At 45.5% G+C, this 72,089-nt stretch overlaps 1 protein-coding gene across 1 annotated transcript; it reads right to left on the minus strand.

Moving 5' to 3' along the window:
- Positions 1–12,926: 12,926 nt before the first annotated feature.
- Positions 12,927–58,803, minus strand: LOC118943921 (N-acetyllactosaminide beta-1,3-N-acetylglucosaminyltransferase 2-like). Its single transcript, XM_036960845.1, has 5 exons — positions 58,433–58,803; positions 31,510–31,644; positions 26,748–26,894; positions 21,634–22,191; positions 12,927–18,374 (listed from the first exon to the last, which is right to left on the minus strand). Exons 3-5 carry the CDS (start codon positions 26,859–26,861, stop codon positions 17,808–17,810), a joined length of 1,239 nt encoding a protein of 412 aa, XP_036816740.1. The 5' UTR covers positions 26,862–26,894; positions 31,510–31,644; positions 58,433–58,803; the 3' UTR covers positions 12,927–17,807.
- Positions 58,804–72,089: the final 13,286 nt, after the last annotated feature.

The raw sequence follows: 72,089 nt of genomic DNA on the forward strand, positions 1-72,089 counted from the left end.
TCCTGGGGCTGAGTTCACAAACCTGTTCTACTGACACACTGAAACCTCAGGACTCTCATCCAGCTGGTCCTGGGGCTGAGTTCACTAACCTGTTCTACTAACACACTGAAGCCTCAGTCCCCTCATCCAGCTGGTCCTGAGGCTGAATTCACAAACCTGTTCTACTAACACACTGAAACCTCAGGACTCTCATCCAGCTGGTCCTGGGGCTGAGTTTAACCTCAGCACCAGAACATCCAATCAATCAGAATCAATCATTACTTACTGGGAAACACAAGCACAATGCAGTACTATCTGGCCCTAAATCAACAGAACACTGTGGCTAGCTATTTAACCATGGTTACTGATCAAAACCTTAGAAAAACCTTGTCAAAGTACAGGCTCAGTGAGCACAGCCTTGCCATTGAGAAGGGTAGACACAGGAAAACTTGGCTCCCTGTAGAGGAAAGGCTGTGAAACCACTGAACCCTCATCCAGCTGGTCCTCGGGCTGAGTTTCCTGACACAGGAAAACCTGGCTCCCTGTAGAGGAAAGGCTGTGAAACCACTGAACCCTCATCCAGCTGGTCCTCGGGCTGAGTTTCCTGACACAGGAAAACCTGGCTCCCTGTAAAGGAAAAGCTGTGAAACCACTGAACCCTCATCCAGCTGGTCCTCGGGCTGAGTTTCCTGACACAGGAAAACCTGGCTCCCTGTAGAGGAAAGGCTGTGAAACCACTGAACCCGAGACAGAACTGCATTTCCTGATAAAATGTATAAAGAAATAAAACAATTAGTGTAATTTCCCCAAATGTAAAACCCGTATTCAAGGTTTCAAAGACCTCTCTGATGAGGATAGACTGCCAGTCCTGTTGGGGGAGGACACAGAGAGCTCTGGGTTGGCAGCGCAGTACATTGCTGCCTGCCATAAGTTGAGGGACAGTGTCTGACAGACCAATCAACCTGCACATGTCCTCTATGCTTATTGTTGAATGTCTGGTTATTTTGACACTTGGTTATTGATGTTAATGTTGTCCCGTTGACAATTTAGAATATTTTTATTTTAATATTGTAAATATCCAAAGTAAGCTTTGGCAATATGTACATTGTTATGTCATGCCAATAAAGCAAATTGAATTGAAAGTTGAGAACAGAGAGAGGAGAGAGAGAACAAAGGAGAGAGAAGAGAGAAAGAGAGAGAAGAGAGGAAGAGAGAGGAGAGAAAGAGAGAGAGCAAAGGAGAGAGAAAGAGAGAAGAGGGGAAGAGAGAGGCGAGAGAAAGAGAGAGGAGAGAGAAAGAGAGAAGAGAGGAAGAGAACAAAGGAGAGAGAAAGAGAGAGAAGAGAGGAGAGAGGAGAGAAAGAGAGGAGAGAGAAAGAGAGGAGAGAAAGAGAGAGGAGAGAGAAAGAGGAGAGAGAAAGAGGAGAGAGAGAAAGAGAAAAGAAAAAAGAGAGAAAAAAGAGAGAGAGGAGAGAGAAAGAGAAAGAGAGGAGAAAAGAGAGAGAGGAGAGAGAAAGAGAGAGGAGAGAGAAAGAGAGAAGAGAGGAAGAGAGAGAAAGAGAGAGGAGAGAGAAAGAGAGAAGAGAGGAAGAGAACAAAGGAGAGAGAAAGAGAGAGAGGAGAGAGAAAGAGAGAAGAGAGGAAGAGAGAGGAGAGAACAAAGGAGAGAGAAAGAGAGAAGAGAGGAAGAGAGAGGAGAGAGGAAGAGAGGAGAGAGAAAGAGAAAGAGGAGAGAGAAAGAGAGAGAGGAGAGAGTAAGAGGAGAGAGAAAGAGAAAGAGGAGAGAGAAAGAGAGAGAAAGAGGAGAAAAGAGAGAGAGGAGAGAGAAAGAGGAGAGAGAAAGAGAAAGAGAGGAGAGAGAAAGAGAGAAAGAGGAGAAAAGAGAGGAGAGAGAAAGAGAGAGAGGAGAGAGAAAGAGAGAGAGGAGAGAGAAAGAGAGAGAGGAGAGAGAAAGAGAGAGAGGAGAGAGAAAGAGAAAGAGAGGAGAGAGAAAGAGAGAGAAAGAGGAGAAAAGAGAGAGGAGAGAGAAAGAGAGAGAGGAGAGAGAAAGAGAGAGAGGAGAGAGAAAGAGAGAGAGGAGAGAGAAAGAGAAAGGAGAGAGAAAGAGAGAGAGGAGAGAGAAAGAGAAAGGAGAGAGAAAGAGAGAGGAGAGAGGAAGAGAGAGAGAAAGAGAGAAAGAGAGAAAGAGGAGAAAAAGAGAGAGAAAGAGGAGAGAGAAAGAGAAAAGAGAGAGAGGAGAGAGAAAGAGAGAGAAATAGGAGAAAAGAGAGAGGAGAGAGAAAGAGAGAGAGGAGAGAGAAAGAGAGAGAGGAGAGAGAGGAGAGAGAAAGAGAGAGGAGAGAGAAAGAGAGAGAGGAGAGAGAAAGAGAGAGGAGAGAGAAAGAGAGAGAGGAGAGAGAAAGAGAGGGAGAGAGAAGAGAGGAAGAGAGAGGAGAGAACAAAGGAGAGAGAAAGAGAGAAAGAGAGGAAGAGAGAGGAGAGAGGAAGAGAGAGGAGAGAGGATAGAGGAAGAGAGGAGAGAGAAAGAGAGAACGAGGAGAGAGAAAGAGAGAGGAGAGAGAAAGAGGAGAGAGAAAGAGGAGAGAGAAATAGAGAGAAATAGAGAGAAAGAGGAGAGAGAAAGAGAGAGAGAAAAGAGAGAGAGGAGAGAGAAGAGAGAAAAGAGAGAGGAGAGAGAAAGAGAGAGGAGAGAGAAAGAGGAGATAAAGAGAGAGAGAGAGAGAGGAGAGAGAAAGAGAGAAAGAGGAGAAAAGAGAGAGGAGAGAGAAAGAAAGAGGAGAAGAGAGAGAGGAGAGAGAAAGAGAGAGAGGATAGAGAGAGAGAGAGGATAGAGAGAGAGAGAGGAGAGAGAAAAGAGAGAGGAGAAAGAGAGAAAGGAGAGAGAAAGAGAGAGGAGAGAGAAAGAGAGAGAGGAGAGAGAAAGAGGAGAGAGAAAAGAGAGAAAGCCCCACTGAAGCATCAGGATCAGCATCTCATTTCCTGTGTATATAACTTGACCTCCTTTCATAAATAAAGAAAGAGGGAGAAAGAGAGGGACTGAGAGGCCCTCTAATTCCACATGGAAGTGCACAGACAGTCACACAGACAGTTACAGACAGTTGCAGACAGTCACACAGACAGTTAGACAGTTACAGACAGAGTTACAGACAGAGTTACAGAGACAGACAGTTACAGACAGAGTTACAGAGACAGACAGTTACAGACAGAGTTACAGAGACAGACAGTTACAGACAGACAGTTACAGCCACAGAGTTACAGACAGAGTTACAGACAGACAGTTACAGCCACAGAGTTACAGACAGACAGTTACAGACAGAGTTACAGACAGAGTTAGACAGTCAGTTACAGACAGACAGTCAGTTACAGCCACAGCGACAAAAGTACATTCCAAGCCTTCGCAGTGGACCAAGTTTACTGTGAACATAAAAAAGAGAAAGACAAGACTGTTGGAAAGGACAGTGGAATACGAGACAGTGATGGAATAACTCTGTGGTCCCTCCCATTCTCTACCAGTACAGGGGCCAGCAGGCAGGTTGGAATCCTAGACAGTTGTGTGTGTGTGTGTGTGTGTGTCTGCACACAGGCTGTAGTCCTAGTAGTGAAAACTAAGACATTGTTATGGTGCGTTGGATTGAGTTCCAGCCACATCAACTTCCAAGAAAGGAAGGAAAATATGGGGCTCTGAGAAGAGAGATCAGTGGGTCTCTTGGGTAATGGAGCCCAGATCAACAAGGACTAAGCCGTTTCTAAATGGGTCTCTGAGAAGAGAGATCGGTGGTTCTCTTGGATAATGAAGCCCAGATCAACAAGGACTAAGCAGTTTCTAAATGGGGCTCTGAGAAGAGAGATCGGTGGTTCTCTTGGATAATGGAGCCCAGATCAACAAGGACTAAGCAGTTTCTAAATGGGGCTCTGAGAAGAGAGATCGGTGGTTCTCTTGGATAATGAAGCCCAGATCAACAAGGACTAAGCAGTTTCTAAATGGGGCTCTGAGAAGAGAGATCGGTGGTTCTCTTGGATAATGAAGCCCAGATCAACAAGGACTAAGCAGTTTCTAAATGGGGCTCTGAGAAGAGAGATCGGTGGTTCTCTTGGATAATGGAGCCCAGATCAACAAGGACTAAGCAGTTTCTAAATGGGGCTCTGAGAAGAGAGATCGGTGGTTCTCTTGGATAATGAAGCCCAGATCAACAAGGACTAAGCCGTTTCTAAATGGGGCTCTGAGAAGAGAGATCGGTGGTTCTCTTGGATAATGAAGCCCAGATCAACAAGGACTAAGCAGTTTCTAAATGGGGCTCTGAGAAGAGAGATCGGTGGTTCTCTTGGATAATGAAGCCCAGATCAACAAGGACTAAGCAGTTTCTAAATGGGGCTCTGAGAAGAGAGATCGGTGGTTCTCTTGGATAATGAAGCCCAGATCAACCAGGACTAAGCAGTTTCTAAATGGGGCTCTGAGAAGAGAGATCGGTGGTTCTCTTGGATAATGAAGCCCAGATCAACAAGGACTAAGCAGTTTCTAAATGGGTCTCTGAGAAGAGAGATCGGTGGTTCTCTTGGATAATGAAGCCCAGATCAACAAGGACTAAGCAGTTTCTAAATGGGGCTCTGAGAAGAGAGATCGGTGGTTCTCTTGGATAATGAAGCCCAGATCAACAAGGACTAAGCAGTTTCTAAATGGGGCTCTGAGAAGAGAGATCGGTGGTTCTCTTGGATAATGAAGCCCAGATCAACAAGGACTAAGCAGTTTCTAAATGGGGCTCTGAGAAGAGAGATTGGTGGTTCTCTTGGATAATGAAGCCCAGATCAACAAGGACTAAGCAGTTTCTAAATGGGGCTCTGAGAAGAGAGATCGGTGGTTCTCTTGGATAATGGAGCCCAGATCAACAAGGACTAAGCAGTTTCTAAATGGGGCTCTGAGAAGAGAGATCGGTGGTTCTCTTGGATAATGAAGCCCAGATCAACAAGGACTAAGCAGTTTCTAAATGGGGCTCTGAGAAGAGAGATCGGTGGTTCTCTTGGATAATGAAGCCCAGATCAACAAGGACTAAGCAGTTTCTAAATGGGGCTCTGAGAAGAGAGATTGGTGGTTCTCTTGGATAATGGAGCCCAGATCAACAAGGACTAAGCAGTTTCTAAATGGGGCTCTGAGAAGAGAGATCGGTGGTTCTCTTGGATAATGGAGCCCAGATCAACAAGGACTAAGCAGTTTCTAAATGGGGCTCTGAGAAGAGAGATCGGTGGTTCTCTTGGATAATGGAGCCCAGATCAACAAGGACTAAGCAGTTTCTAAATGGGTCTCTGAGAAGAGAGATCGGTGGTTCTCTTGGATAATGAAGCCCAGATCAACAAGGACTAAGCAGTTTCTAAATGGGGCTCTGAGAAGAGAGATCGGCGGTTCTCTTGGATAATGAAGCCCAGATCAACAAGGACTAAGCAGTTTCTAAATGGGGCTCTGAGAAGAGAGATCGGCGGTTCTCTTGGATAATGAAGCCCAGATCAACAAGGACTAAGCAGTTTCTAAATGGGGCTCTGAGAAGAGAGATCGGTGGTTCTCTTGGATAATGAAGCCCAGATCAACAAGGACTAAGCAGCTTCTAAATGGGTCTCTGAGAAGAGAGATCGGTGGTTCTCTTGGATAATGAAGCCCAGATCAACCAGGACTAAGCAGTTTCTAAATGGGGCTCTGAGAAGAGAGATCGGTGGTTCTCTTGGATAATGAAGCCCAGATCAACAAGGACTAAGCAGTTTCTAAATGGGTCTCTGAGAAGAGAGATCGGTGGTTCTCTTGGATAATGAAGCCCAGATCAACAAGGACTAAGCAGTTTCTAAATGGGGCTCTGAGAAGAGAGATCGGTGGTTCTCTTGGATAATGAAGCCCAGATCAACAAGGACTAAGCAGTTTCTAAATGGGGCTCTGAGAAGAGAGATTGGTGGTTCTCTTGGATAATGAAGCCCAGATCAACAAGGACTAAGCAGTTTCTAAATGGGGCTCTGAGAAGAGAGATTGGTGGTTCTCTTGGATAATGAAGCCCAGATCAACAAGGACTAAGCAGTTTCTAAATGGGGCTCTGAGAAGAGAGATCGGTGGTTCTCTTGGATAATGAAGCCCAGATCAACAAGGACTAAGCAGTTTCTAAATGGGGCTCTGAGAAGAGAGATCGGTGGTTCTCTTGGATAATGAAGCCCAGATCAACAAGGACTAAGCAGTTTCTAAATGGGGCTCTGAGAAGAGAGATCGGTGGTTCTCTTGGATAATGAAGCCCAGATAAACAAGGACTAAGCAGTTTCTAAATGGGTCTCTGAGAAGAGAGATTGGTGGTTCTCTTGGATAATGAAGCCCAGATCAACAAGGACTAAGCAGCTTCTAAATGGGTCTCTGAGAAGAGAGATTGGTGGTTCTCTTGGATAATGAAGCCCAGATCAACAAGGACTAAGCAGTTTCTAAATGGGGCTCTGAGAAGAGAGATCGGTGGTTCTCTTGGATAATGAAGCCCAGATCAACAAGGACTAAGCAGTTTCTAAATGGGTCTCTGAGAAGAGAGATCGGTGGTTCTCTTGGATAATGAAGCCCAGATCAACCAGGACTAAGCAGTTTCTAAATGGGGCTCTGAGAAGAGAGATCGGTGGTTCTCTTGGATAATGAAGCCCAGATCAACCAGGACTAAGCAGTTTCTAAATGGGTCTCTGAGAAGAGAGATCGGTGGTTCTCTTGGATAATGGAGCCCAGATCAACCAGGACTAAGCAGTTTCTAAATGGGTCTCTGAGAAGAGAGATCGGCGGTTCTCTTGGATAATGAAGCCCAGATCAACAAGGACTAAGCAGTTTCTAAATGGGGCTCTGAGAAGAGAGATCGGCGGTTCTCTTGGATAATGAAGCCCAGATCAACAAGGACTAAGCAGTTTCTAAATGGGGCTCTGAGAAGAGAGATCGGTGGTTCTCTTGGATAATGAAGCCCAGATCAACAAGGACTAAGCAGTTTCTAAATGGGGCTCTGAGAAGAGAGATCGGTGGTTCTCTTGAATAATGAAGCCCAGATCAACAAGGACTAAGCAGTTTCTAAATGGGGCTCTGAGAAGAGAGATCGGTGATTCTCTTGGATAATGAAGCCCAGATCAACCAGGACTAAGCAGTTTCTAAATGGGGCTCTGAGAAGAGAGATCGGTGGTTCTCTTGGATAATGAAGCCCAGATCAACAAGGACTAAGCAGTTTCTAAATGGGGCTCTGAGAAGAGAGATCGGTGGTTCTCTTGGATAATGAAGCCCAGATCAACAAGGACTAAGCAGTTTCTAAATGGGGCTCTGAGAAGAGAGATCGGTGGTTCTCTTGGATAATGAAGCCCAGATCAACAAGGACTAAGCAGTTTCTAAATGGGGCTCTGAGAAGAGAGATCGGTGGTTCTCTTGGATAATGAAGCCCAGATCAACAAGGACTAAGCAGTTTCTAAATGGGTCTCTGAGAAGAGAGATCGGCGGTTCTCTTGGATAATGAAGCCCAGATCAACAAGGACTAAGCAGCTTCTAAATGGGGCTCTGAGAAGAGAGATCGGCGGTTCTCTTGGATAATGAAGCCCAGATCAACAAGGACTAAGCAGTTTCTAAATGGGGCTCTGAGAAGAGAGATCGGCGGTTCTCTTGGATAATGAAGCCCAGATCAACCAGGACTAAGCAGCTTCTAAATGGGGCTCTGAGAAGAGAGATCGGCGGTTCTCTTGGATAATGAAGCCCAGATCAACAAGGACTAAGCAGTTTCTAAATGGGTCTCTGAGAAGAGAGATCGGCGGTTCTCTTGGATAATGAAGCCCAGATCAACAAGGACTAAGCAGCTTCTAAATGGGGCTCTGAGAAGAGAGATCGGCGGTTCTCTTGGATAATGAAGCCCAGATCAACAAGGACTAAGCAGTTTCTAAATGGGGCTCTGAGAAGAGAGATCGGCGGTTCTCTTGGATAATGAAGCCCAGATCAACAAGGACTAAGCAGTTTCTAAATGGGGCTCTGAGAAGAGAGATCGGCGGTTCTCTTGGATAATGAAGCCCAGATCAACAAGGACTAAGCAGTTTCTAAATGGGGCTCTGAGAAGAGAGATCGGTGGTTCTCTTGGATAATGAAGCCCAGATCAACAAGGACTAAGCAGTTTCTAAATGGGGCTCTGAGAAGAGAGATCGGTGGTTCTCTTGGATAATGAAGCCCAGATCAACAAGGACTAAGCAGTTTCTAAATGGGGCTCTGAGAAGAGAGATCGGTGGTTCTCTTGGATAATGAAGCCCAGATCAACAAGGACTAAGCAGTTTCTAAATGGGGCTCTGAGAAGAGAGATCGGTGGTTCTCTTGGATAATGGAGCCCAGATCAACAAGGACTAAGCAGTTTCTAAATGGGGCTCTGAGAAGAGAGATCGGTGGTTCTCTTGGATAATGAAGCCCAGATCAACAAGGACTAAGCAGTTTCTAAATGGGGCTCTGAGAAGAGAGATCGGTGGTTCTCTTGGATAATGGAGCCCAGATCAACAAGGACTAAGCAGTTTCTAAATGGGGCTCTGAGAAGAGAGACCGGTGGTTCTCTTGGATAATGAAGCCCAGATCAACAAGGACTAAGCAGTTTCTAAATGGGGCTCTGAGAAGAGAGATCGGTGGTTCTCTTGGATAATGAAGCCCAGATCAACAAGGACTAAGCAGTTTCTAAATGGGGCTCTGAGAAGAGAGATCGGTGGTTCTCTTGGATAATGAAGCCCAGATCAACCAGGACTAAGCAGTTTCTAAATGGGGCTCTGAGAAGAGAGATCGGTGGTTCTCTTGGATAATGAAGCCCAGATCAACAAGGACTAAGCAGTTTCTAAATGGGGCTCTGAGAAGAGAGACCGGTGGTTCTCTTGGATAATGAAGCCCAGATCAACCAGGACTAAGCAGTTTCTGTTTATTTTCTTTGTTTTTGCCTCTCCGACATACTTTATCCATGTTGCTTATTCACTTCTTATCTCATCCTCCAGCTGTTTAGACATTCCAGGGAGAGAGCAAGAAGAGAGCGCTCTGGGGCTCGATCATCTGAACCAGGGTGAATTAGCAGTGTCCTCAGAGACGGTCGTCGTGGCAACCACCTCCCTCCTCCTCCCAAAATGATGTGATGAGCGTGAGGCTGATGACGAGGTGTGTGTGTATTTTCTTAAACTACGGTGTTAGGAAGGTGTATGAAGGACTTATATGTGAGTGAGAGTCATTAACAGGGAAGGTAACTGCAGCTCTACTGTCAAAGAACTCTCATCACCCTGTTGTTATGTGGTAATGTTACATGCTGACATCATGTTGCCATCAAAGTGACATCATCTAGATGGAACAGGGTGAGATGGTATTGATGTTAGGGACATATCATCTAGATGGAACAGGGTGAGATGGTATTGATGTTAGGGACATATCATCTAGATGGAACAGGGTGAGATGGTATTGATGTTAGGGACATATCAACTAGATGGAACAGGGTGAGATGGTATTGATGTTAGGGACATATCATCTAGATGGAACAGGGTGAGATGGTATTGATGTGGATGTTAGGGACATATCATCTAGATGGAACAGGGTGAGATGGTATTGATGTGGATGTTATGGAAACAGGGTGAGATGGTATTGATGTGGATGTTAGGGACATATCAACTTGCCACCTGTTTTGGGAACAACCAAAGGATTTCTCAGATGTTCCTCTGTAGTCTTGACGTGAATTAACATCCACATCACTTCTGCCCCCTGGTGGTGAGAACTGTCCAGTGGAAACAGTTTCCAATTTCTTTTGTTTATTTCGTTTTATTATAAGTTGTTTAATATAAAACACAACATGTAAAGTGTTGGTCCCATGTTTTTTGAGCTGGAAAAAAAAGATTCCAAAGCTTATTCCTCACATTTTGTGCACATCCCTGTTAGATTATCTGGCCAAAAGAGAAATGCTCACTATCCACCTAACAGGTGCTGCATATCACGAAGCTGATTAAAACAGCATGATCATTACACAGGTGCGCCTTGTGCTGAGGACAGTAAGGCTACACAACCACATCTTTCCAAGTCACACTAAATACACTACCACATCTTTCCTACAGAGGTCACTAAATACACTACCACATCTTTCCTACAGAGGTCTCTAAATACACTACCACATCTTTCCTACAGAGGTCACTAAAGACCAGATCTACCAACAACCACTGGACCTCAAAATATTTTTACATAACCAATAAATGAGAGATGTGAGAAACGTAGTTGATTTTTGTTCTACCTCGGGTCATCTCAATGTGTGGGCCTTGCTACCAGTCTGAAAGTAGTTTACAAACATCGCTCAGCTGCTGCTTATCTTCTTCAGTGGTTGAATATAGAATTAAAATAACTAGAAGCTTTCCCATCGGCTACGGTAGTTTAAAAACATACAAACAGAACATCTGGGCTATTATAAGTTATAAGTTTGTACAAATCTTCCAAAAACAGAGCATTTCCTCCATAACACCATTATCCAACACCATCTACAAAAACAGCAAAATATTCTTTATTGGAAATAATAATAATCTAGTCATAGCAAAAGAACCACACATGGCACGGCTCAGAAACCACAGGTGAAAAACAAATCAACTGAAACAGACTTAAATGGGTAACGAGAAACCAAACGCATGTGTTGGTATATAAATATATAGATATATCCACTGTGCAGAATGCGTCCAAATCAACTCTTGTCGTGTTGCAAAACATGTTTTATTATAAAAATAAACATTTCGGGTAACTTTCCCCATATTCCCGGGTAACTTTCCCCATATTCCCGGGTTTTCCAGGAATCCTGGTTGGAAGATGCTAGATTTCTACCTTGTTCCTTGATTGATCCAACCTGGATTTCTAGAGAATTTGGGGAAAGTTACTGGAATTTTGCAACACTAAAGTCATACACAATTCCAACAGATTACAGGAATGTTATGGTCAGGAGAGAGGACATCAACAATAATGGGATCGATGATTTTGTAACGTTTCATAACCAAGGGAATCCAGGGTTTGGACCATGGAAATAGACTCTAGATATGTAGAGTGTACCAATATGTATACTGAACAAAAATATAAATGCAACATGGCACCAATACTTTACATGTTTCATGAGCTGAAATAAAAGATCCCTGAAATTTGCCATATGCACAAAAAGCTTATTTCTCTAATTTTGTGCACAAATTCGTTTACATCCCTGTTAGTGAGAATTTGTCCTTTGCCAAGGTAATCCATCCAGCTGGCAGGTGTGGCATATCAAGAAGCTGATTAATCAGCATGATCATTACACAGGTGCACCTAGTGCTGGGGGACAATAAAAGGCTACTATAAAATGTGCGGTTTTGTCACACAACACAACGCCACAGATGTCTCAAGTTATGAGGGAGCGTGCAATTGGCATGGTGACTGCAGGAACGTCCACCACAGCTGTTGCCCGAGAATTGAATGTTAATATCTCTACCATAAGCCGCCTAACGTATTTTTGTGTTTACATGTTGCGTTTATATTTTTTGTTCAGTTGTGTCGCAATAGAGGAATATTTTACATTCAAACAGAAATGAGGAGAATTAATTAATGTTCATCTTTCATCACCCTGATTAAGACAGCTTGGCTGGTATTACATTTTTGCATCTGAGCTCCTAGAGTGTGCGGCTCTCTTTTATTTTCATCAAGGCCTTGGAAAAACCGGACAAGTGACCAAATAGAGACGCGAGACGAGAAACAGAGGCGGTATTAGACATAACAGAAGAGATATTAACAGGAAGTCACCAAGTGCCTGAATTTCAGCCTCAGTCAGATAAATAACAATGTGATATACTGAAAGCCTAATGCAGTAGCTCGAATCATACCGGGCATAGCAGACTTAAATCAGGATTATAAATAATATACATGATTTACACATGTAAACATTCTCCACCCTACTCTAACCACCTGACAGGACATGCGTGGACGACATCCTGTCACTGTTTTTGGTTTGACTGGTGCTGAGAGCTACAGTAAGTCCCAATGAACGCCGGGGAAACAGGAATTCAGATGACCCTCACAGGACGTGAGAGCTGCTTGCCTATTTGTCTTTCCTAGGAGATTTTTAACGGAGACACAAAGTCATTTGTCTAGATCGTAAAAATACATCAAAACAACATTTTTATTTTTGGTGTTCATTTAAGGTTAGGCATAAGGTTAGCAGTGTGGTTACGGTTAGGCATAAGAGTAGCAGTGTGGTGAAGGTTTAAAATAACATTTTAAGAAGATGAATTGAAGAAATGGACAGGGTTAACGACTTTATGGCTGGGATAACTAGTATCACGCCCCAAAATCTCCTAGAAAAAACTCATTTGTGAGCTTCTTAGCTTACACTTCTGAGGCGTGTTCATTAGGGTACAATATTGAAAATAGCTTTGAACAATTTAGGTTTACGTTCCAAAAGTTGTTATTGGACCAGTACAGTTCAGAGAACACTCAGCACCATTAGGCTGTACCAGGTCTTCAGCCCGGTTATATTTTCTACAAATGCCTCAAAACCCTCCCTTCCTTCCTTCCTTCCTTCCTTCCTTCCTTCCTTCCTTCCTTCCTTCCTTCCTTCCTTCCTTCCTTCCTTCCTTCCTTCCTTCCTTCCTTCCTTCCTTCCTTCCTTCCTTCCTTCCTTCCTAATAGTTCTGATTTGACAGGGTCTGTTGACAGAGATGTGATGGAGAGAAAAAAACCACACGATAGACCAGATATAAATCACCAAGAAAGGACTGAAGGAAGAATTCAACAGGATGTCTGTCTTCAGGGGGACTAGAGGAATACGGCCCTGTACACTGACCCAGGCAAACAGGGGAGTCATTTCATTGGTTCCAGCAGAATTATGGAGGCGTGTCTCTACGGGGTTGCAATGAAATCGGGGTTAAGATTTGTTTTGCTGCAAACTGTGAACATAAAACAGTTGATCAGATTCACTGTTTTCAATAAAAACACCACCAACTCTTTTATTGTACACATTAGACAGTCTAACAGAGAGGTCTTTGGAGACAGACTTCTGCCCTCTTTGAAGCAGCGGCCCTGCCCTCACTGTTTCCTGCCCACTTCCTGGTTACTACAATAGAACCCCAGGGCCACGTTCAGCAGCCAAAACGTTGCAGATAGAAACACCAGAAATAGAGCCAACATGATTCCTTATTCTACAGGACAGAGAGGCATGTTTGTTCTACAGAGCATATTTCTATCTGAACGTTCCCAAACATTGTGTCTTGCTGAACGCGCCCCCCACCCCCCAGGGGGAATGGATCATTATCAATGTGGCAGATGATTTGTAAACAACAGAGCTGCGTTCAGCAGAGCACACTGTTGTGGAATGTTCAGATATATATTTTTTGTAGAACTAACATGCCTCTCTGACCTGCAGGATGAGGAAGCACAAAGCTCTATTCATGATATGTATGTCTGCAACCCTCCATAACGTTTTTTACTGCAGACTGAATGAGGCTCATATGTGTATTTGCATGTTACAAATATTATTATTAAGACAGAGCCAATGACCCGTTTTCCTGCCCCTCTACGTACAGCCTGTCTTCCTGTCACAACGCCCCTCTACGTACAGCCTGTCTTCCTGTCACAACGTCCCTCTACGTACAGCCTGTCTTCCTGTCACAACGCCCCTCTACGTACAGCCTGTCTTCCTGTCACAACGCCCCTCTACGTACAGCCCGTCTTCCTGTCACAACGCCCCTCTACGTACAGCCTGTCTTCCTGTCACAACGCCCCTCTACGTACAACCCGTCTTCCTGTCACAACGCCCCTCTACGTACAGCCTGTCTTCCTGTCACAACGCCCCTCTACGTACAGCCTGTCTTCCTGTCACAACACCCCTCTACGTACAGCCTGTCTTCCTGTCACAACGCCCCTTAACGTACAGCATATAGATATATTAATTGACGCGAGTCATTCCTGACCTGGGCACAGTGTATATATATATGTAACTTATTCAACATCCATTTCTTTCAACAGTAAAATACACAAAAAACAAAAATGTACTATAATTGTCACCCAATAAGAAGTTGTGCAGACAGTTGATGAACACATTAGTTGATAAATAAACACCTTATAAAACATACAGCTCTATCGACTAGATCGTCCTAGATGCAGATCACTGCGAGGAGATCAAAATGTTAGTTACATCAACATTTCAATAATGGAAATTCTCTGACACAAACTGAAGTAAATCTTACAGCGTCTTCCACCCGTCTTCCTATAAACCGTTAAGGCAGCGGTGGAATAGAATATTCTGGATTTGACCTTTGACATGGTTTTTTTTTACCATCTGACAAGAACAGTAATGATTGTGGATAAATAAAACAGTATTTCTCTGATCTGCTCGCAAACGGGCAGTAAACACCGTTGCAGAACATGAATGACCCACTAGCCAATCGCCTTGGTTACGGTTCAAGCTTTATCTTTGTTATAGTTTGTGGGGGGGGGGGGGGGGGGTGTTCGATATGAAAATGATAGTTGTCTTTGTGAAAATATGCTATAAACAGCCATTTCAGCTTGACGGTATCTTTGTTAATGAAGATGTCAGGCTCACAAGGAGGCCCTGAAGCAACGCTGAACAGAGCTGTTCCACAAACGTTTCTTCTGCTTCCCTTCGATATTTAAGTTACAACTGTGCACCAATACTGTATTTTAACAGGCCCTTTAATATAGACCACAGAATCTGACTTTTAATATGAAAATACTTGCTACAGTGACATAAAGTCAGTATTTTGGCTAGATTTGAACCCACTTAAAGCTGCAATCAGCAGTAAAAAAAAAAAAAACGATAAATGAACTCCCCGCCCCTGTTTTGGTAAAAAGGGACTGGGCTGAAGAACCAGACAGGGCTATGGATGGAAGGACTGATGTGGTGACAGTTGAGCTCATGAGGTATTTATCAGTTACATTCTTCAAGAATCCAAACTGGATGTAGCAACTGTTGCAGGACACTTCAACCCCAGAGGTTTTCACCAACATTGTAAAGACCTGGTTATTTTCTAGAGATTAATTCATTTAATGTGGTTAGTGAATTATTTTAAAGGTAAAAAAAACAACAACAACCTGTCCCTGATTTTAAGGTGAACCCTGTTACATGAACTGAACCCTCGTTTAAATAAGGTGAAACTATTCCTTCTTAAATGTTATTTTTTTTCCAAAAGCAACATTAAGACAAAGCTTTTTGTGCAGTCAGACACACAGTGATAAAGCGTTATCATTAAGGTCCATCAGTCAGATCTCTTCAGACTGGGAAACGTGTCTGAAAGCTCTTTGTGCAGTCAGACACACAGTGTTAAAGTGTTATCATTAAGGTCCATCAGTCAGATCTCTTCAGACTGGGAAACGTGTCTGAAAGCTCTTTGTGCAGTCAGACACACAGTGTTAAAGCGTTATCATTAAGGTCCCTCAGTCAGATCTCTTCAGACTGGGAAACGTGTCTGAAAGCTCTTTGTGCAGTCAGACACAGTGTTAAAGAGTTATCATTAAGGTCCATCAGTCAGATCTCTTCAGACTGGGAAACGTGTCTGAAAGCTCTTTCTGCAGCCAGACACACAGTGATAAAGCGTTATCATTAAGGTCCATCAGTCAGATCTCTTCAGACTGGGAAACGTGTCTGAAAGCTCTTTGTGCAGTCAGACACACAGTGATAAAGCGTTATCATTAAGGTCCATCAGTCAGATCTCTTCAGACTGGGAAACGTGTCTGAAAGCTCTTTGTGCAGTCAGACACACAGTGATAAAGCGTTATCATTAAGGTCCATCAGTCAGATCTCTTCAGACTGGGAAACGTGTCTGAAAGCTTTTTGTGCAGTCAGACACACAGTGATAAAGAGTTATCATTAAGGTCCATCAGTCAGATCTCTTCAGACTGGGAAACGTGTCTGAAAGCTCTTTGTGCAGTCAGACACACAGTGATAAAGCGTTATCATTAAGGTCCATCAGTCAGATCTCTTCAGACTGGGAAACGTGTCTGAAAGCTCTTTGTGCAGTCAGACACACAGTGATAAAGCGTTATCATTAAGGTCCATCAGTCAGATCTCTTCAGACTGGGAAACGTGTCTGAAAGCTCTTTGTGCAGTCAGACACACAGTGATAAAGCGTTATCATTAAGGTCCATCAGTCAGATCTCTTCAGACTGGGAAACGTGTCTGAAAGCTCTTTGTGCAGTCAGACACACAGTGATAAAGCGTTATCATTAAGGTCCATCAGTCAGATCTCTTCAGACTGGGAAACGTGTCTGAAAGCTCTTTGTGCAGTCAGACACACAGTGATAAAGCGTTATCATTAAGGTCCATCAGTCAGATCTCTTCAGACTGGGAAACGTGTCTGAAAGCTCTTTGTGCAGTCAGACACACAGTGATAAAGCGTTATCATTAAGGTCCATCAGTCAGATCTCTTCAGACTGGGAAACGTGTCTGTTTTTAACATTTTTTTATTAGATTTATTTTCCCAAGTTACATTCTCCATCAGGGACTCTTTATCTAGCACGGCCCAGACCAGCTGAGCACTCATCCATTAGCCTGGTTCCAGATCAGTCTTGTGCCAACTCTTACGGTCATTTTCAGACCAAAACAGATCTGGGATCAGACTCCTCTGTCTCCAACTCCTCATAATACAACATGGTACAGACTCTTTGTGACGTCAGACACACAGCGGGGAAACATGAAAGATCCATCAGACTTGACCATCATAACGTCATGACGACCATTTAGAAAGCTCAGAGACACGGTGACCATCATAACGCCATGACAACCATTTAGAAAGCTCAGAGACACGTTGACCATCATAACGCCATGACGACCATTTAGAAAGCTCAGAGACACGTTGACCATCATAACGCCATGACGACCATTTAGAAAGCTCAGACATGTTGACCATCATAACGCCATGACGACCATTTAGACAGCTCAGAGACACGTTGGTCTGCCATCGTACCGCCATCACAGTCACGCCCTCTTTATCTTGGGATTCAAAACCTGAAATGTTCATCCAAGATTCAACTTTGAAGACGGTTAACTAGCATCAACAAACATGATAATAACAACATTAAAGCTGCCAATGTTCGACTGATCCTCCAAGAGTAATAATCCTTCCCTAAAAAAATACATTAAAAAAAAGTCTCAAAATTGTGTCTGACCTTTAGAATGTAACAACCCTACCAAGTGTCACAAAACAGTGGCCACTGACCTCTCACAGAGTTACTATAACAACCAGCATAACAAAATGGCCGCCTGTCGTGGTGTCTGGTCCAGGCAGTTACCGACAGTTTAAGTCACCTGTCTTCCCTGGTTACTGACAGCTCAAATAAAAAATGGCCACCGACACCTTTTGTCCCCGGTTTCTGAAGTCAAAATGGCCACCGACACCTGTTGTCCCCGGTTTCTGAAGTCAAAATAGCCACCAACACCTGTTGTCCCCGGTTTCTGAAGTCAAAATGGCCACCGACACCTGTTGCCCCCGGTTTCTGAAGTCAAAATGGCCACCGACACCTGTTGTCCCCGGTTTCTGAAGTCAAAATAGCCACCGACACCGGTTGTCCCCGGTTTCTGAAGTCAAAATGGCCACCGACACCTGTTGTCCCCAGTTTCTGAAGTCAAAAAGGCCACCGACACCTGTTGTCCCCGGTTTCTGAAGTCAAAATGGCCACCGACACCTGTTGTCCTCGGTTTCTGAAGTCAAAATGGCCACCGACACCTGTTGTCCCCGGTTTCTGAAGTCAAAAATGGCCACCGACACCTGTTGTCCCCGGTTTCTGAAGTCAAAATAGCCACCGACACCCGTTGTCCCCGGTTTCTGAAGTCAAAATGGAGACGGGCTGGGAAGTTACTGACAGGTCAAGTTGGGGTCATTGAGCCAGGCCCAGATCTGGATCATCTCCTGCGGTGTCCGGCTGTGTACCAGCATCAGACCCTTATAGGCACACGGGTTCCTCCTGTACTTCTCCTCAATGTCAAACGTCTTGAAGCCTTTGTGTTTCTCCGGCCCCAGCCCCAGCTTCCTCAGACACATCCCTGTATAAACATCGTCGATGGGGTAGAGAGGTACGTGCTGCGAGGCTCCGTGCAGCCGTCTGGCCAGGTCCCCGGAGTACAGATACCCCCCTCCGCCCGCGTATGGCGGGTAATTGCCAACGAACAAACTCTCTGGGATGAAGTACTTGACCTTTTTATCCCTGTTTGGCCCCGCGTTGGTGATCACATCCCCTACAAACAGGTCCCTTGCCCGGGGCCCCGAGAGGCCCTTGAGGAAGGCCAGGATCCTCAACGTATTGACAAAGACGTCATCGTCCCCTTTAAAGACAAACTGAGCTCCAGGGCAGCGTGTGGTCATCCAGTCCAGGAAGAGCACCTCCTTGACGGTCAGGTTGAAGAACGAGTCCCGGTAGTCCCACTGGGGGTAGAGTTAAAACTATTATTATACAACAAAAAAATACTACATATAGATTTGAGTATTTGGTTCATCATTCCACTGTTTATCCCATTGTATATGTCAGCATACTAAGAGTCTGAGTATCCCTGTGTCACACCAATACTGCAACATTGGACAAGACATACAGTTGAAGTCAGAAGTTCACATACACTTAGGTTGGAGTTTTTCAAATTTCTTGTTAACAAAATATAGTTTTGGCGGTTAGGACATTACATTGTGCATGACAAGTAATTTTTACAACAATTGTTTACAGACAGATTATTTCACTGTATCACAATTCCAGTAGGTCAAGCATACACTAAGTTGACTGTGCCTTTAAACAGCTCGGAAAATTCCAGAAAATTATGTCATGGCTTTAGAAGCTTCTGATAAGCGAATTGACACAATTTGAGTCAATTGGAAGGTGTACCCGAAATCCGCCAAGACCTCAGAAAAAAAATTGTAGACCTCCACAAGTCTGGTTCATTCTTGAGAGCAATTTCCAAACACCTGAAGGTACCACGTTCATCTGTACAAACAATAGTACGCAAGTATAAACACCATGGGACCACGCAGCCGTCATACCTCTCAGGAAGGAGACGCGTTCTGTATCCTAGAGATGAACGTACTTTGGTGCGAAAAGTGCAAATCAATCACAGAACAACAGCAAAGAACCTTGTGAATATGCTGTAGGAAACAGGTACAAAAGTATCTATATCCACAGTAAAACGAGTCCTATATCGACATAACCTGAAAGGACACTCAGCAAGGAAGAAGCCACTGCTCCAAAACCTCCATAAAAAAGCCAGACTACGGTTTGCAACTGCACATGGGGACAAAGATCGTACTTTTTTGGAGAAATGTCCTCTGGTCTGATGAAACAAAAAAATTGTGGGCAGAACTGAAAAAGCATGTGCTAGCAAAGAGGCCAAACCTGACTCAGTTACACCAGCTCTGTCAAGAGGAATGGGCCAACATTCACCCAACTTATTGTGGGAAGCTTGTGGAAGGCTCCCCGAAGCGTTTGACCCAAGTTAAACAAATTAAAAAGGCAATGCTACCAAATACTAATTGAGTGTATGTAAACTTCTGACCCACTGGGAATGTGATGAAATAAATAAAAAGCTGAAATAAATAATTTCTCTCTACTATTATTCTGACATTTCACTTTAAGGTAAAGTGGTGATCCTAACTGACCTTAGACAGAGCATTTTTACCATGATTAAATGTCAGGAATTGTGAAAAACTGAGTTTAAATGTATTTGGCGAAGTTGTATGTAAACGTCTGACTTCCAACTGTATTACAGATCAAAACCAACATTGTGGACCAGTCAGTGAGTTCAAAAGACACCATACAACATCACCACACAAATACAATATTATATTTAAAAACACCCCCCTTGTCGATTGATGAACCGGTGTGTCAATCTAAGTAACATAATAACATAAACCCCCATCAAAATCTGCCAGTTTCAGGTAGAGATCTGTTTGGTGGGGGGGGGGGGGGGGGTTCAACATGTAAAAGATAACACATCTAGCATTTCCTGAGCTGTCTTATAGCTCCTTGATATGGGACTGACACTTCAAAACCTTGTTCGTTATGATTTGTTCTTTGACCGTCTTCTCTGGCATTTATGAATGTGTTATGGGATTTCGTAGTAAAAGGACAAATTCAATATGTTATCAAATCATTTTTAAAATATATATATTTTTAGAACCTAAAGGGGTCCTAAAATAAAAAAAACTAATAGCTAAATGATCCACGGTTTGACCAACTTAAAACAATTCTATGTCAGCTTATAACCCCCACCCCCTCCCAACATTTTAGGGTGTTTTCCCATAAAGTCCCCTTTAAAATAACCAATCTCAGTCCTCTTAAAAATAACCGATCTCAGTCCTCTTAAAAATAACCGATCTCAGTCCTCTTAAAAATAACCGATCTCAGTCCTCTTAAAAATAACCGATCTCAGTCCTCTTAAAAATAACCAATCCCAGTCCTCTTTAAAATAACCAATCCCAGTCCTCTTAAAAATAACCGATCTCAGTCCTCTTAAAAATAACCAATCTCAGTCCTCTTAAAAATAACCAATCTCAGTCCTCTTAAAAATAACCAATCTCAGTCCTCTTAAAAATAACCAATCTCAGTCCTCTTAAAAATAACCAATCTCAGTCCTCTTAAAAATAACCAATCTCAGTCCTCTTAAAAATAACCAATCTCAGTCCTCTTAAAAATAACCAATCTCAGTCCTCTTAAAAATAACCAATCTCAGTCCTCTTAAAAATAACCAATCTCAGTCCTCTTAAAAATAACCAATCTCAGTCCTCTTAAAAATAACCAATCTCAGTCCTCTTAAAAATAACCAATCTCAGTCCTCTTAAAAATAACCAATCTCAGTCCTCTTTAAAATAACCAATCTCAGTCCTCTTTAAAATAACCGATCTCAGTCCTCTTTAAAGTATATATATGTAATAAAAAAGGCTGAAGAAAAACTAAAGCCTCCGTTGTCTTTTTAGTCACACTGCCCTGGGAAATAAATGGCACAATTTAAATTTGATCAAGCACACCTGTTAATTGAAATGCATTCCAGGTGGCTACCTCATGAAACTGGTTGAGAGAATCCCAAGAGTGTGCAAAGCTGTCATCAAGGCAAAGGGTGGCTTCTTTGAAGAATCTCAAATATATTTTGAGATGTTAAACACTTTTTTGGTTACTACATGATTCCATTTGTGTTATTTCATAGTTTTGATGTCGTCACTATTATTATGCAATGTAGAAAATAGGAAAAGTAAATATAAACCCTGGAATGAGTAGGTGTGTCCAAACTTTTGGACATTAACGTGTCTATTATTGACACCCCGAGGACATTAACGTGTCTATTATTGACACCCCGAGGACATTAACGTGTCTATTATTGACACCCCGAGGACAATTAACGTGTCTATTATTGACACCCCGAGGACATTAACGTGTCTATTATTGACACCTAGAGGACATTAACGTGTCTATTATTGACACCCAGAGGACAATTAACGTGTCTATTATTGACACCCCGAGGACATTAACGTGTCTATTATTGACACCCCGAGGACATTAACGTGTCTATTATTGACACCTAGAGGACATTAACGTGCCTATTATTGACACCCCGAGGACATTAACGTGTCTATTATTGACACCTAGAGGACATTAACGTGTCTATTATTGACACCCTGAGGACATTAACGTGTATTCTCTTGATACCTGCAGGATGTCGCGGTGGTGAGTGTTCTCATAGCGCAGCATCTCCGACAGATCTGGGTGGTGGTCCACGGCCGTGGTGTTGCCGAGCAGGAACACCGTGACAACCGTCCGGTTGGCGAGGACGCCGGCTCGACCCCACGACTGGCGGATGGCCTGGCGGCGGTCAAAGTGAGGAGCGAGGGATTTGACGGCCAGTAGGAGGAAGGGCGGCTCCCCTCTCCGGGTCTTTTGGCAGACGTGAGGCTGGTCCACCACTAGAGGGTACGACCGACAGCGCATGTAGAGCAGGAAGTCTTTAAAACGAGGAGGTAGGGAATTGTAGTCTTTCACGTGAGTGGTGACTCTGTAGTCCGGTTGGCAGGGGTCAGGGTTCAGCCCTGTGTCGTTGAGCCAATCAGGGACAGGTCTGACATCATCATCATCATCATCGCTAGTGTTGTTACTATTGGAGGAGGCGAGGATGGGGTTGTGTTGGAGGTCCAGTCTCTGTTGCTGGCGGTTCCAGTAGGCCTGACTAGGAGCCAGTTTGGACCAGAATCGCTTGGAGGGGACAAGGACCTTGAATGGAGGAAGGAAGGACGAAATTAATAAATAAATTGAGTATCCTAAACCGAGAACAACAAAACATACCTTTAAAAAAAAAAAAGAGGATTAAAAAAGACAATTCAACACTGATTTAACACAAAGATTATTCAACACGTTTCAACAATTAAAGCCCTGTGCAGTCTTTTTAATTTCATATTTAAAATCACAGTAGGTTTAATAAATCACAGTTAATTTCTGGAAAATAACTCCAAATATATTTTATTATTTATTTCCCCCCGAGCCTCCTCTTGCTAGGGGAATGCTGAGTCTGATCGTGTGGGCGTGTCCTTCAAAGGAGGAGGATACATATGCAAATAAGAGATGACTGGTCATAGGTCAGAATAATCAGATCAGATTGTGATGTCATGCTGATGGCCAAAAACTCCATCCCACCTGAACATGCAAAAACAATCCAAGCGTTTAAATTGACAAGCTTTTACACTAAAAGGGCTTCATCATCATTTTCACAATTTCAGTGTTACTTCATCCTCCAAGTGAAACATGGTTTGTGTGGAAATATTATTAAAAACACAGAAAAGTCAACAGGCCCCGACATATTCGCAAAGCGTAGAATCAGTTCGGTCTTTTAGACGAGTGGTTTTCAGACCTCACCTCAGGGACTCCCAGCCATTCCATCACAGGAGGTTGGTGGCACCTTAATTGGGGAGGACAGGCTCGTGGTAACAGCCGGAGCGGAATGATTTCAAATACATGGTTTCCATGGTTTCCAAGTGTTTGATGCCATTCCATTTGCTCCATCCCAGCCATTATTATGAGCCGTCCTCCCCTCAGCAGCCTCCACTGTAGTCCACGTATGATTGTGTCTAGACTTGACACTTAGATGTGACTTCTGCTATCAGAACACAAGTATCACATTGAAAAGACGGGTCTAAACGAGTGGCTTTGTGGTCTGACTGTTCCGATCTGGCTGACCACTTCAGGAGGTTTTGGACGTTGTTACGTACGTTGGAGGAGGGAACACAACACCCTGCTACATCTCAGCTCCCAGTGGAGTGAAACAACACCCTGCTACATCTCAGCTCCCAGTGGAGTGAAACACAACACCCTGCTACATCTCAGCTCCCAGTGGAGGGTAACACCCTGCTACATCTCAGCTCCCAGTGGAGTGAAACAACACCCTGCTACATCTCAGCTCCCAGTGGAGTGAAACACAACACCCTGCTACATCTCAGCTCCCAGTGGAGGGTAACACCCTGCTACATCTCAGCTCCCAGTGGAGTGAAACACAACACTCAGCTACATCTCAGCTCCCAGTGGAGTGAAACAACACCCTGCTACATCTCAGCCCCCAGTGGAGTGAAACACAACACTCAGCTACATCTCAGCCCCCAGTGGAGTGAAACACAACACCCTGCTACATCTCAGCTCCCAGTGGAGTGAAACACAACACCCTGCTACATCTCAGCTCCCAGTGGAGTGAAACACAACACCCTGCTACATCTCAGCCCCTAGTGGAGTGAAACACAACACCCTGCTACATCTCAGCTCCCAGTGGAGTGAAACACAACACCCTGCTACATCTCAGCTCCCAGCAACACCCTGCTACATCTCAGCTCCCAGCAACACCCTGCTACATCTCAGCTCCCAGTGGAGTGAAACACAACACCCTGCTACATCTCAGCTCCCAGCAACACCCTGCTACATCTCAGCTCCCAGTGGAGTGAAACGCAACACCCTGCTACATCTCAGCTCCCAGTGGAGTGAAACACAACACCCTGCTACATCTCAGCTCCCAGTGGAGTGAAACACAACACCCTGCTACATCTCAGCTCCCAGTGGAGTGAAACACAACACCCTGCTACATCTCAGCTCCACGTGGAGTGAAACACAACACCCTGCTACATCTCAGCTCCCAGTGGAGTGAAACACAACACCCTGCTACATCTCAGCCCCCAGTGGAGTGAAACAACACTCAGCTACATCTCAGCTCCCAGTGGAGTGAAACAACACCCTGCTACATCTCAGCTCCCAGTGGAGTGAAACAACACCCTGCTACATCTCAGCTCCCAGTGGAGTGAAACACAACACCCTGCTACATCTCAGCCCCTAGTGGAGTGAAACACAACACCCTGCTACATCTCAGCTCCCAGTGGAGTGAAACACAACACCATGCTACATCTCAGCTCCCAGTGGAGTGAAACACAACACCCTGCTACATCTCAGCTCCCAGTGGAGTGAAACACAACACCCTGCTACATCTCAGCTCCCAGCAACACCCTGCTACATCTCAGCTCCCAGCAACACCCTGCTACATCTCAGCTCCCAGTGGAGTGAAACACAACACCCTGCTACATCTCAGCTCCCAGCAACACCCTGCTACATCTCAGCTCCCAGTGGAGTGAAACACAACACCCTGCTACATCTCAGCTCCCAGTGGAGTGAAACACAACACCCTGCTACATCTCAGCTCCCAGTGGAGTGAAACACAACACCCTGCTACATCTCAGCTCCCAGTGGAGTGAAACACAACACCCTGCTACATCTCAGCTCCCAGCAACACCCTGCTACATCTCAGCTCCCAGCAACACCCTGCTACATCTCAGCTCCCAGTGGTGTGAAACAACACCCTGCTACATCTCAGCTCCCAGTGGAGTGAAACACAACACCCTCCTACATCTCAGCCCCTAGTGGAGTGAAACACAACACCCTGCTACATCTCAGCTCCCATTGGAGTGAAACACAACACCCTGCTACATCTCAGCTCCCAGTGGAGTGAAACACAACACCCTGCTACATCTCAGCTCCCAGTGGAGTGAAACAACACCCTGCTACATCTCAGCTCCCAGTGGAGTGAAACACAACACCCTGCTACATCTCAGCTCCCAGTGGAGTGAAACAACACCCTGCTACATCTCAGCTCCCAGCAACACCCTGCTACATCTCAGCTACCAGCAACACCCTGCTACATCTCAGCTCCCAGCAACACCCTGCTACATCTCAGCTCCCAGCAACACCCTGCTACATCTCAGCTCCCAGCAACATCCTGCTACATCTCAGCTCCCAGTGGAGGGTAACACCCTGCTACATCTCAGCTCCCAGTGGAGTGAAACACAACACCCTGCTACATCTCAGCTCCCAGTGGAGTGAAACACAACACCCTGCTACATCTCAGCTCCAAGTGGAGTGAAACAGTATGGTGATTAACACAACACCCTGCTACATCTCAGCTCCTCGTGGAGTGAAACACAACACCCTGCTACATCTCAGCTCCTCGTGGAGTGAAACAACACCCTGCTACATCTCAGCTCCCAGTGGAGTGAAACACAACACCCTGCTACATCTCAGCCCTTCGTGGAGTGAAACACAACACCCTGCTACATCTCAGCTCCCAGCAACACCCTGCTACATCTCAGCTACCAGTGGAGTGAAACACAACACCCTGCTACATCTCAGCTCCCAGTGGAGTGAAACACAACACCCTGCTACATCTCAGCTCCCAGTGGAGTGAAACACAACACCCTGCTACATCTCAGCTCCCAGTGGAGTGAAACACAACACCCTGCTACATCTCAGCTCCACGTGGAGTGAAACACAACACCCTGCTACATCTCAGCCCCTCGTGGAGTGAAACACAACACCCTGCTACATCTCAGCTCCCAGTGGAGTGAAACACAACACCCTGCTACATCTCAGCTCCACGTGGAGAGAAACACAACACCCTGCTACATCTCAGCTCCCAGTGGAGTGAAACACAACACCCTGCTACATCTCAGCCCCTCGTGGAGTGAAACACAACACCCTGCTACATCTCAGCTCCCAGTGGAGTGAAACACAACACCCTGCTACATCTCAGCTCCCAGTGGAGTGAAACACAACACCCTGCTACGTCCCAGCCCCCAGTGGAGGGTAACAGCATGGTGATTAACACAACACCCTGCTACATCTCAGCTCCCAGTGAGTCCCCACTTCTGTCCCCGCCTCCCCACCTCTGTCCCCGCCTCCCCACCTCTTACCTAACCTTCAGCACCGCCTGGTGCGCTAACCAGAATACAGGTGGTGGTCCACCCAGGTCTTACCTCGTGTCCATAGACAGATTCAATACTACGGGTCACGTATGCCTACGGGCCTCTTGCCTAAACGTTCCCACGTGTCTCTTGTCCTGTCCCCTCCTCACCTTGTGGTAACCCTTGTCCTGTCCCCTCTCACCTTGTGGTAACCCTTGTCCTGTCCCCTCTCACCTTGTGGTAACCCTTGTCCTGTCCCCCTCTCACCTTGTGGTAACCCTTATCCTGTCCCCCTCTCACCTTGTTGTGTCTCTTGTCCTGTCCCCTCCTCACCTTGTTGTGTCTCTTGTCCTGTCCCCTCCTCACCTTGTTGTGTCTCTTGTCCTGTCCCCTCCTCACCTTGTTGTGTCCCTTGTCCTGTCCCCTCCTCACCTTGTTGTGTCCCTTGTCCTGTCCCCTCCTCACCTTGTTATGTCCCTTGTCCTGTCCCCTCCTCACCTTGTTGTGTCTCTTGTCCTGTCCCCTCCTCACCTTGTTGTGTCCCTTGTCCTGTCCCCTCCTCACCTTGTTGTGTCCCTTGTCCTGTCCTCCTCCTCCGTGGAACACTAGGATGAAGATGAAGAGATTGACCGTCATCAACGTCACCAGAAACTTCAGCTTCCTCCTCAGGCCCGCCATGACCTCTAGCTACGACCTCTGATCTCTAGCCACCTAGAGGGAGGGAGAGGAGAGAGAGAGAGAGAGAGATAGACGAGGGAGAGGAGAGAGAGACGAGGGAGAGGAGAGAGAGACGAGGGAGAGGAGAGAGAGACGAGGGAGAGGAGAGAGAGAGATAGACGAGGGAGAGGAGAGAGAGAGATAGACGAGGGAGAGCAGAGAGAGAGATAGACGAGGGAGAGGAGAGAGAGAGATAGACGAGGGAGAGGAGAGAGAGAGATAGACGAGGGAGAGGAGAGAGAAATATAGACGAGGGAGAGGAGAGAGAGACGAGGGAGAGGAGAGAGAGACGAGGGAGAGGAGAGAGAGACGAGGGAGAGGAGAGAGAGAGATAGACGAGGGAGAGGAGAGAGAGAGATAGACGAGGGAGAGGAGAGAGAGAGATAGACGAGGGAGAGGAGAGAGAGAGATAGACGAGGGAGAGGAGAGAGAGAGATAGACGAGGGAGAGGAGAGAGAGAGATAGACGAGGGAGAGGAGAGAGAGAGATAGACGAGGGAGAGGAGAGAGAGAGATAGACGAGGGAGAGGAGAGAGAGAGATAGACGAGGGAGAGGAGAGAGAGAGATAGACGAGGGAGAGGAGAGAGAGAGATAGACGAGGGAGAGGAGAGAGAGAGATAGACGAGGGAGAGGAGAGAGAGAGATAGACGAGGGAGAGGAGAGAGAGAGATAGACGAGGGAGAGAGAGACGAGGGAGAGGAGAGAGAGAGATAGACGAGGGAGAGGAGAGAGAAAGATAGACGAGGGTGAGGAGAGAGAGAGATAGACGAGGGAGAGGAGAGAGAGAGATAGACAAGGGAGAGGGGAGAGATAGATGAGGGAGAGGGGAGAGATGAGGGGACACATTCAAGTTAGTTAATTTGTCATATGCACAATGCAACAAAATGCTTTACACACAAATGAGTGGTCAACTAGCCTAGTGGTTAGAGTGTGGGGACGGCAGGTAGCCTAGTGGTTAGAGTGTGGGGACGGCAGGGTGGCCTAGTGGTTAGAGTGTGGGGACGGCAGGTAGCCTAGTGGTTAGAGTGTGGGGACGGCAGGTAGCCTAGTGGTTAGAGTGTGGGGACGGCAGGGTAGCCTAGTGGTTAGAGTGTAGGGACGGCAGGGTAGCCTAGTGGTTAGAGTGTAGGGACAGCAGGGTGGCCTAGTGGTTAGAGTGTAGGGACGGCAGGGTGGCCTAGTGGTTAGAGTGTAGGGACGGCAGGGTGGCCTAGTGGTTAGAGTGTAGGGACGGCAGGGTAGCCTAGTGGTTAGAGTGTAGGGACGGCAGGGCAGCCTAGTGGTTAGAGTGTAGGGACGGCAGGGTGGCCTAGTGGTTAGAGTGTAGGGACGGCAGGGTAGCCTAGTGGTTAGAGTGTAGGGACGGCAGGGTGGTCTAGCGGTTAGAGTGTAGGGACGGCAGGGTGGCCTAGTGGTTAGAGTGTAGGGACGGCAGGGTAGCCTAGTGGTTAGAGTGTAGAGACGGCAGGGTAGCCTAGTGGTTAGAGTGTAGCTAGTGGTTAGAGTGTAGGACTGCAGGGTAGCCTAGTGGTTAGAGTGTAGGGACGGCAGGGTGGTCTAGTGGTTAGAGTGTAGGGACGGCAGGGTAGCCTAGTGGTTAGAGTGTAGGGACGGCAGGGTGGCCTAGTGGTTAGAGTGTAGGGACGGCAGGGTGGCCTAGTGGTTAGAGTGTAGGGACGGCAGGGTGGCCTAGTGGTTAGAGTGTTGGACTAGTAACCAAAAGGTTGCAAGTTCAAATCCCCGGTACAAATCTGTCGTTCTGCCCCTGAACAGGCAGTTAACCCACTGTTCCTAGGCCGTCATTGTAAATAAGAATTTGTTCTTAACTGACTTGCCTAGTTAAATAAAGGTTCAAATAGATAAAAAATAAAACACATTTAATAGGATGGAAATCTCCCCCTGAGTTAATATGGCCAGTTAGTGCAAAAACACATGACTACAAATAGCCCACATGTTGATTCTACTTTAAGGACTCGGGGGGGGGGAGGGGCTTCACTTCAAGAGAACACAGAATCAATGCTCCAGAATAATGCCTCCACAGAATGCATGAGCAATTTCAGATGAATGGTAATCAGACTGCAAATCTACAATTTATTCAAATCTACAATTTATTCAAATCTACAATTTATTCAAACTCTGCTCGACTCTACGATGGAGACCTTCGGGTCAGTTGGAACATTGGAAATATTCATTTTGAAAGGGCCAGAAAGTCTTTCAGGAAAGTTGAAAAGGTTATTCAGGGAAATGTAATGTTTCTAGGCCTGGTCTGACTGATGACAACTGCACAACCTAGGGGAGATATTGGCTGTGCAGGTCTGGCTTCCAACCCTACAAGAGCACAGCTGATAAAGCCAACCAAGGTGGAATCATAACCACAAGGATGTGGGCGTGGGGGCACAAACATACACCCCTCCCTCCCTAAACCTCCCCCTCTCCCCTAAACCCCCCCCTCACTAATCTGGACCTCATCTCAGAGTGACTCAACAGATTTAATAAGAGAGGATGGGATCCTGGAGATTTTGGCTTTTCAAAACAGAGTTTATAAAACCTTTACAGACTCACTCCCTTTTCACTGGGTTACTTAACTTACTAGTTGTCTGACACCATCCCTGGGTTACTTCATTTAGTAGTTATTGTCTGACACCATCCCTGGGTTACTTCATTTACTAGTTATTGTCTGACACCATTCCTGGGTTACTTCATTTACTAGTTATTGTCTGACACCATCCCTGGGTGACTTCATTTACTAGTTATTGTCTGACACCATCCCTGGGTTACTTCATTTACTAGTTATTGTCTGACACCATCCCTGGGTTACTTAATTTACTAGTTCTTGTCTGACACCATCCCTGGGTTACTTCATTTACTAGTTATTGTCTGACACCATCCCTGGGTTACTTCATTTACTAGTTATTGTCTGACACCATCCCTGGGTTACTTCATTTACTAGTTCTTGTCTGACACCATCCCAGGGTTACTTCATTTACTAGTTATTGTCTGACACCATCCCTGGGTTACTTCATTTACTAGTTATTGTCTGACACCATCCCTGGGTTACTTCATTTACTAGTTATTGTCTGACACCATCCCAGGGTTACTTCATTTACTAGAGTTATTATCTGACACCATCCCTGGGTTAATTCATTTACTAGTTATTGTCTCTACTGACACCATCCCTGGGTTACTTAATTTACTAGTTATTGTCTGACACCATCCCTGGGTTCTTCATTTACTAGTTATTGTCTGACACCATCCCTGGGTTAATTCATTTACTAGTTATTGTCTCTACTGACACCATCCCTGGGTTACTTCATTTACTAGTTATTGTCTGACACCATCCCTGGGTTACTTCATTTACTAGTTATTGTCTGACACCATCCCTGGGTTACTTCATTTACTAGTTATTGTCTGACACCATCCCAGGGTTACTTCATTTACTAGAGTTATTATCTGACACCATCCCTGGGTTAATTAATTTACTAGTTATTGTCTCTACTGACACCATCCCTGGGTTACTTAATTTACTAGTTATTGTCTGACACCATCCCTGGGTTCTTAATTTACTAGTTATTGTCTGACACCATCCCTGGGTTCTTCATTTACTAGTTATTGTCTGACACCATCCCTGGGTTACTTCATTTACTAGTTATTGTCTGACACCATCCCTGGGTTCTTCATTTACTAGTTATTGTCTGACACCATCCCTGGGTTACTTAATTTACTAGTTATTGTCTGACACCATCCCTGGGTTACTTCATTTACTAGTTATTGTCTGACACCATCCCTGGGTTACTTCATTTACTAGTTATTGTCTGACACCATCCCTGGGTTACTTCATTTACTAGTTATTGTCTGACACCATCCCTGGGTTACTTCATTTACTAGAGTTATTGTCTCTGCTGACATCAGTGACATGCAAAACTTGGGCGACTCATTTGCATTTAAGCTGAGGCTAAACATCTGCTTTGATTTCGTTGATAAGAACATAGTAGAACACAGCAGCAGTTCAATACAACACTAAGACCTGGTCACCATCACACACAAAAAGACAGGATTCCTGTTCGGACAAGATCAAATATTTACATTGTTCTCTTGCTATTCGAGTTGGAATGAGCAGAACAACCCACCTGAGCAAGGCTGAAAGCAGGCTCTCTCCCTCCCCCACTAACCCTTCTCAGAGTACTTCTCCCATTGAAACACAATGACCTCCTCTTTACCCACCATAACCCTCCCCCACTCTCTTCCCCTCTATTTCGGATTTCTTCCTCTCACTACTTCCAGGTGTCCTTTATCTTTCTTCCTCATCTCTCCCTCGTTCTACCCTTTCGCTGTCTTGTGTTTCAGTTTCACTGTCTCCTAGCAACACTTCTGCCCCAGTGCCTTCAGGCCCCCTGTGTCCTCTCATCCTCCCTCTTCTTCATTCTCTCCCCCACTCTTCATTCTCTCCCTCTCAGCCATCCTCCCCTCACACCTATAGTACACAAGCAATCTTTATTGCATTGACTGTCTACTGTTCTTTTACCTGTGAGCATAACAGTTGGTTTTTACCTGTGTAGGTGGGTGGAGTCTCTCTCTCTCTGTGTGTGTGTGTAACAGGAGTTGGTCTTACCTGTGTGGCGGGTGGAGTTTGTCAGGCTTCACTGTCCTCTCAGTCTGGCCTCACAGCTCTTAACCCATACTGAGTCCCACCCCCTGGGGAACAGCAGCCAATGGGACACAGAGGGGGGAGGGGTGTGGCAGCAACCTGTAGGCAAGAAAGACCAACTATGTGTCAACACCACGATCGAGATGACCAGGAACAGTATGAGACACTGTTTAGAACTAAGCTGTTCTCAAACACACAGAACGAGAAAGAAGCTAATATTATTCTCAGACGAGTCTAAATTCTTGCATCATTTCTTTCATTCTACCACTGCTGAGGGCTTCTGTTATTTACATGCTGAGGGCTTCTGTTATCTACAATCAATCAGACATTCTGTGGACTCTCATTTCAGTGCCACCTAGACATGTTGTTGCATGATGGTCCTGCTCTCATGCTTGACAGCAGGGTACAGAGAACTGTGATAATCATTAACTTATTGGCTTTCTGAGCAAACAAGAGGGGTCAGTAACAAGAAAAGGCAGGCAGCCACTCACACACTGTGGGACATGTGAAAAGTGATTCCAGAACAGTCCGTGATCCTGGTTACCCTGGTTAGCCCTACTAAGCTTGGGAGGTATCCAGACTGTCATACCGACCTTGTGCCATAATGGGATATCCGGCATACCGGCACTGAACACTAGGGGGTGCTACTGTAATCCAAAAGGTTAGCAATACTAACAAGTACATGTAAAATCCCATAGAGAATGCTAACTAAATGCTAATGAGCGCATTGATTAGCAGGACAGACATGCCAGCTCAAAGTTCTACAAGGAACTCAAAAATGCTACTCACAGATTGCTGCACAAACACAAAACAAATAAACAGGAAGGCTCTTGATCCAGGAGGGAATTATCAGCTGTTACCAAGCAAAACTTGATTTTGGAAGAAGCTTAACCACTAGCTACTAAATTAGCTGCAGAGTATTTAGCACATTTTAGACAGTATACATGTTTATGCGTGTAACCCCACTCTACGCGCGTAACCCCACTCTACGCGCGTATTGTGTGCAGAGATGAGCGAGGTCCAAAAATTACGAAGGGTGACAGAGACACCGATGTCTAGGTTTGTGTCAGCACACCAACACTATTCACACACTGTCAGATTGATGGCAGTGAGTCAGACACACTCACACCCCACCCCCTCTGAGATGTTTTGTGAATTTAGGCCAAGACCTATTTCCATTTTAGTCCCCACCTAGTTGCCCCCATCATGTCCATTGGTTGTTAGCTAGCGGTGGCTAAAGTTAGCTGACGTTTATAATGGCTGTTTAAAGAGAACTGAACCATGGATGACAGTTTCTCCTGGTTTACCTACTACCTTCAGGGTGAGGAACCATCTAACAGCAAGTTGTAAAATAGTCAACTAGTCCTTTCAGGAGATTCCAGAGACATTACTGTAACGTAAACTAGTCCTTTCAGGAGATTCCAGAGACATTACTGTAACGTAAACTAGCCCTTTCAGGAGATTCCAGAGACATTACTGTAGCGTAAACTAGTCCTTTCAGGAGATTCCAGAGACATTACTGTAACGTAAACTAAGTCCTTTCAGGAGATTCCAGAGACATTACTGTAACGTAAACTTGTCCTTTCAGGAGATTCCAGAGACATTACTGTAACGTAAACTAGTCCTTTCAGGAGATTCCAGAGACATTACTGTAACGTAAACTAGTCCTTTCAGGAGATTCCAGAGACATTACTGTAGCGTAAACTAGTCCTTTCAGGAGATTCCAGAGACATTACTGTAACGTAAACTAGTCCTTTCAGGAGATTCCAGAGACATTACTGTAACGTAAACTAGTCCTTTCAGGAGATTCCAGAGACATTACTGTAACGTAAACTAGCCCTTTCAGGAGATTCCAGAGACATTACTGTAACGTAAACTAGCCCTTTCAGGAGATTCCAGAGACATTACTGTAACGTAAACTAGTCCTTTCAGGAGATTCCAGAGACATTACTGTAGCGTAAACTAGTCCTTTCAGGAGATTCCAGAGACATTACTGTAACGTAAACTAGCCCTTTCAGGAGATTCCAGAGACATTACTGTAACGTAAACTAGTCGTTTCAGGAGATTCCAGAGACATTACTGTAACGTAAACTAGTCCTTTCAGGAGATTCTAGAGACATTACTGTAACGTAAACTTGTCCTTTCAGGAGATTCCAGAGACATTACTGTAACGTAAACTAGTCCTTTCAGGAGATTCCAGAGACATTACTGTAACGTAAACTAGTCCTTTCAGGAGATTCCAGAGACATTACTGTAACGTAAACTAGTCCTTTCAGGAGATTCCAGAGACATTACTGTAACGTAAACTAGTCCTTTCAGGAGATTCCAGAGACATTACTGTAGTGTAAACTAGTCCTTTCAGGAGATTCTAGAGACATTACTGTAACGTAAACTAGTCCTTTCAGGAGATTCCAGAGACATTACTGTACCGTAAACTAGTCCTTTCAGGAGATTCCAGAGACATTACTGTAACGTAAACTAGTCCTTTCAGGAGATTCCAGAGACATTACTGTAACGTAAACTAGTCCTTTCAGGAGATTCCAGAGACATTACTGTAACGTAAACTTGTCCTTTCAGGAGATTCCAGAGACATTACTGTAACGTAAACTAGTCCTTTCAGGAGATTCCAGAGACATTACTGTAACGTAAACTAGTCCTTTCAGGAGATTCCAGAGACATTACTGTAACGTAAACTAGTCCTTTCAGGAGATTCCAGAGACATTACTGTAACGTAAACTAGTCCTTTCAGGAGATTCCAGAGACATTACTGTAACGTAAACTACTTCTTTCAGGAGATTCCAGAGACATTACTGTAACGTAAACTAGTCCTTTCAGGAGATTCCAGAGACATTACTGTAACGTAAACTAGTCCTTTCAGGAGATTCCAGAGACATTACTGTAACGTAAACTAGTCCTTTCAGGAGATTCCAGAGACATTACTGTAACGTAAACTTGTCCTTTCAGGAGATTCCAGAGACATTACTGTAACGTAAACTAGTCCTTTCAGGAGATTCCAGAGACATTACTGTAACGTAAACTAGTCCTTTCAGGAGATTCCAGAGACATTACTGTAACGTAAACTAGTCCTTTCAGGAGATTCCAGAGACATTACTGTAACGTAAACTAGTCCTTTCAGGAGATTCCAGAGACATTACTGTAACGTAAACTAGTCCTTTCAGGAGATTCCAGAGACATTACTGTAACGTAAACTAGTCCTTTCAGGAGATTCCAGAGACATTACTGTAACGTAAACTAGTCCTTTCAGGAGATTCCAGAGACATTACTGTAACGTAAACTAGTCCTTTCAGGAGATTCTAGAGACATTACTGTAACGTAAACTAGTCCTTTCAGGAGATTCCAGAGACATTACTGTAACGTAAACTAGTCCTTTCAGGAGATTCTAGAGACATTACTGTAACGTAAACTAGTCCTTTCAGGAGATTCCAGAGACATTACTGTAACGTAAACTAGCCCTTTCAGGAGATTCCAGAGACATTACTGTAACGTAAACTAGTCCTTTCAGGAGATTCCAGAGACATTACTGTAACGTAAACTTGTCCTTTCAGGAGATTCCAGAGACATTACTGTAACGTAAACTTGAGCATTTCCTCTGTCTCGACCACTACCGGCGGAGGTTATGGGTGAGCCTTCCTCCAGTCACTCCCCTCAGAGCAGGGCAGCGGTAACAGAACGGTCTCGACCACTACCCCTGGAGGTTATGGGTGAGCCTTCCTCCAGTCACTCCCCTCAGAGCAGGGCAGCGGTAACAGAACGGTCTCGACCACTACCGCCGGAGGTTATGGGTGAGCCTTCCTCCAGTCACTCCCCTCAGAGCAGGGCAGCGGTAACAGAACGGTCTCGACCACTACCCCTGGAGGTTATGGGTGAGCCTTCCTCCAGTCACTCCCCTCAGAGCAGGGCAGCGGAAACAGAACGGTCTCGACCACTACCCCTGGAGGTTATGGGTGAGCCTTCCTCCAGTCACTCCCCTCAGAGCAGGGCAGCGGTAACAGAACGGTCTCGACCACTACCGGCGGAGGTTATGGGTGAGCCTTCCTCCAGTCACTCCCCTCAGAGCAGGGCAGCGGTAACAGAACGGTCTCGACCACTACCGCCGGAGGTTATGGGTGAGCCTTCCTCCAGTCACTCCCCTCAGAGCAGGGCAGCGGAAACAGAACGGTCTCGACCACTACCCCTGGAGGTTATGGGTGAGCCTTCCTCCAGTCACTCCCCTCAGAGCAGGGCAGCGGTAACAGAACGGTCTCGACCACTACCGCCGGAGGTTATGGGTGAGCCTTCCTCCAGTCACTCCCCTCAGAGCAGGGCAGCGGAAACAGAACGGTCTCGACCACTACCCCTGGAGGTTATGGGTGAGCCTTCCTCCAGTCACTCCCCTCAGAGCAGGGCAGCGGTAACAGAACGGTCTCGACCACTACCCCTGGAGGTTATGGGTGAGCCTTCCTCCAGTCACTCCCCTCAGAGCAGGGCAGCGGAAACAGAACGGTCTCATTGAGTACAACACTCCTACAGTAAAACATCTTAACAGCAGAGTAAATGTATTTCAAACAGCTGAAAATGTATAGATATGAGACTCGTTTTATTGAGATTTTAACTGAAATTGCAATAACAGGCGGTTGGTTACATTGACATTTAAAAAAAAAAAAAAAAAAAAAAAAAAAGAGTGATTTGTCTGGCTGCAGTGAGCCATGTAAAACAGCTGATGTCACCTCACACCGAATTACCCACGTTTTCAGTCAGTTTACACTTTACCATATGTAATGACTTGCATGATATTGATCAAAATGAAGCCTGCTTTGTTCTAATGTTGTAAGGTAGGCCTACTGTACTTTATATTTGTATGAGAGGGGGGGGGGGGGGGGGCTAATCAGTCATGTTTGATTGGCTAACGTTACTTGATGAAGACTTTGTTCGCTGTAGTAACTGTGCTCTCGTCTTGAAGCTTCTAAGTAATGAGTAACGTTACGGACGAGAATATAAACCCTTTAATTGTTTGCACATGCTTGTGAATTGTTGCGTTATTCAAGAGTTTAATATCCTGTGGCGGACTGCCATAGCATCAAATAGTTAGCAAAGGTTAGCGTTTTCAAGCAGAAATTCGCATCCTGTAGCTCTAACTCCAAAAAGTTTTGGGACACTGTAAAGTCCATGGAGAACAAGAGCACCTCCTCCCAGCTGCCCACTGCACAGAGGCTAGGTAACACGGTCACCACCGATAAATCATCATTTCAACAACCATTTCTCAATGGCTGGCCATGCCTTCCTCCTGCTTCCGAGCCGGTCACGGGTGCACCTCAGCCACGCTCAAGGTACTAAACGATATCATAACCGCCATCAATAAAAGACAGTACTGTGCAGCCGTATTCATCGACCTTGCCAAGGCTTTCGACTCTGTCAATCACCACATTCTTATCGGCAGACTTAATAGCCTTGGTTTTTCTGACGACTGCCTTGCCTGGTTCACCAACTACTTTGCAGACAGTGTCAAATCGGAGGGCATGTTGTCCGGACCTCTGGCAGTCTATGGGGGTACCACAGGGTTCAATTCTCGGGCAGACTCTTTTCTCTGTATACATCAATGATGTCGCTCTTGCTCATATTAAACATCTCAAATCCAAAATCAAATCTAGAGTCGGCTTTCTATTTCGGAACAAAGCCTCCTTCACTCACGCCGCCAAACTTACCCTAGTAAAACTGACTATCCTACCGATCCTCGACTTCGGCCATGTCATCTACAAAATAGCTTCCAACACTCTACTCAGAAAACTGTATGCAGTCTATCATAGTGCCATCCGTTTTGTTACCAAATCACCTTATACCACCACCACGACCTGTATGCTCTACTCGGCTGGCCCTCGCTACATATTCGTCGCCAGACCCACTGGCTCCAGGTCATCTATAAGTCTATGCTAGGTAAAGTTCCACCTTATCTCAGCTCACTGGTCACGATAACAACACCCTCCCGTAGCGCACGTTCTAGCGGATATATCTCACTGATCAACACCAAAGCCAACACCTCATTTGGCCGCCTTTCCTTCCAGTTCTCTGCTGCCAGTGACTGGAACGAATTGCAAAAATCGCTGAAGTTGGAGACTTCTATTTCCCTCATCAACTATCTAAGCAGCTAACAGATCGCTGCAGTTGTACATAGTCCATCTGTAAATAGCCCACCCAATCTACCTACCTCATCCCCATACTGTTTTTATTTGATTTACTTTTCTGCTCTTTTGCACACCAGTATCTCTACCTGCACATCATCATCTGATCATTTATCACTCCAGTGTTAATCTGCTACATTGTAATTATTTGCTCCTATGGCCTATTTATTGCCTACCTCCTCATGCCTTTTGCACACACTGTATATAGACTTTCTTTTCTCTACGGTGTTATTGACTTGTTAATTGTTTACTCCATGTGTAACTCTGTTGTCTGTGTCACACTGCTTTGCTTTATCTTGGCCAGGTCGCAGTTGCAAATGAGAACTTGTTCTCAACTAGCCTACCTGGTTAAATAAAGGTGTTCTCAACTAGCCTACCTGGTTATATAAAGGTGTTCTCAACTAGCCTACCTGGTTATATAAAGGTGTTCTCAACTAGCCTACCTGGTTATATAAAGGTGTTCTCAACTAGCCTACCTGGTTAAATAAAGGTGTTCTCAACTAGCCTACCTGGTTATATAAAGGTGTTCTCAACTAGTCTACCTGGTTATATAAAGGTGTTCTCAACTAGCCTACCTGGTTAAATAAAGGTGTTCTCAACTAGCCTACCTGGTTATATAAAGGTGTTCTCAACTAGTCTACCTGGTTATATAAAGGTGTTCTCAACTAGTCTACCTGGTTAAATAAAGGTGTTCTCAACTAGCCTACCTGGTTAAATAAAGGTGTTCTCAACTAGTCTACCTGGTTATATAAAGGTGTTCTCAACTAGTCTACCTGGTTATATAAAGGTGTTCTCAACTAGCCTACCTGGTTAAATAAAGGTGTTCTCAACTAGTCTACCTGGTTATATAAAGGTGTTCTCAACTAGTCTACCTGGTTAAATAAAGGTGTTCTCAACTAGTCTACCTGGTTATATAAAGGTGTTCTCAACTAGCCTACCTGGTTAAATAAAGGTGTTCTCAACTAGTCTACCTGGTTATATAAAGGTGTTCTCAACTAGTCTACCTGGTTAAATAAAGGTGTTCTCAACTAGTCTACCTGGTTAAATAAAGGTGTTCTCAACTTGTCTACCTGGTTAAATAAAGGTGTTCTCAACTAGTCTACCTGGTTATATAAAGGTGTTCTCAACTAGTCTACCTGGTTAAATAAAGGTGTTCTCAACTAGTCTACCTGGTTAAATAAAGGTGTTCTCAACTAGCCTACCTGGTTAAATAAAGGTGTTCTCAACTGGCCTACCTGGTTAAATAAAGGTGTTCTCAACTAGTCTACCTGGTTAAATAAAGGTGTTCTCAACTAGCCTACCTGGTTAAATAAAGGTGTTCTCAACTGGCCTACCTGGTTAAATAAAGGTGTTCTCAACTAGTCTACCTGGTTAAATAAAGGTGTTCTCAACTAGCCTACCTGGTTAAATAAAGGTGTTCTCAACTAGTCTACCTGGTTAAATAAAGGTGTTCTCAACTAGTCTACCTGGTTAAATAAAGGTGTTCTCAACTAGCCTACCTGGTTAAATAAAGGTGTTCTCAACTGGCCTACCTGGTTAAATAAAGGTGAAATTAAAAAATGTAAAAAATAAATATGGTTGAGATGAAAAGTTGCTTGCATAGTGGAATAGTTTGTTGTAAGCGTGCTTAGCGACTGGTAGTTGCCTACGTTACTGGGATATTTACATTTTAAAACTACAGCGCAAGAACGTCCGTTGCCAAGCCCCCAAACTCTCTCTCGGCAGGCACAGGACAGTCCGTTGCCCAGCCCCCAAACTCTCTCTCGGCAGGCACAGGACAGTCCGTTGCCAAGCCCCCAAACTCTCTCTCTGCAGGCACAGGACAGTCCGTTGCCCAGCCCCCAAACTCTCTCTCTGCAGGCACAGGACAGTCCGTTGCCAAGCCCCCAAACTCTCTCTCGGCAGGCACAGGACAGTCCGTTGCCAAGCCCCCAAACTCTCTCTCTGCAGGCACAGGACAGTCCGTTGCCCAGCCCCCAAACTCTCTCTCAGCAGGCACAGGGCAGTCCGTTGCCAAGCCCCCAAACTCTCTCTCGGCAGGCACAGGGCAGTCCGTTGCCCAGCCCCCAAACTCTCTCTCTGCAGGCACAGGACAGTCCGTTGCCCAGCCCCCAAACTCTCTCTCGGCAGGCACAGGACAGTCCGTTGCCAAGCCCCCAAACTCTCTCTCGGCAGGCACAGGACAGTCCGTTGCCAAGCCCCCAAACTCTCTCTTGGCAGGCACAGGACAGTCCGTTGCTAATGTAAATTGAAAAGTTATGTCAATATTATGTACATTTGAATCTCATCACGGTGCCTCTGCTAGAACTCTCTTCAACTTGAATAAGCCCTAAATCAGTCTCTGAAGACTGGAATCGCAGCTGAAGTCCTCATTAAACAATTATACAAGATAACAGCAGGAAGGAAGTCTAACTCAAACACACACCCTCATTACCTCTGACCATAATACTGCTCTGGCTGTTGGCTGATGAAGAATACAAAATAAAATGGAGTAGTTTGAAATGCAAAATATCATTTTTCATAGTGTGCAATGCAAGTGGAGTCTAAGCAGAAGGATGTCATGCTGAATGAAGCTCGTTAGGAGAGTTGTCCAGCCAGACAATGGGAGGATCTCAATTAGATACTCCTCGCGTCCTCTCTCCTCCTCAAAAACCCTTTGGATGAGAAAGACAGATGTCTCTCCCCTCTGACCTTCTCCTCCAATGGGGTTTGAGAAGGAAGCGAGGAGGGAGATTACGAGAGGAGTATGCAATTGAGATTCTCCCATTGTGCATCATCTCTTCTCCATCTGGACTTATTGGAAATCATGTGACGGTCTCAGCAATATGTTGGACGTATCCAGGAAGGGAATCATGTGACGGTCTCAGCAATATGTTGGACATATCCAGGAAGTGAATCATGTGACGGTCTCAGCAATATGGTGGACGTATCCAGGAAGTGAATCATGTGACGGTCTCAGCAATATGTTGGACGTATCCAGAAAGGGAATCATGTGACGGTCTCAGCAATATGGTGGACGTATCCAGGAAGTGAAACATGTGACGGTCTCAGCAATATGGTGGACGTATCCAGGAAGTGAAACATGTGACGGTCTCAGCAATATGTTGGACGTATCCAGGAAGGGAATCATGTGACGGTCTCAGCAATATGGTGGACGTATCCAGGAAGTGAATCATGTGACGGTCTCAGCAATATGGTGGACGTATCCAGGAAGTGAATCATGTGACGGTCTCAGCAATATGGTGGACGTATCCAGGAAGTGAATCATGTGACGGTCTCAGCAATATGGTGGACGTATCCAGGAAGTGAATCATGTGACGGTCTCAGCAATATGGTGGACGTATCCAGGAAGGGAATCATGTGACGGTCTCAGCAATATGGTGGACGTATCCAGGAAGTGAATCATGTGACGGTCTCAGCAATATGGTGGACGTATCCAGGAAGTGAATCATGTGACGGTCTCAGCAATATGGTGGACGTATCCAGGAAGTGAATCATGTGACGGTCTCAGCAATATGGTGGACGTATCCAGGAAGTGAATCATGTGACGGTCTCAGCAATATGGTGGACGTATCCAGGAAGTGAATCATGTGACGGTCTCAGCAATATGTTGGACGTATCCAGAAAGGGAATCATGTGACGGTCTCAGCAATATGGTGGACGTATCCAGGAAGTGAAACATGTGACGGTCTCAGCAATATGTTGGACGTATCCAGGAAGTGAAACATGTGACGGTCTCAGCAATATGTTGGACGTATCCAGGAAGGGAATCATGTGACGGTCTCAGCAATATGGTGGACGTATCCAGGAAGTGAATCATGTGACGGTCTCAGCAATATGGTGGACGTATCCAGGAAGTGAATCATGTGACGGTCTCAGCAATATGGTGGACGTATCCAGGAAGTGAATCATGTGACGGTCTCAGCAATATGGTGGACGTATCCAGGAAGTGAATCATGTGACGGTCTCAGCAATATGGTGGACGTATCCAGGAAGTGAAACATGTGACGGTCTCAGCAATATGTTGGACGTATCCAGGAAGGGAATCATGTGACGGTCTCAGCAATATGGTGGACGTATCCAGGAAGTGAATCATGTGACGGTCTCAGCAATATGGTGGACGTATCCAGGAAGTGAATCATGTGACGGTCTCAGCAATATGGTGGACGTATCCAGGAAGTGAATCATGTGACGGTCTCAGCAATATGGTGGACGTATCCAGGAAGGGAATCATGTGACGGTCTCAGCAATATGGTGGACGTATCCAGGAAGTGAATCATGTGACGGTCTCAGCAATATGGTGGACGTATCCAGGAAGTGAATCATGTGACGGTCTCAGCAATATGGTGGACGTATCCAGGAAGTGAATCATGTGACGGTCTCAGCAATATGGTGGACGTATCCAGGAAGTGAATCATGTGACGGTCTCAGCAATATGGTGGACGTATCCAGGAAGTACATTTTTTTTTCATAAATGTATTATAAAATAATGACATTAATGATTTTAGCTTTTTAATGGAAATTCCAAAGCCAAAATTATTAAATTAACATTAAATTGTCTGTCAGGTCCAAATAGAAAAATAGGAAATTACTATGAAATAGTAAAATGTACATGAAATAATTCTGACAAAATCCTTTCACTACGTCTTCAAAGTAGATGAGGTATACTTTCAAAAACTGTCGTCTCAGTCCCTCTCTCTCGTCGTTGTGTTCATTCCTCTCGAAGTCTGTGTAAATAACATAACGTAGCAGACATAAATAATGTGTAGCCCTATCCATCCAGAGAAGTGTTTACCATGAGGAGATGCTCATAGGCCTATCCATCCAGAGAAGTGTTTACCATGAGGAGATGCTCATAGGCCTATCCATCCAGAGAAGTGTTTACCATGAGGAGATGCTCATAGGCCTATCCATCCAGAGAAGTGTTTACCATGAGGAGATGCTCATAGGCCTATCCATCCAGAGAAGTGTTTACCATGAGGAGATGCTCATAGGCCTATCCATCCAGAGAAGTGTTTACCATGAGGAGATGCTCATAGGCCTATCCATCCAGAGAAGTGTTTACCATGAGGAGATGCTCATGTCTCTGCTCTAACAATGGGAGTCGTTCTCCCAAAGGCAGGACGACAGGTGACAAATCTATGTTCAATATAAACCAATATAAACGCATTGGGGTAATTTAGGCCAGATTTTGTCGAAAGTGAAACTTCTCGGGTCGCCTCGTCCTCTCCGAGCTGGGAAAAACTGCCGCAATGGATTATGGTCATTGTAATGAGTTAAAGTTTCTACCCTGAACTGGGGTGAATATTTTCTTAATGAAAACAACTCCCTTCAGCCCAGCGTCCCACATCGTTCTTGTCTTGATTTCTCTGGTGAATGAAATCTAGCGCTGGGCTCACACAAAAAACTAAAGTGGAATTCAAGTAACTGAACCGATGTCGGTCAATTAGTTGTTTAATAACCCCTCCCCGCAAAAAAAAGAGAGGTTGGTTAATCACTCAGCACTACAAGACTAACTTACAAATCAACAACAGAAACGGGTTAGCTGACATGACTAACTGAGTGACTGACAGACATAAGAGAACAATTGCTGATGGACAAACACTTCAAAATGGCACTTGGTCTATTCTACTATTCTAACTGAGTTCCAAAAGGTCGGGGGCCCGTTTCTGGAAATTGATCCGTGGGCCTATAAAAGTTGACCTCCCTGATTTAGAGGCTATAATAATATATACACAGCTCAAATAAATAAAGGGAACACTAAAATAACACATCCTAGATCTGAATGAATGAAATATTCTTATTAAATACGTATTTCTTTACATAGTTGAATGTGCTGACAACAAAATCACACAAAAATGATCAATGGAAATCAAATTTATCAACCCATGGAGGTCTGGATTTGGAGTCACACTCAAAATTAAAGTGGAAAACCACACTACAGGCTGATCCAACTTTGATGTAATGTCAAAATGAGGCTCAGTAGTGTGTGTGGCCTCCACGTGCCTGTATGACCTCCCTACAACGCCTGGGCATGCTCCTGATGAGGTGGCGGATGGTCTCCTGAGGGATCTCCTCCCAGACCTGGACTAAAGCATCCGCCAACTCCTGGACAGTCTGTGGTGCAACGTGGCGTTGGTGGATGGAGCGAGACATGATGTCCCAGATGTGCTCAATTGGATTCAGGTCTGGGGAACGGGCGGGCCAGTCCATAGCATCAATGCCTTCCTCTTGCAGGAACTGCTGACACACTCCAGCCACATGAGGTCTAGCATGGTCTTGCATTAGGAGGAACCCAGGGCCAACCGCACCAGAATATGGTCTCACAAGGGGTCTGAGGATCTCATCTCGGTACCTAATGGCAGTCAGGCTACCTCTGGCGAGCACATGGAGGGCTGTGCGGCCCCCCAAAGAAATGCCACCCCACACCATGACTGACCCACCGCCAAACCGGTCATGCTGGAAGATGTTGCAGGCAGCAGAATGTTCTCCACGGCGTCTCCAGACTGTGTCACGTCTGTCACATGTGCTCAGTGTGAACCTGCTTTCATCTGTGAAGAGCACAGGGCACCAGTGGCGAATTTGCCAATCTTGGTGTTCTCTGGCAAATGCCAAACGTCCTGCACGGTGTTGGGCTGTAAGCACAACCCCCACCTGTGGACGTCGGAACCTCATATACCACCCTCATGGAGTCTGTTTCTGACCGTTTGAGCAGACACATGCACATTTGTGGCCTGCTGGAGGTCATTTTGCAGGGCTCTGGCAGTGCTCCTCCTGCTCCTCCTTGCACAAAGGCGGAGATAGCGGTCCTGCTGCTGGGTTGTTGCCCTCCTACGGCCTCCTACACATCTCCTGATGTACTGGCCTGTCTCCTGGTAGTGCCTCCATGCTCTGGACACTACGCTGACAGACACAGCAAACCTTCTTGCCACAGCTCGCATTGATGTGCCATCCTGGATGAGCTGCACTACCTGAGCCACTTGTGTGGGTTGTAGACTCCGTCTCATGCTACCACTAGAGTGAAAGCACCGCCAGCATTCAAAAGTGACCAAAACATCAGCCAGGAAGCATAGGAACTGAGAAGTGGTCTGTGGTCCCCACCTGCAGAAACACTCCTTTATTGGGGGTGTCTTGCTAATTGCCTATAATTTTCACCTGTTGTCTATTCCATTTGCACAACAGCATGTGAAATGTATTGTCAATCAGTGTTGCTTCCTAAGTGGACAGTTTGATTTCACAGAAGTGTGATTGACTTGGAGTTACATTGTGTTGTTTAAGTGTTCCCTTTATTTTTTTGAGCAGTGTAGAGATATATATATATATATATATATGTACACTTAAATCAAGCATTTTATGTTTTTTTATGGTCTGTCAACAAATGTCCTCATCCTAGACCATCTATTTTGTAGATCCAGCTGTATGTCAACAATCCTAAAATTAGAAAAGATAAGCACCAAGTCATTTTCTGATTTGTGGCGCTCATCTTATCCCTCATTGGATGTTGAGGCATTTAGCACAATGTTGTAATTGTTGACCTGCGAAGTGGACTCTTCCTGACACTAAAGACTCAAACATGGAAACTCTGACCGTTGTGGCTGCTTTGCATTATGTATTGTCTTTACTTTCTTGCCCTTTGTGCCGTTGTCTGGGCCCAATAATGTTTGTACCCTGTTTTGTGCCGATAACATGTTGTGTTGCTACCATGATGCCGTGTTGTCATGCGTTTCTCTTCATGTTGTGTTGTCATGCGTTTCTCTTCATGTTGTGTTGTCATGCGTTTCTCTTCATGTTGTGTTGTCATGCGTTTCTCTTCATGTTGTGTTGTCATGCGTTTCTCTTCATGTTGTGTTGTCATGCGTTTCTCTTCATGTTGTGTTGTCATGCGTTTCTCTTCATGTTGTGTTGTCATGCGTTTCTCTTCATGTTGTGTTGTCATGCGTTTCTCTTCATGTTGTGTTGTCATGCGTTTCTCTTCATGTTGTGTTGTCATGCGTTTCTCTTCATGTTGTGTTGTCACGCATTTCTCTTCATGTTGTGTTGTCACGCATTTCTCTTCATGTTGTGTTGTCATGCGTTTCTCTTCATGTTGTGTTGTCACGCGTTTCTCTTCATGTTGTGTTGTCATGCGTTTCTCTTCATGTTGTGTTGTCACGCGTTTCTCTTCATGTTGTGTTGTCATGCGTTTCTCTTCATGTTGTGTTGTCACGCGTTTCTCTTCATGTTGTGTTGTCATGCGTTTCTCTTCATGTTGTGTTGTCACGCGTTTCTCTTCATGTTGTGTTGTCTCGTCGTGATGTGTATTTTGTCCTATATTTTTAGCAGGCCTTTTGCCTTTTTCGTAGGCCGTCGTTGTCAATAAGTATTTGTTCTTAACCGACTTGCCTAGTTAAAAAGTTTAAATAAAAACACGGAGGAGGTCGGAGGTCGGAGGTCGGAAAACATCTGACAAGACGTTGATATAAACTGTGTTAACGGGGACATTACACTGACATTCAAAGATGAATACAAGATGATGCTGAAACACTGCTGATTTACCCAACAAATGAGTGGCAGCTTATACAGTTGACTCTGTTGGGGTCTATCTGTTAGTCAGCACCTGGAGCTGTTTGGGACAAAGGACATATTGGTTTACAGAAATCCATGCTGAGGTGTTGGAGACCTGGTCACGGTCTCCAGCTCTGTTGCATTTTCAGCACAAAACCAATACAAGTAAATATTTGTGATAATGGATAAAATCATCTTAAAGTAACTTTACTGATCTAGAAAATCCATTTAACCCTTTGGGATAAATCCGACATGGAACGTAAAAATATTTACATGACCAGTCAAACGTTTGGACACCTACTCATTCCTGGGTTTTTCATCATTTTTACTATTTTCTACACTGTAAAATAGTGAAGACATCAAAGCTATTAAATAATATATGGAATCATGTAACCAAAAAGGTGTTAAACAAATCAAAACATATTTTATATTTGAGATTCTTCAAAAAGTAGCCACCCTTTGCACACCCTTGGCATTCTCTCAACCAGCTTCATGAGGTAGTCACCTGGAATGATTTTCATTTAACAGGTGTGCCTTGTTAAAAGTTAATTTGTGGAATGTCTTTCCTTCTTAATGTGTTTGGGCCAATCAGTTGTGTTGTGACAAGGTAGAGGTGGTATACAGAAGATAGCCCTATTTGGTAAAAGACCAAGTCCATATTATGTCAAGAACAGCTCAAATAAGCAAAGAGAAACGACAGTCCGTCATTACTTTAAAACATGAAGGTCAGTTCATTCACCGGATAATCTTTCTTTATATGAATAATAGTTTAAAACATAAATAATGTACAAATTAAATCCAGGTTATGAACATGTTACAGTAATGAGAACTCGTTATGATAAAAATGTTCATGGTCTTGGAAAACGTTTTTTTAAAACATTACATCTGAACAGTTATGATTAAGATGGACAATAATTTGATGGTATTTTATCCATTACAAAATAAAAAGGTTTGTTGTTTTAAAATGTACCAAAGAGTGACACACACACTAAGCCATAATATTGTACGGACATGGCCCAATGGTATTCCTAGAAACACAGACCACAACAAGCAGTCATACAGTCCTGGAATGTGCTAGAAAACCTCTGGAATTCTGCCCATCAGCTCCGGGAAAGAGATCAGGTGATATCCCAGAAATGATTTAACTTTAAATACTTAAGTCAAATCGTTATTTGTCACATACGCCGTATACAACAGGTGTAAACCTTACAGGGAACTGCTTACTTTACAAGCCCTTAACACAGTTCACTGCATTGTTGGTTAAGTAAAAAATATAATTATTAACAAATAAATAAAACAATTACATGGGCTCATAACTTATGTTAGTAAAGACGTAGTATACAATATAACATGACATACGGCTGAAGTTTCCTGACTATGAAACCCGAGCAGGAAACCCGAGCAGGAAACCCGAGCAGGAAACCCGACCAGGAAACCCGACCAGGAAACCCGACCAGGAAACCCGACCAGGAAACCCTCAAACTCAATATTAGGAAGGCGTTACTGTGTTGTACACTCAGTGCACGTGTTCTAGGGAACTGGGCCCTAGAGCCCCTAGTCAAAAGTAGTGCACTATTTAGGGAATAGGATGCCATTTGGGACAAAGCCTGGGACACACACAATACATCTATCACACTTCAGATACAGCTGACACCGTCTCCGCTCCAAAAGGGGGTGTGGCCTGATCTTCCAAATGTTTCTGCATCATTATTAAAGGGGGTGTGTCCTGATCTTCCAAGTGTTTGTGCATCATCATTATTAAAGGGGGTGTGTCCTGATCTTCCAAGTGTTTGTGCATCATCATTATTAAAGGGGGTGTGTCCTGATCTTCCAAGTGTTTGTGCATCATCATTATTAAAGGGGGTGTGTCCTGATCTTCCAAGTGTTTGTGCATCATCATTATTAAAGGGTGTGTGAACTGCACTTGCTCATGGGTTTGTGTTTTCCAAAACACTCTCCCTCCCCAAAGCCCAATATCCTGCTGCCTCAACCCAGCCCCAGAAGTAGTCAGAGTGAGGGAGTAGAAGGCCGGTCAAACAAGACACTGAACAGCCACTGGATAAAACCTGTTAGTAGAAGGTGGTGGGACTAACGCAACAGTCACCTTTCAAATGAACATTTACAAGACATGTTACTGAAGGTTACTCCCCCACGCCCTCTCTACCAGAACACACGGAAGCAGGATTTCCTACCATCATCTCTCTCCTCAAAGGTGTCTGTGTTTTATGACTCTAGACGAGACAGAGCTCATAAAAGTCATCTCTAAGAACAATAAGGATGGTTGGCTCTAGTAGAACGGACACCAAACATCCTGTTCTAACTGTTCCTACTTCCTGTGTGTCTGCACGTGTGTATAAAAGAGGAACGACATGAGGCTAATAACGATGATGATATTGACCAGGCGTTTTAACACTTCCCTGTTCCTTTAGTCTGGTATAATGGAACTAAAACGGGTCACACGATGTTCCTCAAAAGGTCTTCGCTAGGATACTCTGCCTGACTGATGCAGAAATCCAGTTTGATCCAGTTAGCATCCCTCTCAATCTAGTGCAGTATAGCCAAAGCCTTGTATGGATGGCAGTCAGATATGTGCTGTGTGCTCCTATTGGTGGTTAGATCTTGTATGGATGGCAGTCAGATATGTGCTGTGTGCTCCTATTGGTGGTTAGATATTTTATGGATGGCAGTCAGATATGTGCTGTGTGCTCCTATTGGTGGTTAGATCTTGTATGGATGGCAGTCAGATATGTGCTGTGTGCTCCTATTGGTGGTTAGATCTTGTATGGATGGCAGTCAGATATGTGCTGTGTGCTCCTATTGGTGGTTAGATCTTGTATGGATGGCAGTCAGATATGTGCTGTGTGCTCCTATTGGTGGTTAGATCTTGTATGGATGGCAGTCAGATATGTGCTGTGTGCTCCTATTGGTGGTTAGATCTTGTATGGACGGCAGTCAGATATGTGCTGTGTGCTCCTATTGGTGGTTAGATCTTGTATGGATGGCAGTCAGATATGTGCTGTGTGCTCCTATTGGTGGTTAGATCTTGTATGGACGGCAGTCAGATATGTGCTGTGTGCTCCTATTGGTGGTTAGATCTTGTATGGACGGCAGTCAGATATGTGCTGTGTGCTCCTATTGGTGGTTAGATCTTGTATGGATGGCAGTCAGATATGTGCTGTGTGCTCCTATTGGTGGTTAGATCTTGTATGGATGGCAGTCAGATATGTGCTGTGTGCTCCTATTGGTGGTTAGATCTTGTATGGATGGCAGTCAGATATGTGCTGTGTGCTCCTATTGGTGGTTAGATCTTGTATGGATGGCAGTCAGATATGTGCTGTGTGCTCCTATTGGTGGTTAGATCTTGTATGGATGGCAGTCAGATATGTGCTGTGTGCTCCTATTGGTGGTTAGATCTTGTATGGATGGCAGTCAGATATGTGCTGTGTGCTCCTATTGGTGGTTAGATCTTGTATGGATGGCAGTCAGATATGTGCTGTGTGCTCCTATTGGTGGTTAGATCTTGTATGGATGGCAGTCAGATATGTGCTGTGTGCTCCTATTGGTGGTTAGATCTTGTATGGATGGCAGTCAGATATGTGCTGTGTGCTCCTATTGGTGGTTAGATCTTGTATGGATGGCAGTCAGATATGTGCTGTGTGCTCCTATTGGTGGTTAGATCTTGTATGGATGGCAGTCAGATATGTGCTGTGTGCTCCTATTGGTGGTTAGATCTTGTATGGACGGCAGTCAGATATGTGCTGTGTGCTCCTATTGGTGGTTAGATCTTGTATGGACGGCAGTCAGATATGTGCTGTGTGCTCCTATTGGTGGTTAGATCTTGTATGGACGGCAGTCAGATATGTGCTGTGTGTGGTGGTTAGATATTGTATGGATGGCAGTCAGATATGTGCTGTGTGCTCCTATTGGTGGTTAGATCTTGTATGGATGGCAGTCAGATATGTGCTGTGTGTGGTGGTTAGATATTGTATGGATGGCAGTCAGATATGTGCTGTGTGCTCCTATTGGTGGTTAGATCTTGTATGGATGGCAGTCAGATATGTGCTGTGTGTGGTGGTTAGATCTTGTATGGATGGCAGTCAGATATGTGCTGTGTGCTCCTATTGGTGGTTAGATCTTGTATGGATGGCAGTCAGATATGTGCTGTGGGCTCCTATTGGTGGTTAGATCTTGTATGGATGGCAGTCAGATATGTGCTGTGTGCTCCTATTGGTGGTTAGATCTTGTATGGACGGCAGTCAGATATGTGCTGTGTGCTCCTATTGGTGGTTAGATCTTGTATGGACGGCAGTCAGATATGTGCTGTGTGCTCCTATTGGTGGTTAGATCTTGTATGGACGGCAGTCAGATATGTGCTGTGTGCTCCTATTGGTGGTTAGATCTTGTATGGATGGCAGTCAGATATGTGCTGTGGGCTCCTATTGGTGGTTAGATCTTGTATGGATGGCAGTCAGATATGTGCTGTGTGCTCCTATTGGTGGTTAGATCTTGTATGGACGGCAGTCAGATATGTGCTGTGTGCTCCTATTGGTGGTTAGATCTTGTATGGACGGCAGTCAGATATGTGCTGTGTGCTCCTATTGGTGGTTAGATCTTGTATGGACGGCAGTCAGATATGTGCTGTGTGCTCCTATTGGTGGTTAGATCTTGTATGGACGGCAGTCAGATATGTGCTGTGTGTGGTGGTTAGATCTTGTATGGATGGCAGTCAGATATGTGCTGTGTGCTCCTATTGGTGGTTAGATCTTGTATGGATGGCAGTCAGATATGTGCTGTGTGCTCCTATTGGTGGTTAGATCTTGTATGGACGGCAGTCAGATATGTGCTGTGTGCTCCTATTGGTGGTTAGATCTTGTATGGACGGCAGTCAGATATGTGCTGTGTGCTCCTATTGGTGGTTAGATCTTGTATGGACGGCAGTCAGATATGTGCTGTGTGCTCCTATTGGTGGTTAGATCTTGTATGGACGGCAGTCAGATATGTGCTGTGTGCTCCTATTGGTGGTTAGATCTTGTATGGATGGCAGTCAGATATGTGCTGTGGGCTCCTATTGGTGGTTAGATCTTGTATGGATGGCAGTCAGATATGTGCTGTGTGCTCCTATTGGTGGTTAGATCTTGTATGGACGGCAGTCAGATATGTGCTGTGTGCTCCTATTGGTGGTTAGATCTTGTATGGACGGCAGTCAGATATGTGCTGTGTGCTCCTATTGGTGGTTAGATCTTGTATGGACGGCAGTCAGATATGTGCTGTGTGCTCCTATTGGTGGTTAGATCTTGTATGGACGGCAGTCAGATATGTGCTGTGTGCTCCTATTGGTGGTTAGATCTTGTATGGACGGCAGTCAGATATGTGCTGTGTGCTCCTATTGGTGGTTAGATCTTGTATGGACGGCAGTCAGATATGTGCTGTGTGCTCCTATTGGTGGTTAGATATTGTATGGATGGCAGTCAGATATGTGCTGTGTGCTCCTATTGGTGGTTAGATCTTGTATGGACGGCAGTCAGATATGTGCTGTGTGCTCCTATTGGTGGTTAGATATTGTATGGATGGCAGTCAGATATGTGCTGTGGGCTCCTATTGGTGGTTAGATCTTGTATGGATGGCAGTCAGATATGTGCTGTGCTCCTATTGGTGGTTAGATCTTGTATGGACGGCAGTCAGATATGTGCTGTGTGCTCCTATTGGTGGTTAGATCTTGTATGGATGGCAGTCAGATATGTGCTGTGTGCTCCTATTGGTGGTTAGATCTTGTATGGATGGCAGTCAGATATGTGCTGTGTGCTCCTATTGGTGGTTAGATCTTGTATGGATGGCAGTCAGATATGTGCTGTGTGCTCCTATTGGTGGTTAGATCTTGTATGGACGGCAGTCAGATATGTGCTGTGTGCTCCTATTGGTGGTTAGATCTTGTATGGACGGCAGTCAGATATGTGCTGTGTGCTCCTATTGGTGGTTAGATCTTGTATGGACGGCAGTCAGATATGTGCTGTGGGCTCCTATTGGTGGTTAGATCTTGTATGGATGGCAGTCAGATATGTGCTGTGTGCTCCTATTGGTGGTTAGATCTTGTATGGACGGCAGTCAGATATGTGCTGTGGGCTCCTATTGGTGGTTAGATCTTGTATGGATGGCAGTCAGATATGTGCTGTGGGCTCCTATTGGTGGTTAGATCTTGTATGGATGGCAGTCAGATATGTGCTGTGTGCTCCTATTGGTGGTTAGATCTTGTATGGATGGCAGTCAGATATGTGCTGTGGGCTCCTATTGGTGGTTAGATCTTGTATGGACGGCAGTCAGATATGTGCTGTGGGCTCCTATTGGTGGTTAGATCTTGTATGGATGGCAGTCAGATATGTGCTGTGTGCTCCTATTGGTGGTTAGATCTTGTATGGATGGCAGTCAGATATGTGCTGTGGGCTCCTATTGGTGGTTAGATCTTGTATGGATGGCAGTCAGATATGTGCTGTGGGCTCCTATTGGTGGTTAGATATTGGCGATATATTACATGTAATAAAAAAATTGTATTTGTCACGTGGTGAATCTAAAGGGTTTAGACATCAGCGAGAAATGCTTTCCTGACGAGTCCTTCCCAAAGTAATAACAGGAGGGATAAAACACACATGAATGAAGCCACATACAAGGACCATGTATCACGAGTCCCAGTATACAGGTAGGGATCTACAGATTGGTACAATACCCTCTATAAAATAGAAAAAAAGGTATTTTTATACCGTGTTAAATAACTGAAAAGTTCAACTAATTGGACTACTTAGCTGTCAGTTCTGTCCTGGCTGGGTTGAGTGGAAAACCCATCAGCATGGAGAAAGACCATTCAAAAACACGTAGAATTCATTTGTTGCCGGTCTAGGGTCCATGCACTCGTCATAAAACTAATTCAGAAACATAGTAACATACCGCCATACAATCAAAATAAAGACAAATATAGAAATATGATATTTGGGCTATATCGCCCAGCCCTATTGGTGGTACTCATGTGGTTCTGAGTGGCGCTAGCAGCCAAAGGTCAAGGGTTCAATTCCCTCATGTGACCACAGACACATGACAAAAATGGACACAGTCACTACTGTATTTTAAGTATCTTTGGATTAAAAACGTCTGACCAAAGTCCTACAGTGGTGTTTTACACAGATACCTGCATAAGAGCAACCTCTACTGGACAACATGTCAGACACTAGGTCAGTCGTCTCTATAAAAGGAGTGTGTGTGTCTCTCTGCTGGTTCTGGGACATTAAAATCCCCAAACGTCCCCACAAGGATAGTAAAATAAGGAAAATTAACCCTAATCCCCCTGAAGACAAAGGCTAATTTAAATTTAGGAGGTTAGTGTTTAGTGGTTAGGGTTAGAATTAGTGTAAGGGGTTAGTGTTTAGTGGTTAGGGTTAGAATTTGTGTAATGGGTTAGTGTTTAGTGGTTAGGGTTAGAATTTGTGTAAGGGGTTAGGATTAGTGTTTAGTGGTTAGGGTTAGAATTAGTGTAAGGGGTTAGTGTTTAGTGGTTAGGGTTAGAATTTGTGTAAGGGGTTAGGATTAGTGGTTAGGGTTAGAATTAGTGTAAGGGGTTAGTGTTTAGTGGTTAGGGTTAGAATTTGTGTAAGGGGTTAGGATTAGTGGTTAGGGTTAGAATTAGTGTAAGGGGTTAGTGTTTAGTGGTTAGGGTTAGAATTAGTGTAAGGGGTTAGTGTTTAGTGGTTAGGGTTAGAATTTGTGTAAGGGGTTAGGATTAGTGTTTAGTGGTTAGGGTTAGAATTAGTGTAAGGGATTAGTGTTTAGTGGTTAGGGTTAGAATTAGTGTAAGGGGTTAGTGTTTAGTGGTTAGGGTTAGAATTAGTGTAAGGGGTTAGGATTAGTGTTTAGTGGTTAGGGTTAGAATTAGTGTAAGGGGTTAGGATTAGTGTTTAGTGGTTAGGGTTAGAATTAGTGTAAGGGGTTAGGATTAGTGTTTAGTGGTTAGGGTTAGAATTTGTGTAAGGGGTTAGTGTTTAGTGGTTAGGGTTAGAATTTGTGTAAGGGGTTAGGATTAGTGTTTAGTGGTTAGGGTTAGAATTAGTATAAGGGATTAGTGTTTAGTGGTTAGGGTTAGAATTAGTGTAAGGGGTTAGTGTTTAGTGGTTAGGGTTAGAATTAGTGTAAGGGGTTAGGATTAGTGTTTAGTGGTTAGGGTTAGAATTAGTGTAAGGGGTTAGGATTAGTGTTTAGTGGTTAGAGTTAGAATTTGTGTAAGGGGTTAGCTTTAAGAGTTAGGTTTACGGGTTAAGGTTATGGTAAGGATTAGTGTTTAGTGGTTAGGGTTAGAATATGTGTAAGGGGTTAGCTTTAAGAGTTAGGTTTACGGGTTAAGGTTATGGTTATGGTAAGGATTAGGGTTTAGTGGTTAGGGTTAGAATTTGTGTAAGGGGTTAGCTTTAAGAGTTAGGTTTACGGGTTAAGGTTAAGGTAAGGATTAGGGAAAATAGGATTTGGAATGGAAATATATTTGAGGTCCCCACGAGGATAGAAGAACATAGTGTGTGTGTGTGTGTGTGTGTGTGTGTGTGTGTGTGTGTGTGTGTGTGTGTGTGTGTGTGTGTGTGTGTGTGTGTGTGTGTGTGTGTGTGTGTGTGTACCCTGACAATATTCTCTCTGTCAGGTGTTAATTGCCTTTGCGTCATCATGTTAAATTCCTGAATCTGAGAGTCAGTTGACCATGGAAGTGCAGCCAGCTGCCCCGCCCTGAAAGGCACTACTCCAGCTGCATGAGGACACGGGGGCTGCTGTAACTACCTGTCCCTGGCTGCATGAGGACACGGGGGCTGTTGTAACTAACTACCTGTCCCCAGCTGCCCCGCCCTGAAAGGCACTACTCCAGCTGCATGAGGACACGGGGCTGTTGTAACTACCTACCTGTCCCCGGCTGCCCCGCCCTGAAAGGCACTACTCCAGCTGCATGAGGACACGGGGCTGTTGTAACTAACTACCTGTCCCCGGCTGCATGAGGACACGGGGCTGTTGTAACTAACTACCTGTCCCCGGCTGCATGAGGACACGGGGCTGTTGTAACTACCTGTCCCCGGCTGCATGAGGACACGGGGGCTGCTGTAACTAACTACCTGTCCCCGGCTGCATGAGGACACGGGGGCTGTTGTAACTAACTACCTGTCCCCGGCTGCATGAGGACACGGGGCTGTTGTAACTAACTACCTGTCCCCGGCTGCATCAGGACACGGGGCTGTTGTAACTAACTACCTGTCCCCGGCTGCATGAGGACACGGGGGCTGTGTTAACTAACTACCTGTCCCCGGCTGCATGAGGACACGGGGGCTGCTGTAACTACCTGTCCCCGGCTGCATGAGGACACGGGGGCTGTTGTAACTACCTGTCCCCAGCTGCATCAGGACACGGGGGCTGCTGTAACTAACTACCTGTCCCCGGCTGCATGAGGACACGGGGGCTGTGTTAACTAACTACCTGTCCCCGGCTGCATGAGGACACGGGGCTGTTGTAACTACCTGTCCCCGGCTGCATGAGGACACGGGGCTGTTGTAACTACCTGTCCCCGGCTGCATGAGGACACGGGGCTGTTGTAACTACCTGTCCCCAGCTGCATCAGGACACGGGGGCTGCTGTAACTAACTACCTGTCCCCGGCTGCATGAGGACACGGGGGCTGTGTTAACTAACTACCTGTCCCCGGCTGCATGAGGACACGGGGGCTGTTGTAACTAACTACCTGTCCCCGGCTGCATGAGGACACGGGGGCTGTTGTAACTACCTGTCCCCGGCTGCATGAGGACACGGGGGCTGTTGTAACTACCTGTCCCCGGCTGCATGAGGACACGGGGGCTTCTGTAACTACCTGTCCCCGGCTGCATGAGGACACGGGGGCTGTTGTAACTAACTACCTGTCCCCGGCTGCATGAGGACACGGGGGCTGTTGTAACTAACTACCTGTCCCCGGCTGCATGAGGACACGGGGGCTGTTGTAACTAACTACCTGTCCCCGGCTGCATGAGGACACGGGGGCTGTTGTAACTACCTGTCCCCAGCTGTGGTCAGCCCGTCACTGACAAATGACCCTGGAAACACGAGTTGAACAAACGAAGTACGAACTGAATATGAATAATACCAGGTCATTTACATAAAACACAGCGTCAGTCAGGGTGCGTCTCCTCAGCCCTAAACACACCAGACTACTACATAACTGCTACATGTAGCTGGGTCTGCCTTTGTAACAGAGATAACAACATACTGTAAGACCACTTCACAGCTAACTTGAAATGTTGCTAACGGAACTAGCAAATTGGGTCCTTTTCTAGAGCATATAGCATGTTGATACGTTGTGGGGGAGGGTACTCAGAGGAGTACTGGTTTGATCCCACTAAGGGGTACAGTGGAGGAAGCTGTTAGCAGAGCAGAGACGTGGGTTTCACCTTCAGTGTATTTGGGTCTTCCCAGGTTATCCTTGTTTGGGAACCCTGGTTCCCAGCTTGTGTATCTGTGTTAGCTTCAGGCTCCTCCCTCTACCTCTGTATCAGATCAGTCTTCCTGTCTGTATCCTTCTACCAGTATACACAGCTCCCTTCATGATCAGTCTTCCTCTGTCTGGATCCTTCTACTGGTCCCTGTCTACCAGTATACACAGCTCCCTTCATGATCAGTCTTCCTCTGTCTGTCTGGATCCTTCTACTGGTCTCTGTCTACCAGTATACACAGCTCCCTTCATGATCAGTCTTCCTCTGTCTGTCTGGATCCTTCTACTGGTCTCTGTCTACCAGTATACACAGCTCCCTTCATGATCAGTCTTCCTCTGTCTGTCTGGATCCGTCTACTGGTCCCTGTCTACCAGTATACACAGCTCCCTTCATGATCAGTCTTCCTCTGTCTGTCTGGATCCTTCTACTGGTCTCTGTCTACCAGTATACACAGCTCCCTTCATGATCAGTCTTCCTCTGTCTGTCTGGATCCTTCTACTGGTCCCTGTCTACCAGTATACACAGCTCCCTTCATGATCAGTCTTCCTCTGTCTGTCTGGATCCTTCTACTGGTCCCTGTCTACCAGTATACACAGCTCCCTTCATGATCAGTCTTCCTCTGTCTGGATCCTTCTACTGGTCCCTGTCTACCAGTATACACAGCTCCCTTCATGCAGCACAGTCACTCTAGTGGACATCTCCACTCTGGGTTTGTAACTAGGTACATATGTGTCAAGTCTATTCCAACCTGGATACTGTTGCTAGACACTCCCCCAAACGGCCAGGCATTTCCAGTTGTAATGGTTGACTCAAAAGTTTAAAAATGACCTTGGTTGTAAAAATGTCACCGAAAGACAATGCTAGCAGGGTTTATTTAACTATGTTGTCTCAAAAAAGGGATATTCCCCATTTTAACTTGTACAGCACATGAAAAACAGACAATTTGGGTGTTAAACTGTGGCAATGGGGTGCACATTTTAGGAGATGGTATGTATAGAACTGTGCCTGTTTATACAACCAAAATATGTGAGAGTTCTGTACTCACTGCACCAGAGACACTCAGTCTACTACAGTAACGTCATTTCATGATACTGAACTCTCGAAACTACTACTGCTTATTCTGTGTGGGATGCAACACACTGACGATAGAAATGTAGCCTATAGAGCTGTCTGTCTGGTCTCTCCTGTTGTTTATGTATAGAGCAGTTCTCAGCTGTTCTGTAAGTTGGTTTTCTATCTGAGCGTTCTGTATCCTACTCGCTGCCCTCTGAACTGTCCATCTGGTAAGTGACTGTCGATAATCCACTACCTCCACAGACCGTTTCGACAGTATTTTAGAAGCATAGACTACTTATTGTCGGGAAGGAATTTCCACTACGGGTTTCATTATGCTCCTCCTCTTTATCGTACTTAGTCAAATAAACTTGCAATGTGCCCATGAAGACGACGAGACGTCTGCGTATTAACCTAGGAAAATATTTGACCATATGACTGATTTCCACAGATAACTCCGAATTTCCAAGAGAAATGGACGGACGGAGCAAAGACGTGCGTCAAGCGATCAGAAATACGTTTAACGAAAACGAAATATTCAGACTGGATATTGGAGAAACTAGATTAGTAAACTCTCAACATGGCTAATAAAATCACATTAATAATCGTAAACAATCATAGCTACCTTGTCTTTGAATCCTAAACCCAGGTTCGTTCTCTCATCATGAAGTTAATTGTCTCCAAGTCGCCCCCCCCAAAAAACGAAAACTCTCCTTCAGAAAACTGCAACCCTGTCGCGCATGGAGATGGCGCATCTGACATCGGTGCTGTAAAAGGTAGCGTACAAACTCTCCGTAGACGTATCGTCCAATGATTAATAGGCTACAAGCCCGCCGTTGATTACTTCACTTTTTTAAGCGAAATGTTCACTAATAACTTGAGGACAAACGAGGTTTATTCCAATTTAGAGTTTAGATTCTGTCATCGGGAGTTCCTTATCCTTCCTCCTCGCACCGGTGACACAACTTTGATGATTGACGGCTGGAAGACTCCTCCTAAAAAAGGTATGACGTTGCCTATGTACCCCGCTCAGGAGTTGAAAACAAATCGTTTTTTTTTTTATTCAAACGGCAGTAAAACAAAAATGATGGAGTGAGTTTTAGTAAAAAATAGCTTGATGTAATAATTTGTTATAGGGACATATGTGGTAGGCTAATGCTGCATGCACACAGGTTTTCGTCATAAGCTACATTTTACATACACCTTGATCACACCGACAGTGTTATTGCGCCAAATGGTATGCAGCGTCATCTGGATATGTGGGCAACAAAAGTTCAACATTCACCTTCTGCTACCATTTCTGTCAATTTGATGCATACCTTAGATTAATCCAATGTATGTACCACACAGAAAGCACTGAAACTGCCTCTGCAATGCAACGCTGCAAGGCTAACACAGCGTTCCTTAGGAAATGAATGTACTTCTGGTGTTACAAAACGCAAGGACACTGTAGGTGTCTCTTCCCCCCCCCCCCCTCCCAACTCTCCTTCCTCCCTCCCCCCCAACTCTCCCTCCTCCTCCCTCTCCCCCCCCCCCCCCCAACTCTCCTTCCTCCCTCCCCCCCAACTCTCCCTCCTCCTCCTCCTCCCTCTCTCCCCCCCACCTCTCCCTCCTCCTCCCTCTCCCCCCCACCTCTCCCTCCTCCTCCCTCTCTCCCCCCCACCTCTCCCTCCTCCTCCCTCCCCCCCCCACCTCTACCTCCCCCTCTCCCCCCCACCTCTACCTCCCCCCACCTCTACCTCCCCTTCTCCCCCCACCTCTACCTCCCCTTCTCCCCCTCCCCCCCACCTCTCCCTCCTCCTCCCTCTCTCCCCCCCACCTCTCCCTCCTCCTCCCTCTCCCCCCCACCTCTCCCTCCTCCTCCCTCTCCCCCCCCACCTCTACCTCCCCCTCTCCCCCCCACCTCTACCTCCCCCTCTCCCCCCACCTCTACCTCCCCTTCTCCCCCCACCTCTACCTCCCCTTCTCCCCCCACCTCTACCTCCCCTTCTCCCCCACCTCTCCCTCCTCCTCCCTCTCTCCCCCCCACCTCTCCCTCCTCCTCCCTCCCCCCCACCTCTACCTCCCCCTCTCCCCCCACCTCTACTTCCCCTTCTCCCCCCACCTCTCCCTCCTCCTCCCCGTCTCCCAATCCTCTCCCCCCCACCTCCCTCCCTATACCCCCACTTCTCCCCTCCCTCCCCCCCACCTCTCCCTCCCCCCTCTCTCTCCCCCCCACCTCTCTCTCCCACCCTCCCTCTCTCTCTCCCCCCTCTCCCTTTCGCTCTCTTTTCACCCCTCCCCCTTTCTCTCTCTCTCTCCCCCCTCTCTCTCTGAACAGGGACATGTTGAAATTCACGTGACTGATCTCACTATGCTCAGTGTGCTACGATGACTATCTCTGCCATGCTAATGTGGTGGTGGGGGAACACATGGGTCGTGGGTCCCTATATAGTGCACTACCTTTGACAGGTCACAGGTTACTCTGGTCAAAAGTAGTGCACTAATGGGGAACAGCCTAGGAACAGTGGGTTAACTGCCTTGTTCAGGGGCAGAACAACAGATTTTTACCTTGTCAGCTCAGGGATTCGGTCTAGCAACTTTTCGGTTACTGGCCCAACACTCTAACCACTAGACTACCTGCTGGTTACTGGCCCAACGCTCTAACCACTAGACTACCTGCTGGTTACTGGCCCAACACTCTAACCACTAGGCTACCTGCTGGTTACTGGCCCAACGCTCTAACCACTAGACTACCTGCTGGTTACTGGCCCAACACTCTAACCACTAGGCTACCTGCTGGTTACTGGCCCAACGCTCTAACCACTAGACTACCTGCTGGTTACTGGCCCAACACTCTAACCACTAGACTACCTGCTGGTTATTGGCCCAACACTCTAACCACTAGACTACCTGCTGGTTACTGGCCCAACACTCTAACCACTAGGCTACCTGCTGGTTACTGGCCCAACAATCTAACCACGAGGCTACCTGCCATCCTATCTTGTTTTGGGGTGTTTTGGTTAATGGCTAAAATTCGCTCGCTAGCTAACCAACAACTGTAACGATGTATCTGAGAGACAACAAGCGCTCATTGTGCAACTTGATTTATGTTTTCAATGAACATAGGAGACTAAATATAGTTGACATGTTGTCAGCAGTCTAAGCCAACCCCGTCTGTTTTGCCCCAAAGTTGCATAGGCGGCGGTTTTGTTGCTAAACAACCAACCCCTGTATGTGTGGGTGTTTGTATTAGTTGTGTATTTACAGTAGACCTACTCTCAGTACTCTTTTCTCTGTGTGTGTGTGTGTGTGTGTGTGTGTGTGTGTGTGTGTGTGTGTGTGTGTGTGTGTGTGTGTGTGTGTGTGTGTGTGTGTGTGTGTGTGTGTGTGTGTGTTTGCGTGCATGCATGCATGTCTGTGTTTGTGTGTTTTGAGGGAGTTTCTCCTTGAGGCAGATGGGGTTTTCCTTTAGGCAGATGGGTCTCTCTCTCTCATTCATCATGTGTAGTAGGCAGCTCCACAGCAGGGGGGGGAAAACCCCCGCTCTGCTTCCCCAACCAGAGAGCACCTCGTGGGGGAAGAAGTCTGTGCTGAGGGCACACTCCCTTCTGGGTCTCTGAGCCACAGCTGCACAACACGAGGCCAACAACAGACCTTTCTTGTGAATTTTATTTCATAACTACTGTCTTTCATTTCAGAGACAAATAACTCTTCAAGGATTTCACGCTTTTCAGTTGAAGTTTTTAAGCACAGTTTTTTTTCAAGATATCCTTTTCAATTTCTCAAGGCCTTATATTAAACAATATATTTCGACAATATGCACAAACTCTGTCTATTTAGTTATTTATTTACGGCAAGACTGTTGAACTGTCATCTCAGCCTGTGTTATTTTCACAACAAAAACAATATCAGTTGCAAAATATAAAGCAAATACTTTGGATAAAGCTCAAGACCACTCACAGTAAGGTCTGCCCCCGGCCCTCACAGTAAGGTCTGCCCCCGGCCCTCACTGTAAGGTCTGCTCACGGTAAGGTCTGCCCCCGGCCCTCCCGGTAAGGTCTGCCCCCGGCCCTCACTGTAAGGTCTGCTCACGGTAAGGTCTGCCCCCGGCCCTCACGGTAAGGTCTGCCCCCGGCCCTCACGGTAAGGTCTGCCCCCGGCCCTCACGGTAAGGTCTGCCCCCGGCCCTCACGGTAAGGTCTGCCCCCGGCCCTCACGGTAAGGTCTGCCCCCGGCCCTCCCGGTAAGGTCTGCCCCCGGCCCTCCCGGTAAGGTCTGCCCCCGGCCCTCCCGGTAAGGTCTGCCCCCGGCCCTCACGGTAAGGTCTGCCCCCGGCCCTCACTGTAAGGTCTGCTCACGGTAAGGTCTGCCCCCGGCCCTCACTGTAAGGTCTGCTCACTGTAAGGTCTGCCCCCGGCCCTCCCGGTAAGGTCTGCCCCCGGCCCACACGGTAAGGTCTGTCCCCGGCCCTCACAGTAAGGTCTGCCCCTGGCCCTGTAGCTTATTGTCAGCCACTTAAAATAAGGGCTGTGTTTAGTATAGGCTTACTCTGGCGTGACATTTTGATAACTATGCCAATTTCTCTTGGACAAGATTACTTTATATATATATATATATATATATATATATATATATATATATATATATATATATATATATACAGTGGGGCAAAGAAGTACAGTGCCTTGCGAAAGTATTCGGCCCCCTTGAACTTTGCGACCTTTTGCCACATTTCAGGCTTCAAACATAAAGATATAAAACTGTATTTTTTTGTGAAGAATCAACAACAAGTGGGACACAATCATGAAGTGGAACGACATTTATTGGATATTTCAAACTTTTTTAACAAATCAAAAACTGAAAAATTGGGCGTGCAAAATTATTCAGCCCCTTTACTTTCAGTGCAGCAAACTCTCTCCAGAAGTTCAGTGAGGATCTCTGAATGATCCAATGTTGACCTAAATGACTAATGATGATAAATACAATCCACCTGTGTGTAATCAAGTCTCCGTATAAATGCACCTGCACTGTGATAGTCTCAGAGGTCCGTTAAAAGCGCAGAGAGCATCATGAAGAACAAGGAACACACCAGGCAGGTCCGAGATACTGTTGTGAAGAAGTTTAAAGCCGGATTTGGATACAAAAAGATTTCCCAAGCTTTAAACATCCCAAGGAGCACTGTGCAAGCGATAATATTGAAATGGAAGGAGTATCAGACCACTGCAAATCTACCAAGACCTGGCCGTCCCTCTAAACTTTCAGCTCATACAAGGAGAAGACTGATCAGAGATGCAGCCAAGAGGCCCATGATCACTCTGGATGAACTGCAGAGATCTACAGCTGAGGTGGGAGACTCTGTCCATAGGACAACAATCAGTCGTATATTGCACAAATCTGGCCTTTATGGAAGAGTGGCAAGAAGAAAGCCATTTCTTAAAGATATCCATAAAAAGTGTAATTTAAAGTTTGCCACAAGCCACCTGGGAGACACACCAAACATGTGGAAGAAGGTGCTCTGGTCAGATGAAACCAAAATGGAACTTTTTGGCAACAATGCAAAACGTTATGTTTGGCGTAAAAGCAACACAGCTGAACACACCATCCCCACTGTCAAACATGGTGGTGGCAGCATCATGGTTTGGGCCTGCTTTTCTTCAGCAGGGACAGGGAAGATGGTTAAAATTGATGGGAAGATGGATGGAGCCAAATACAGGACCATTCTGGAAGAAAACCTGATGGAGTCTGCAAAAGACCTGAGACTGGGACGGAGATTTGTCTTCCAACAAGACAATGATCCAAAACATAAAGCAAAATCTACAATGGAATGGTTCAAAAATAAACATATCCAGGTGTTAGAATGGCCAAGTCAAAGTCCAGATCTGAATCCAATCGAGAATCTGTGGAAAGAACTGAAAACTGCTGTTCACAAATGCTCTCCATCCAACCTCACTGAGCTCGAGCTGTTTTGCAAGGAGGAATGGGAAAAAATGTCAGTCTCTCGATGTGCAAAAATGATAGAGACATACCCCAAGCGATTTACATCTGTAATCGCAGCAAAAGGTGGCACTACAAAGTATTAACTTAAGGGGGCTGAATCATTTTGCACGCCCAATTTTTCAGTTTTTGATTTGTTTAAAAAGTTTGAAATATCCAATAGATGTCGTTCCACTTCATGATTGTGTCCCACTTGTTGTTGATTCTTCACAAAAAAATACAGTTTTATATCTTTATGTTTGAAGCCTGAAATGTGGCAAAAGGTCGCAAAGTTCAAGGAGGCCGAATACTTTCGCAAGGCACTGTATTTAGTCAGCCACCAATTGTGCAAGTTCTCCCACTTAAAAAGATGAGAGAGGCCTGTAATTTTCATCATAGGTACACTTCAACTATGACAGACAAAATGAGAAAAAACATCCTACAATGTCCAGGTGGGAGAGGGAAGTGTGCAGTGAGATTGCGTAGTCCGTAGATCTATTGGGGCGGTATGCAAATTGTAGTGGGTCTAGGGTGTCGGGTAAGGTGGAGATGATATGATCCTTAACTACCCTCTCAAAGCACTTCATGATGACAGTGCAATGGGGCGATTCCTGCCAAGGCTGCAGCTACTCTTCCTGGGGTTTATTATGGATCCCCAGTAGTTCCTGCCAAGGCAGCAGCTACTCTTCCTGGGGTTTATTATGGATCCCCAGTAGTTCCTGCCAAGGCAGCTACTCTTACTGGGGTTTATTATGGATTCCCAGTAGTTCCTGCCAAGGCAGCAGCTACTCTTCCTGGGGTTTATTATGGATCCCCAGTAGTTCCTGCCAAGGCAGCAGCTACTCTTCCTGGGGTTTATTATGGATCTCCAGTAGTTCCTGCCAAGGCAGCAGCTACTCTTCCTGGGGTTTATTATGGATCCCCAGTAGTTCCTGCCAAGGCAGCAGCTACTCTTCCTGGGGTTTATTATGGATCCCCAGTAGTTCCTGCCAAGGCAGCAGCTACTCTTCCTGGGGTTTATTATGGATCCCCAGTAGTTCCTGCCAAGGCAGCAGCTACCCTTCCTGGGGTTTATTATGGATCCCTATTAGTTCCTGCCAAGGCAGCGGCTACCCTTCCTGGGGTTTATTATGGATCCCCATTAAAAGCAACAATACAAAATCAAGATCCCACACATATGGAAAAAATAGGATCCCCAATCAGAGACAACGATAGACAGCTGCCTCTGATTGGGAACCATACCAGGCCAACATAGAAAATAAAAAACTAGACTACCCACCCAAGTCACCCCCTGACCTAACCAATATAGAGAAATAAAAGGTTATCTGAGGTCAGGGCGTGACAGGGGCGTAGAACATTTGGGAGCAGCTTAGTAATATAATTTCCTCAAGCTCCTGGATAGGACAATGTTTTTGGACCAGGAACAGTGACATTTCCTACCATGGAGCTGCCCAAAATCATGGCTGGCGAGAAGGACAAGAAAATCCGCCCTCTCCCATGCTTCACAGGATTTAAATAATTATTTAAGGACGGGTGATGGGCAGGATAACTTGAGCCTGTAGCTCCCAGCGCCTGGTGCAGGCGTTCGGCAGATGGTGCAGGCGTTCCACAGATGGTGCAGGCGTTCGACAGATGGTGCAGGCGTTCGACAGATGGTGCAGGCGTTCCACAGATGGTGCAGGCGTTCCACAGATGGTGCAGGCGTTCCACAGATGGTGCAGGCGTTCGGAAGATGGTGCAGGCGTTCCACAGATGGTGCAGGCGTTCGACAGATGGTGCAGGCGTTCGACAGATGGTGCAGGCGTGCGACAGATGGTGCAGAATTCATGGAAAAACAAGTTCACTATTTATATCTTATGAAGATTGTTTTTTGTTTTTTTCAAAAACAAGAAAAACAACAAACTTAGTGTTTCCAGCATACCATGTTCAGCTGTGAACTCTGATGACGTGATCTCTGACGTGATCTGTACGTTTGTTTGGTTGAATGAATCTAACAAGACGGGTCGGCGAGAAAATGGGCCTCGTCCTGAGTGAACAAGGGTAGACGGAGTGCCAGGACTCAGGTGCATGTGTGTATGTGTGTTTGTGTATGTGGACATAGGATACTGAGGGGTAAGCCTAATTGTGGCTGTGTGTACGTGGTCTGGAAGGATGATATGTGAACAGGGGCTGCTGATTGGGTAATTATGGGGTGTGTGTTTTTTTGTGTGTGTGTGTGTGTGTGTGTGTGTGTGTGTGTGTGTGTGTGTTACTGCATGTTGTTGGTGATTAGCTGACAGACAGCGAAAGAACCAGACACAGAGAGCAGCTGTGTGTGAACCTACCAGCTGCAGCCCAGCCCAGCCCACCTCACACAAACACACACACACACACACACCACACCCTTTGTTTGTGTCTGTTTACCCCACGAAAGCATCTTCGTCACGATATGGCTTCATAGGAAACCTTGATCCTGGGACATTAAACAGAACCACAGGGCCTGTATCAGCCTGACAGAGATTAGGTTTATACAGTCAATAACTTTGGATCAAGTACTTTCCACATCTCTTAATGAATGCTTTTAAGTCATCTGATGTACACACACACAATTGTACGTCACTTGCAACAGCAGCATTGTGGGTTCGATTCCAGCTGGGACCACCCATGTCGAAAATATATGCAGGAAAGTCGCTTTGTGTAAAATTGTCAGCTAAATGGTATATATTACACAATTAAGCATGCTTAACAAAAAGCTTTTAAAAGGGTTGTTTCCATCCAAAATCAGATGTTTATTAACCTTTATGTAACTAGGCAAGTCAGTTAAGAACAAATTCTTATTTTCAATGACGGCCTAGGAACAGTGGGTTAACTGCCTGTTCAGGGGCAGAACGACAGATACCTTGTCAGCTCAGGGGTTTGAACTCGCAACCTTCCGGTTACTAGTCCACCGCAACAACCACTAGGGATCAACCCCAGGGATCAAATGGTGTGTGTTTGCAGACAGGGATTGCTAGGAGAACACACTGGTGTAAAAAAAATGAGTCACTATTGTGGCAACATGTGATAACTTTCTTGTTTTGGAGTTTTTAGCTTCTGGGAAAACCTCATAACTTTCAGTTTCAGAGAGGCACCTCTGACTACAAGGAAGTGACTCAGACATTTAGAATGCTGATGATCCTCTCCTCAGTTTCAGAGAGGCACCTCTGACTACAAGGAAGTGACTCAGACATTTAGAATGCTGATGATCCTCTCTTCAGTTTCAGAGAGGCACCTCTGACTACAAGGAAGTGACTCAGACATTTAGAATGCTGATGATCCTCTCCTCAGTTTCAGAGAGGCACCTCTGACTACAAGGAAGTGACTCAGACATTTAGAATGCTGATGATCCTCTCCTCAGTTTCAGAGAGGCACCTCTGACTACAAGGAAGTAACTCAGACATTTAGAATGCTGATGATCCTCTCCTCAGTTTCAGAGAGGCACCTCTGACTACAAGGAAGTGACTCAGACATTTAGAATGCTGATGATCCTCTCCTCAGTTTCAGAGAGGCACCTCTGACTACAAGGAAGTGACTCAGACATTTAGAATGCTGATGATCCTCTCCTCAGTTTCAGAGAGGCACCTCTGACTACAAGGAAGTGACTCAGACATTTAGAATGCTGATGATCCCTCCTCAGTGGTAAACAGTAAGATCTTATGTTAACATTATAAATCACCTGATTGACTTTGTTTGAAGAAGTGAGATAGAGTGTCTATTTTTGTTATATTGTTTAGTAAATTAAACTTGTATTAGGGCTGTTGCAGTGACCGTATTATCATCACACCAGCAGTCATGAGTCAAGACAGCAGTAAAATTCCACGTCACTGTAATCTCCTGTTATGCACTCTGGACATGCTTTGGTAGAATCCAAATAGCTAGCTACCATCAGGTCCTAATGGCCTGGTACTCAGGGCTCTAGTGTCCCTCCATCAGGTCCTAATGGCCTGGTACTCAGGGCTCTATTGTCACTCCATCAGGTCCTAATGGTATGGTACTCAGGGCTCTAGTGTCCCTACATCAGGCCCTAATGGCCTGGTACTCAGGGCTCTATTGTCCCTCCATCAGGTCCTAATGGCCTGGTACTCAGGTCTCTATTGTTCCTCCATCAGGTCCTAATGGCCTGGTACTCAGGGCTCTATTGTCCCTCCATCAGGTCCTAATGGCCTGGTACTCAGGGCTCTATTGTCCCTCCATCAGGTCCTAATGGCCTGGTACTCAGGGCTCTAGTGTCCCTCTATCAGGTCCTGTCGCGCAGCAAGAACATGGTCCTCAAACAATGGTCGATGCGTGGAGTGTGTTCTTATATTGCGTGGAAAGTGTTCCTATATTTATTTCTTAGCAGATGCTCAGCTATAAAACTGAAGTAACCACCCATCAACGAAACACCAACCAGTGGGAAAGCTTGTGGTCTCTGTTTATATATGTTTATTCTACCAGGCAAGTCAGTTATGAACAAGTTCTTATTTTCAATGACGACCTAGGAACAGTGGGTTAACTGTTCAGGGACAGAATGGCAGATTTATATCTTGTCAACTTGGGTAAACCGTTACAGTTATTGGCCCAACACTCTAACCACTAGGCTACCTGCTGGTTATTGGCCCAACGCTCTAACCACTAGGCTACCTGCTGGTTATTGGCCCAATGCTCTAACCACTAGGCTACCTGCTGGTTATTGGCCCAACGCTCTAAACACTAGGCTACCTGCTGGTTATTGGCCCAACGCTCTAACCACTAGGCTACCTGCTGGTTATTGGCCCAACGCCCTAACCACTAGGCTACCTGCTGGTTACTGGCCCAACGCTCTAACCACTAGGCCACCTGCTGGTTATTGGCCCAACGCTCTAACCACTAGGCTACCTGCCACGTTTGTTAATTGAGGGGATACAGAGGACATATATTTTTTCCCCTCCCCTTGTTCCTCCCCATTTAATAATGGACCATTCTAAATCAAAACTATTTTTTACACATTAGCAAAGACAATATAAAAATGAGAATAGTCTGAAGGGTTAAAATATGATCACTTGATGAGAGAACAACAATCTTTTTATTTTTGCTACTTTCTCAAATCATCATCATTTTTGGTGTTGGCCCTCAGATTCTCTAAAAGTTCTACAGCTGCAACACTGAGAGCATCTTGACTGGCTGCACCACTGAGAGCATCTTGACTGGCTGCACCACTGAGAGCATCTTGACTGGCTGCACCACTGAGAGCATCTTGACTGGCTGCACCACTGAGAGCATCTTGACTGGCTGCATCACCGCTTGGTACGGCAACTGCAAAGCAACTGACCCGGAACTCATACCCCTTTTGAGATGTTGGTCAGATGGCGAGAAGCCAACCTGGTGAAACACGTCTCTCTCTCTCTCTCTGAAGTGATTTAATTTGTGTCTCATATGGAACTCAGAGTTCCTGCAGATCCTTTGTTGCCACTGGTAACATCACAAGGTCACTGAATTCAGCATGAATACTCTGTTACCACGTGTGTGTTTACGTGGTGTGTTTAAAAAATGAATTTCCCCTCTGCCAGAAGAACAATAAAACTGCTGACCAGGTAGACACCTTGGGAATATATAAAATTGGACATCCTTGACAGCCCTTTAAAAATATATATATATATCTGCCTGTCTTTGTTTATAGACCCTTATTGTTCTGTGTGTGTGAAGGAGACGAACCTCTACCAAGGCGTCAAATCGGGTTATGACCCTAAAGGTCCAGCCATCTACATATCCTCTGTGGTGTGAGCAGGCAGGGTCATTCCTCCTATGATCTCACTGTTACCAGTTTATTGGGGTCTCTTTTGACTAACAGCAGGGGCCACTGAAGTGTTTCGGTTCCAGCTAAGGGTGAAATCCTATCTTGTAATTTGCTTTGTCAAACCATAAAACTGTATAAACACTGTATGTCTTTAACAGGTTTCTCTAGCAGGAATCAACCCCCTCGTCCTGATGTTGTATGTCTTTAACGGGTTTCTCTAGCAGGAATCAACCCCCTCGTCCTGATGTTGTATGTCTTTAACGGGTTTCTCTAGCAGGAATCAACCCCCTCGTCCTGATGTTGTATGTCTTTAACGGGTTTCTCTAGCAGGAATCAACCCCCTCGTCCTGATGTTGTATGTCTTTAACAGGTTTCTCTAGCAGGAATCAACCCCCTCGTCCTGATGTTGTATGTCTTTAACGGGTTTCTCTAGCAGGAATCAACCCCCTCGTCCTGATGTTGTATGTCTTTAACGGGTTTCTCTAGCAGGAATCAACCCCCTCAACCTGATGTTGTATGTCTTTAACGGGTTTATCTAGCAGGAATCAACCCCCTCGTCCTGATGTTGTATGTCTTTAACAGGTTTATCTAGCAGGAATCAACCCCCTCGTCCTGATGTTGTATGTCTTTAACAGGTTTATCTAGCAGGAATCAACCCCCTCGTCCTGATGTTGTATGTCTTTAACAGGTTTCTCTAGCAGGAATCAACCCCCTCGTCCTGATGTTGTATGTCTTTAACAGGTTTATCTAGCAGGAATCAACCCCCTCGTCCTGATGTTGTATGTCTTTAACAGGTTTATCTAGCAGGAATCAACCCCCTCGTCCTGATGTTGTATGTCTTTAACAGGTTTCTCTAGCAGGAATCAACCCCCTCGTCCTGATGTTGTATGTCTTTAACAGGTTTATCTAGCAGGAATCAACCCCCTCGTCCTGATGTTGTATGTCTTTAACAGGTTTCTGTAGCAGGAATCAACCCCCCTCAACCTGATGTTGTAAGCACCATGCTTTACCAACTGAGTCACACAGTTGGTGTCACCCACTGAAAAAACCCATGACTTCCAAGTTGAGAAATAACTGTCATTTAAAACGAATGATTCAAACGTTGTTTCTCAACAGTTTCTCTTACCATACCAGAGTACAGTCAGGCATGATGACCACCAGACCAAGGCAGACATTTTTTAGATGTTTTTTTTTTAATATACATATATATTTGTATTGAGCTTTTATTTGGACAGGAGGATCACCATTGAGAGCAGGGTCTAATCTGAAGGGAGCCCTTTGAACCTGAACACACAACTTAATACGACCTGGTAGCACCCTCAACACGTTACAATAAACACAACCAGATTCATCAAATCAAACACAACTATCTCCCTCAAAATGTATCTGAACTGTCCAATGGAGACCAGGCTACTCCCCCCCCCCAGTGGAGACCAGGCTACTCCCCCCCCCAGTGGAGACCAGGCTACTCCCCCCCCCAGTGGAGACCAGGCTACTCCCCCCCCCCAGTGGAGACCAGGCTACTCCCCCCCCCCCAGTGGAGACCAGGCTACCCCCCCCCCCCCCAGTGGAGACCAGGCTACTCCCCCCCCCCAGTGGAGACCAGGCTACTCCCCCCCCCAGTGGAGACCAGGCTACTCCCCCCCCCAATGGAGACCAGGCTACCCCCCCCCCCCCCCCTCAGTGGAGACCCGCAGGACTTCCAGAACCAGCAAGTCCAGAAAGCGGGTCTGAAAATGGCTGGATCTCCAGTGAATACATGAGCTAGTAGTAGTAGGAGGAGTCTCTGAAGAACCGTTTTGTATACAAAAAGTAGCCAATGCTGGGCCCTTCTGGTAGTCAGAGACTCGCAGCCAACAGAACCACTCAAAATGTAGTGATGTGTATGGGAATTGTCCCCAGTGATAAAGCGCAGTGCTGAGTGATAGACTGTCTGAATCTTAAGGTCTCATGTATGCAGATAATATCACCATAACTGGGTGAAGTGTTGCTTGAACAATCTTCCTTTCTACTTTCTATAAAAGAAACCAATCCTAATTCTCAGGGTTTTTTTTGTCAATTTTTCAATGTGTGTTTTAAAAGAGAGCTTGTCATCAATCCCCCCCCCCCAAAAAAAGTACTGCTAGGTTCTAATCTTTCAGAGCAAACAAATAACTCACGGACACTGGAGAAGCTGAACGAAGTTGAATTCATCCCAAAGGTTCGATACAGCTGTAATTCAGACACAGACAAGGCTTCCTCCGTAGGGTTATTCATACCCCACTTTGGGTGGAGTCTCCTTATCTCTAAACATTGCATCAGGGAACTAAGTGACATGAGCCTTCCACGGTTTCTCCACCTTATCAGTACTGTCACACATGATGGTGTTCCATGCACTCAGCCCCTCCCATGCTTCATTATGGCCCCCTCTCATGTCTCTTTTGCAACTGATGTTCCTATACTCTGAGTATATGTCACGGCCGTCGTCGTGGAAACGACCGGACCAAGGTGCAGTGTGGTGAGCGTACATTTTCCTTTAATTCATTATAAAGGTCGCCAACAAAACAAAGAAACG

Source organism: Oncorhynchus mykiss, chromosome 23 (assembly GCF_013265735.2).
Source record: "Oncorhynchus mykiss isolate Arlee chromosome 23, USDA_OmykA_1.1, whole genome shotgun sequence".
NCBI lineage: Eukaryota > Metazoa > Chordata > Actinopteri > Salmoniformes > Salmonidae > Oncorhynchus > Oncorhynchus mykiss.

What these genes read in the sequence shown, in the direction of transcription:
- LOC118943921 (XM_036960845.1), bottom strand. Translation starts at nt 26,861, where the DNA reads ATGGCGGGCCTGAGGAGGAAGCTGAAGTTTCTGGTGACGTTGATGACG. An exon ending in AGGACAAGGGACACAACAAG is followed by an intron (nt 22,192 to 26,747) that starts GTGAGGAGGGGA and finishes CCTCCATTCAAG; the next exon opens with GTCCTTGTCCCCTCCAAGCG. An exon ending in ACCACCGCGACATCCTGCAG is followed by an intron (nt 18,375 to 21,633) that starts GTATCAAGAGAA and finishes CTCTACCCCCAG; the next exon opens with TGGGACTACCGGGACTCGTT.